This window comes from Pinus tabuliformis, chromosome 8, assembly GCF_031772625.1.
Source record: "Pinus tabuliformis cultivar Carrire ecotype Pingquan chromosome 8, CPIR1, whole genome shotgun sequence".
Lineage (NCBI taxonomy): Eukaryota > Viridiplantae > Streptophyta > Pinopsida > Pinales > Pinaceae > Pinus > Pinus tabuliformis.
This window is the reverse complement of record NC_142294.1, coordinates 135,426,288-135,498,376: the sequence shown is the minus strand read 5'-3', so window position 1 is coordinate 135,498,376 and position 72,089 is coordinate 135,426,288. Positions and strand designations below refer to the sequence as shown.

Genomic DNA, 72,089 nt, shown 5'->3' with positions numbered 1-72,089 from the left:
ATGAGATGAATTCCATTGACTTGAGTGGTCAAAATCAGTTTTAATAGAGAGAGTTGGATCTCTCGAATTTATCTTTACTTCAATTATTGTAATAATTAAACCATGGTTTATTTTTAGAATAGGAGATAAGTTGTTAGGATAGGTGTGTATCAGAGTTTGAGAATAGATATTTAATATTTGAGCTGATAAAAATAGAGATTGAGTTGTCAATGTTGTTCGGATAGGATTCGATCCATAAAGGAAAGGAAAAAAATTTAATGATAGAGGGAATGGAATAGGAGAGTGAGTAAGTGAGAAATTGAGTGAGAGATAGGGTTTGAGAGTGAAACAAAGGTCATACAAATTGTTGTAATCGAGCCGAGAGGGCCAAGACTCTGTAATTTCTATATTGTTGGATAATTGATTGAGTGTGGTGTTGCATGTTATTCCTAGTGCAGAATTTCTCTTGAATCTGCGGATCGGCATTCTGGACCCTAATCAGGTATTATTTCCATTTATGTGTTTTATTGTTAATCACTGCCAATTAACGTTAAGGCTCTATTTCGAGATTAAGCTAAACCTTTATTAAACCGTGGTTCTTAAAGTTATGTATTAAGCACGTGAGCAATATTCTCAAGTGGTAAGCGGTATCTCACGCGCTTAAAGAATGGTAAATGGCATTTCTCAGATTCTAGCAATTAACCTAAGCTAGTGACATGTAGCACAGGAAAACCACTTTTCTCGCGCGCTCTCGACCTAATATTGATCGTGCTAGACAGAGCGCGATATTGCGTGGTAGTCGTAGGATCGGACGAGATTGATCTACGGTGGAGATAGGCCAGGCTAGTTGGCACACGATATGTCGCGATATCCGTAGGATTGGGTAAACAAATCAACGGTGCAGATTGAAGCGCTCGGGAGAGGAAAAGTCAAAGTGGGACCAGCGGTGATTGGTCAGCTTAGCAGGACCCTCGGGAGGAAATACACGTACAAAATATGTTTAACGAGTAGTTGATTGGTTTTTAAGTGAACCATTAGTCTAATTCTAGACTACCACATCAATTTTGGTAACCAGCCACATCAAGGACCCATGCCACTGTTGTGGTGAAAGGCCTCTCTATAGAACTCACCCCTGAAATCATAGGCAGAATCACCACGCTTCCTCTAGGAGTGCCTTGGAGAAAGGAGGATAAGGGAAAGAGCCAAATTGCAAAGAAGAAATTCTTTTTGGAAGGAGAGGAGGCAATGGAAGACAAAAATGGGGTCAGAAGAGTAATCCTACCCTATCCTTGGAATGAAATTAGCTACCACCTTATAAAGTATATCTCATGTAAAGGTAGGTACAGTGTGATATATGGATACCATTTTAGGCTTCTCCAAGAATTGAGGTTTGGAGCATACACACCTCCTCAAAACAAACTCAGCATACCCTACTTCCTTCTTCAATCAGTGATAGATATAAGCATGAAGGCGTAGGAGGGAAACCATCAACAACTAGCACATCATGGGTTAATTAGACTCATCATAGAAGATGCCCTCCAAAACCTTAGACTCCCTATCACATGGGCAACTTTCAAGGATATGCAAACAGAGGAAGACATAAAATCCCTTGAGTATGACAAAAGCCCCATTTCCAGTGAAAGGGATGAAGAAGAAACTGAAAAGGAGGAAGAAGAAATAGAGAAGGATGAAGAAGAAATAGAGGAGGAAGAAGAGGGAGAAAAGGAGAAGGAAAGTGGTGAAGAGACATAAGAGGATGCAAAGGAGGAAATTGATGAACAGAGTAAGGAACTAGAGGGAGAAGAAGAGGAGAAAGACAAGATTGAAAAGGAAAATGGAAAAGGGGAGATAGAAGACGAGGAAACACCCAGGGTATCACCAGAACCCATTGAGAAAGAGGCAGTATCTTCCCTCACTGCCCTTAGGACCCCTATCAAGCAAAAAGGAAAGAGACGGAGACAAACTCCATTGTACTTTAGGACAAGAAAAATTACAAGAATAAGGCAAGGAAAACCTCAAACTCCCACCAATTCCTATTGTCGTTGAAGACTCCCCAAAACAGCAGGAAAAGGTAGCTCCTCTTATGAAAACTCAAGGAGAAGGATCATCAAGACAAGCCTCTCATAAGTCTCCTATCACTTATGTTAGGAGGCATGTCACTAGATATGCCTCATCCAAGGGAAAAGGCCTCCTACAAGATACACAGAAGGACCTACAGGAAGCAGAGGAAATCCTACAGGAAACTCTGCTAAACCTACAGGAAACTCAAAAATTGGACAAAGAAGGGAGTGTGAAACAAAGAAACAGGATCCAAAGATGAGGGAACCTAGTCCTCAACCTAACCTTGACTCCTACTACAGGTTCATTGAAGGGGGTAGGGTCATTCCACAGAAATTTTCCATCCCATTATTCTTTGAGCTTGAGAAAGAAAGGGCAAGAACACATAGATGGATGCAAATTGCCAAATCCAAAGGAGTGGAGGACATAGGTCACATGGAGGAAAAAGTTAAAGAGATGGGCAGAGAACTGAGCAGCCTGAGGGACAGAGAGGCAATGATGAAAGCTCAGTTGGAGGCAAAAAATGCATGGTTAAGGGGACAACTACAAGAGAGAGAGAATCAATTGGCATCCATGGCCAATCTATCCTTAGAGGCAATCCAGTGCAGGATGCTAGCAAAGTCCTATGCATTGTATCTTAAGGAACAGTGGTTGTAGTTCCAAATCAATAATTTAGCACATATAGGCACTATACCCTTTCATGATTATAGACAATTCATTGATATTTGTGATCAAAGCACATTGGAGGATAGGGCTAAAATTTCTGAGTTCTACCTACATAACTTAGCCTTGACAGATCTGAATGTGTGGGACCCTAATTCAAAACTAGGGGACTTACAGTTGATGTCTTTGGCATCATGGATGAACCATGAGGAAGCAAGGGCTGCAGAAATGAAGAAAATAATGGAAAAGGAAGAAACAGATGCTCTCATGATAAGAGTTGAGTAGTCAAATCTAATGGTTATCATCAGCACCCATAACTTGATTGCAAATGACCCTCAACTTTCACCTAGGTACCTTGTTGCCCAAGAGCAACCAATCACACACTTTGAGGATATGTTCAGGCTGTTAGGGGATGACAGCATGCAAGCTTTACAAAGGGGATGGAATACTTTTCCCTACAGCTTGAAAATCAGAGAGTACCATTCTCTTCAAAGAATGAGAGAAGCACTGAACAGGACACCCATGTACAAGCAATCTCTCCAAAGACTCAAAGTCAATTGGATTGGCTTGAGACTCAGTCCACCACTGCTCCTAGGAATGTTGGAAGGAAGGAAGGAAGAGGAAGAAAGAAAGCAGTGGGAGGAGATAGAAAGGAAGGCAGGATTCTATGCACAGGAAGAGGAAACTACAACAGAAGCATGGGATGTCAGGGAGACCACTAGAGCAATGAAAGACATGGATATAGATTGAGTTGCTCAGAGGATGAGCAACACTTTCGGTAGGGGGTGATGATGAGCCTCATCATTAGCTAACTATATGGACCTTAATACACCTCCTAGCTTATTCAAATCAACTCTTCTCATAATTTATTACATATTTTGATTGTATTTTGTTTAATGAGATGAGTCAAAGTGAGATATTATGCCTAGTGGACTAATGTGCATTGATTGCAGGTTTTTGAGAGAAAATCATGGAAATTTTGTCTAATTAAGGGTTGAAACTCGAATGAGACAAGGAGGAGAGATTGTAGGAGGTAGATCCTCCTCATTTACTCCTCACTCATTCGAATATTCCTCCATCAATCACACTAGCTCGGAGTTACAAGCAGCCAAGTCATGGAGATCAAAAGGCAACCAAGCAAGTGACAGTTAAAGAGCCAGTTTATCTCGAGTTTGGAAGCCAAGCCTCCATATATTTAAGGAATTCATTGGAGACTTAAATTATATAAATAAATAAGCCTAGAGCCTCATTAGGATTCGAATTTTTGTTGTAAAAACACTAGTCATTTTCGAGTTCAAGACTTGTGGAAGATATTGTTATGTAATTTTCTGATTTGATAATGAGAATGAGCATCTCCTTGATCCAACACTGAGTTGACTCGGAAGGTTGAAGCTCTTGGGTTAGAGCCCAACCCTAGCAGCTAAGGCTCCTCTTCTTGTATTTGTATGCTTATTTTGATTACATAGGTTAATGGTTGAATTGTCTTTAGAATTATTTCATTGCAAGTAGTTGTAGATTTGATTAGTTTGCTTCCATTTGTGCTTTACTTCAGCAGTAGTTTAGAAGATATAAAGGAACATTAAAAAGATGTTAGTATGTGGATTTGGACTCACTCTTTCCTTCAAGGATCATGGTTTGAGAAAAGAACTCCTATGCAGCCCCAAAAAGACAAAATTCTAATTTCTCATGGAATTTAGGGTTTTCTGTACTTAGGCCAACATTTGATCAGTTTGCAAGAATAGGATTTAGTTATCATTTCTTCTATCTTCAGTCTTACATTATATCTCATCAATGTTTCATATTATTCTGCAAGTTTTCCTCATGCATGAAGTAGGCAACTAGCTCATGAAATTATGTTTTCCTTGGTTAATTGAAATCCTTCTTGTTTACATGATTTTTGGATAAATGTCAATGTTTGATGCAGTGCAGGAGTTTCAGCAGTACATAGAGATTTCATGATCAGCAACCTCATCCCAACTTCATCCATCCATGATCATTCCTTTCTTTCACCAAAACCCTCACCAATTTCATCATTTCACAAGAATACTTCTCCAAGCTTGTTGAGAAAATCCAGCCATCTCCCAACTCTGGTTTTGAGTTCTGAAGTGGTCCTAGGCACTCCCTTGCCTCATTCCATCCACCAACCACCTTCCCTAAGCCTTCCATCACCTTCAACATCCCTCCTTTTTCTCTCAGCTGTATCTTGTAGGAATACAGGGGATCCTGTAGGAATTCAGGACATCCTGTAGAACGCATTAGGACATCATGTAGTGGCCTATTTTGAGACCGAATTGTGGAAAAATCCCTTAGGAAGCTAGAAAAGGACCCCTACTTGTCTCCCAAACCTTCTAACCATTCACCATAATCCTTAAGCCACCTGCCACATCACCAAAAGGAGTTAGCTTTCACACTTTCTCATAAAAAAGACAAAAAGAAAAACAGAGTTATTTTATTCATTTACATGCACAGCAATAGAATGTTTGATGTTTCAATTTGCATACCTAAGATAGTAGAATTGCATACATGTTAACTTAGCATTCTTTTGAAAAAAAGCCTCTTAGCAGTTAGTTAGAAAAATGGTGTGTTTTAGCATTTGATTTCAGTATTTTTCCTTATTGTAGAAGACAGGGTTTCTCTTAGTGTAGATTTCTCTTTCCCTCATTGGTAATAAAGCTTCTTCTGAATCAATAGAAGTCTGGTTTGAAAAACCTTAGTGGTCTATCGCCAACTTAGCAATGACAAAGAGCGGACCCATCACATTTACTTGTGTATACAGCAATGTCACCTCCAAGTTTGTACGAACCCTGGGTTGATAAAGTAAAGTTGGTAGCCCCAGGAGTTGTGGCATTCTTGCTGCAATACTGGTGCTCATCAGGAGGTAACACTATTATGTGATTAAAGCCCCAAATTTGGAAGGGAAGCCCCATATGAAGTGTCAATTTGGCCTTGATTAACAAGCTTGGTTCACTTAGATGCACTAATGATAATTGTACCCAATGGAAAATATGCAGCACTGGACATTATGTGTGATTGGCAGGTGGATTTCATCATGGACTACACAACTTAATTAGGGCCCAATTCTAATTGAGGAGCATTATGACACCATACAGGTGAAGCGGTGAGAGCCATGGGACTCCTACCACTTGTAGAGAATCATTCCATTCCATGGGAACCTACAACACCCCCAGCAATATGCACTTTTTCCTCATTATTCATAACAAGATGCACTTGGACCATTGTGCCCCAACCAGCTTACTAGTGATCACATGGCTTGGCAGTTGATCTGAGGCCTAGATGAAGTTTGTCTCACCCTTTGATCCATGGGAGGGCTAGCGCCATCCTTTGAGCCCTCCATGTTGAAGAAGAACTATGATATTTTATCACAAGGACACCCACGAGAACCATTTTGTGCACCAAACGCAAAATTGGAGTCCACATGATGATGGGCCAACCCCTAGATCCTGATTATTGGAGCCCTCTACACTCACTTTGGCATCGAAGGAGCCCAACACATGCCCTAGAAGGGCCTATGCATGCATGACGTCAATGTTTTGGCCTATTTGTGGGTTAATTGTTATGTTTTTACATTAGCTATGAGGTTGGCTTGTCACCTCACTTAGTATTTGCCCATTATTTTATGACTTGAGGGGATTTTAGGCTAAAATTAGAGATCATTGAACATGTATAAATTAGAGAGAAATCATTTCAACCTCTCATCATTAAACTTGTGAATTTTTTACCCCTTAGAGAATCTGCACTTCCTTCTTATGGGTGATTTTGGAGATACTTGGATGCATTTCAATGTATAGAAGTTGATTTTAACATTCTTTGGAACCATTTATTAGTCTAATGGATGGATATACTACATGTTATCTTGTTAGTGTCTATTATTGAATATTATTATTTTGAATTGTCTAATGTATGGAATTGTTGCTTTTAGATTATCCTTATTTGTGCCCTAATTTGTTGAAAATAAATTCTAAAACCTATCTAGTTGAGTATTGCATATGTTACTCATTGTATAACATGTAATGAATGTTCCTAGCAGAGTACTTCTTGTTATTCTTCATAAAAATCCATTATTTCGTTCAATGGTAATTGTTGAAATTTTGATAGTGAGGGCATCAAATTTAGACCTCCTTGTAAGGGAATTAGGCTTATCTAGCACATCCTTGATTCCATATCCACATAGGACAAGGCACTGGTCCAATCACTTGATGATCAACCTTGAATTTTTTTCGTAATTTTCTCTTCTCAAATCCAGTCAGTTTAAGGGTATGGCAAAAATATAGGGCTTGGAGTGAAATTTTAGGGAGGCTTTTTGGTGATTTGAGAGCCTAAACATCAAGAGATAGGTCTAGGCTACCTAAAATATCAATTTGGTGGGCATCCACTCAAATTTCATCTATAAATCTATTGCCCTAGGTGTTGCTCTAAGAGGGAAACCCTACTTTCTTTTCCCCTCAACTTGAGGACTTTCGTGAGGGTTTCATGAGCCTTTGCTTAGTTGAATATCATTGTAAAAAACCCTTTCCCTCGAACCTTAACCTTGTGAATACCTATCACCATTGAAAATCTCAAAATCCCAAGTCTCGAGCCTTCTTTTCTAGGGCTTTTCTTTGAAAGTGTTTTGCTTCTTTAAAGCATTGTACCTTTAGTTTGTCTCTCTTTGAATGAGCTTTAGTAAAGTCACTTTGTACCTTATCATTAGCATATCCATTTTAAGTGATTCCTCCTTTACTAGGACTCTTCCCATCGGTGAAAGTTCATAAAGAGCAAGGGGTTTTGGCTAATGTGACATTGGGCCTCTACCCCATTGTTAGCACTTTGTCTAGCCCTTGTTTTGTAGGGTTTCCCTCCCCAAGACCTACTAGACTTTGTGGTAACAAGACCTAAGTAATTAATTTCTTATTCTAAGTGGTTAAGTGAGAGAAAACCCTAAAGATCGATGGTTATGTGATAGGGAACCCTAAAAGGAAAAATAAAAATAAGAGCCAAATGAGATGCTTATAACACACTTGTGAAGGACTACATGCGTGGAGTAAAAAAGGTCTATAGAAGTCGCAGATCTTAGGAAGGAATCGCAGCTAGGAAGGAGGACGAGTTATGGTCTGTGATGGAAGACGAGTAGGTCGATTTTTGTTTATCCTAAAAGGTCAAGGTTTTGTGATAGTTCTTTTATGGTTTGAGTAATTCGTGGTCTATCCAAGAGTAGATTTGTGTGCTAATCAAGTTCTGCTCAAGGAGGCATATTTTTGTTCAATAGGACGAGTTATGCAAGGATGCCACATTGATTTTTGTCTTGCTCTGTTCTGTGTGATTTGAGCAGGTCGAGGTTTGATTTAGTGTTTAGCCATGAGCTCAAGGTGTCATGGTTAGGGTTGCAGGAGGTTACGTCAGGTAGGTCGAGGCTAGTGGGTGGTTCTGTTAGGGATGCAAGGCTACATGAAAGAGGATAGTTGGATATGAGAGTATCCAAGGATAGACAAAATGCATCTGGGCTGATGAACAGGCATTGCTAAGGTCTGGACAATGATTCAAGACCTAAAGATTGGCAGAGGGAAGTTATGATGGTCGGAAGCAGAGCAGATCAAGGTGAAACAGGGTAGATTTGGGGTCTATTAAGGCTAAGGAAGCAATCCATGGGAAAATCAAACGCAGTTGTATCAAGGTTGGTTGTGGTCTAATTAGGAAGGTTGCTAAGGGTAGGTCAAGGCATATAGTAGGGAAACCAAGCTCTAGAAGAGGCGAGATCAGCTAGATGTAGGCACCTAAGATTGGTTGAAGTATTTTGCCTAAAGGAGTAAGTCAACAGTGCTAATTAAGTCTATAGCATCAAAAGGCTGAAGCTGTAGCAATTTACATCAAGGACAGGGAGAATAAAAGGACTAAGGACTAAGGACTGCCTTTAGTAATTAAGTCAAGACTTGTCTCTATATTTTGTTTGGCAGATTATACATCTGATGGAATAGATCTCAAGCCCTAATTGAATACTATATTTATTAGTTGTATTCGGATTTTATGAAGTAGCATGATCCATGGTACAAGAGACATAATGATTTTTTATTAATGGATTATTAAAGGTCGATATTTGGTCCATATAAATCTTTGTGCTTAATTGATTTCATTGTTGTTATATTTCATGTGTGCAAAGTAATTTTGTGTTGGGGTTCCTAGTGTGTTTGTGTGTTAAGATCTAGTCATAGACTAGATCTAGGGCCCATGAAAAATCAACATACAACAATATGCTAGGTTTGTTTTCGCGGTCTTGAAGAGTTTACCTCACTCCCCTATTCCAAGACTCCAACCTAAGCTATTGTTGGTGTGCTACCAAATAAAAGTAAAAATCTCGAATGGATTTTGTTAAACGTTAATTTTATAGCTATCATTTACTCAAAAGGAAGCAGTGTGTAACTGATATGGTTTGTAAATACTCAAAACACAACCCTAATGCAAATTATATGGAAATGCAATTTTTTCCTTGTTCATTCAATGGATTCTAACTACAAAAGAGAAGAGATTCTTTTTCCTTTTCAAATGAAAGGAAACAACCTCACACACTCTTAATTTTCACTCTAAAATTCACTAAATTTATACCAGAAACTGACACCAAAAATAAACCAAGAAAACACTCAAAAAGAGCTCCAAACAAAAACCAAACAAGAACACCAAGCACTCAAAAAGCTCAAACTTGGCTTTGTAACTAAAAATATCATCAAGAGCAATCAATCAGAAGTTAATAAACAAAAAGAGAAAGTGCAAATAAAGTTTCATAATTGTAGTTCAATGAAGACAACAAACTCAAGCTGCAACAATGATCTACAACGATCAATAAACCAAACCTTAATTCAAGGCCAAGACTAGAGAAGCATGGAAACAAGAAGAATTTTTCAAATTTGATCAAGTAGGCATGTCTGAAAGAATCAACCAGTTCTCTCAGGTCTAGAGTTGCACAACCACAAACAAGAAGAATAAAAAATGCTATTGAAAGCAAGCAAAACAAGGTAAGACAACTTTGATGAAAACACTAAAATTGAAAATTTGATCAAATCTAACTTAAGCCAAATGTAGGATCTAAAGTAGATATGAACCTAAACAATCAAGAGAGAATAGATCTAAGCTCCAAGAAAAAGAATGAAATCAAATCACACTAAAAAAGGCCTCAAACAGAAACCTTGGCAAAAACTAGTTTTAATTTTTCCTCTTTATAGTATGAAAGGAATCATCAAAAAATCCATCAAAAAGAGGTTCCTAATGGTCTCCTATCAAAGAATAGACTCCCTAGTGTTCAAAAGAAAAAATCTTATAACAAATCCGTGAAAAAAGAGTTTTTTTTGCATTTTATAGCCCCTTAAAGACTCAATTTAAGAAGATCAGCACAGGTTAAACAGTGAGAAATCAGAGGCGATGGCTCTAATTAACAGTAGGAAACCAACGACAATTCTATCTCATAATGAATTCAAAACTAGAAACTGTCAACCAAAATGAATTTAAAGCTCATATCTAAGCTAGATCTAATCAAATCTTAAGCCAATAAGATTGAAACAGGCCCAGATCAAGTCGACAAGCAACAGAGAAAACTCAGAGACCAATAGAAAACCAAGATAACAAATGAAGGAAGAGATTTCCAACACTAGGATAGAATCCCCAGCGGAATCATCAATTCTTTTGTGATCAAAAACTCTCAGTCACACAGAGCTATTACTCCATGAGTCTTGCCCGAGACTCACCAGACAGATGTGTGTGACAATATCAAATAAAACCCTCAATGTAAATTACATTCATGCATAACATCCCAAACAAATGGCTTGAGGAAACACACCTAAACCCTCGCAGGTTGGTGATGGATGTTGGATCTGGAGCATTAGGCAGAGAACCTGCGTCTTCCCGAAGATCTTGCTCCTAGCAATCCTGATTCCAAAAGTCTTACACACAAATACAACCAAACAAGACAAGTTTGCCTTCAATACAGGGAAAATCAACATGAATAGTGTATAAACATTAACATGATACACATAGCATGTAGAGAAGGGAATTCATATACTTTCATTAATGAATCAAATGGATACAAATATAATGGCATACCTTTCAACAATTAGAGACTCCTCTCCAACTTTTAATCCTAGCTCCCTCTCAAAGATGGTCTCTAAACGCCCAAACAATATGTCAAATCTCTTTCATACGTTATGACTATTTTGAACTAGCCAGATCTGGATCTAGATCTTTACTAGATCTAGCCCCTTTCCTCTTGATCGGGTGAGATTATATAAGTTCATACTATCCGACAAGAGAATGTATATGGACACTTAGAGGTCTTGAGAAGTTAGGAAACTTTTAAAATAATGGACCCCTAACCAACTCATACACAAGCAATTCAGGTTGATCTCCTTGGGAATGACAAACTCTAAAACATTTTTCTCAGTTATGAGTTTTTTCTCAATTATTTCAATTATGAAATAATTATTATTCACAATTATGAAATTGTGACAAAAAAATTTATGAGAAATTACTCAATTATGTAATTTCACCCCTTTAACATGCAATAACTCCCTTGTACGACCCATATAAGTGAAAGCAAGGGTGAAATGGAATGCATTTTGGCCAACAACTAAGGTATGTTGAACTTAGATCTCTCTCACTATAGTGGAGTGGAAAATAGGGTTATAACAATAACTCATTAAAGGGAATCTCATAAAGGTGGATTTTGTTCAAATTAGAATATCCATGAAGCACAATTTGCCCTACAATTATATGAGCATCTTCATAAATTCATTAAGTCCACTAGCATGAAGTATCATGTTAGCATTATCACACCATACAAGCTACAGCTGAAATATTTGCACGAGAACTTAAAAGTATATTTAGCACTGAAGAAGGGAAAGGGTTATATATCAACATAGTAGATGCGTTTCACGGTCAAGAATACACAACTAGTTGAGGAAGTCACATCAGATGATGGATGAACTGCCAAATTTTGATGCAGAATAGTGAGAACAACACAACAATATTGCAGAAAGCGAGCACCATAGAATTTAGAAAGAGATCATTAGAACCTGATGTAATAATGAAAGACCTTAGAGTGGAAATGCAAATTAAGTGTCTTCAAGTTTTGAGGAAACCCAAGCTCACAACAAGCAATCCTCAGTGATAGAAATAAATGGAGAAGGGGGGGGGCACCCTTTGCTATTGATGTCAAAGGGGGAGAGAATGCAAACATCGGAGCAACTGATAAGAAGTATGAAGAGAATGCAAACATGGAGAATCATTAATGGAAAAAGATATCAAAGTATTGCTATCAATAACAAAAGGGGAGATTTTTTAAAATTGTTGTTATTGATGTTAAAGGTTGTCCAAATGAAAAAGGAAATTACATAGTCAAATAGCATATTTTGAGACCTTTCCAACAGTATATGGCACTCCCTCTAATTCCATATGAATGAGGAGATATGAAATATTTTATCAATATGACCCAACCAAAGTACAAGCAAACTCCATTTGGATACCCTATCTTTGAAGGCATTTTTGCTCCAATTACCTAGCTCAAATGGGAGCATAGAATATATGGTTGGAAATCTTATTCTAAGACCTTTCCAACAATATATGGCACACCTTTTAACTCCTCACAATTGAGAAGAAATGAATTTTTGAATGCAATCATATATGTACCGTGTTGCTACCTAAAGTCAGCCTTAAACTATCGTTGACAAATTACCTAAGAGACGAATCATCCTCCATAGATGATGCCCAAAAACACCTATAAATAAAACATGTGTGGCTAGTTTTAGCATCAATCAACTCTGCAGTTGTAGTGCAAGGTCTATTGTGGTTACAAATAGAAAATTAGTTTGCAGCCTCTAAGGCAAATAAGGCATGTTGTGGATAAATTAAGCCCTATAGTCATGAAGGAGGTTTGGGTGTGTTAAATACTGCATCAAAGGTGTGTTCTCTGTTGTTGGAAAATAATCTCTTGGATTTGTTGAATTGTTAACTATGAACTATTGCAGAATTTTTATGGGTATGTTTTTTGTGTTTTTGTTTCTTAGAGTCAATTGAATCCCTGTAAAGGACCAGTTGGTAACCCCTAGATGAACAAACCACTAAATTGCTCGAGTTCTCACCAACTAACCACATTTGTTACAGATTTTTGAAGGATGAGTTTTGAGGATGGTATGAACATATTTTAGTATAGACTTGTTGTATGCAAGGAGGTCGAATTCTTGCGCCTAACAAATCTATGTTTTACGCTTATTTTTGGAGTAAGCAAAGTCCTAAGGACTTGCCGGTAATCCCTATACCAAACCTCTATGGGCAAAATTGTCACATATCGAACCTCTATTGAGAAAGCTAAAAACAAAGTGCGGAGAAGCAGGACGACATGTGTTGCATAGGCTGCAAGGTTTGAGGGCATTAATAGCCCCTGTAGCAAGTCGCGGAGTACTAAGGTGACCAAGAGTTGTGACAGACCTAGTTGTGGGCAGCAAGAAAGTTTGGGGTTGTGGAGAGTCCTTGTATCAAGTCAAAGTATATTTAGAGGTAGCTAGGAGTAGCTGGCATCGTTCTTGTGGTGGCTACAGTAACCAAGAAGATACATGTGAAGGAAGAAAAATTGTGAATACTATCTTGGAAGAAGACTAGTTGAAGTAGACTATGGCACTGAAGCAGGAAGCAATGCAGAGAGTTGACACATAGCAAATAGAGTCTAAGAAGCCATGCAAAGAAGTCAAGCTTAAGGGAGGAAAGTTAAGGTGTATGAGACAAGTGGTTGTGATCAGTTTTGAAGGTGCAAACCTGAGGATTGCATGGTTGGTTGACCACCCACCAAATAATTTGTCGAGTACCAAAAGTGATTAATAACAAGTCCAAGGAAAAATTGAAGACGCAGGTTAGTGCTTACTAATTTGTTGAATTGATGCTCAACTAGGAGATGGGAGTCTCCTGTAATTTGTTGAGTTGGAGCTCAGCTAGGGAGCTGAAATCTCCTGTAGGTTGGTCCCTACAAAAGTTGTAAGTTGGTGATTACAAAGGATTGGTGTCCTCACAAATGGTTGTGATGAAATGAAAGTTGTTCACAAACGTTTCTTCTTCAAGTCTTGACTTACACTTCGACTTTTGCGTTCATACAATGTGGATGATTGATTAAGTGATGTGAACTCAATTTCAAAAATAACTAAATGAAAAAAAGTTAAAAGTAACAAAATACTAATTCACCCCCTCTTAGTATTTCCAACAAAGGATGCTCTTAACTCTGATGATAATGATCGTGTTGAGATGCGACCCCCATACAATACCATAGTCCCCATGTCCAAGACTTCAGCAACAACAGCGAGGTCTCCATATTCAGTGACACAACCACCATCTACTTCACTACCACCATGTGGTGGCCCACACAACAATCATGGTGGTGTAAGGAGAGAATAGTAAATAGATTCACTACTTTATTTATCATAGTGTATAGATGATAAATTAGACTAGAGTTTTGAATTTGGATTTTTCCATTTTCCAACTTCAGTAGGTAGATGGCCTATTTTGTAAAAATTGATATTTGGTCATGTTGATAGTTGCTAGATAGGTTATTTCAATGTTTTAACAGTCTACTTCTTATTATATGCTTAAAATTTTGACATTTATTATTTTCTATTGTCTATGATATGTTCAAAATTTTGATGTTTGTTTGTAATTGCTAAAATCTAGATGGTTGATGCTCGAATAATTAATCATTAATGTACAATGGATGCCACTTCTATCTTGATTTATGTACAACTATGCATGTTTTCATACATTCTGCAACTAATTTGGCATTTTGAATTATATATATATATATACACGCTTTCTGGAAAATGACGCTTCACTTCTCAAAAAAACACCCCCTTCACCTTCACTTTGTGCATGATAACAACTAACTCTAACTCAAGGACATGTGCTCTCCAAATAGATAACTCCATAATTTCAATCATAACTGCAATCTGCATCTATCCCTAAATTTGGGTATACGATCATCAATAACAAAATAACATGGAAATACGATCACCCTGATCCACCAAAAAATAATGCTGAAACAAAATCAGATTATTCCAAACAATCAAGAAATGCATGAAATCAAAGATTATTCTAAACATGAGACAAAGCATGAGGATAAATCCATGAAAAATAACAACCAACATGAACTAAAATGCTAAAGCAAAACAAGGAAAGGAGGAAACACGTGCATTTAAGCTACTGCTCAAATGAGATTATTCATTCCTATTTTACTCCCCTTAATATGAAAAAAGATGGTATATACAACCAATGGAAATGTGCTCATTTTATCAATGCCATAACCTCCTCTTGTATTTGGTCATTAACCAAAACAAGGAAATGCTCATCACAAATTAAATATAAGCTAGAGAATACATGTGATGGCTATAACAAAAAATTACATCATAGCAATGGTACTAATACTAAAATCTACAAAAAGAAGTGGCATAACTTGGCACATGTCAATTCAATCTCATGTTGAAGAGGGCTGGCATAAGGTCCTGAAAATGCATGTGGTAGCCCTAATCAATCTGCAAAAGGTCAATTGTATGCCTTCAAGGCAAACCTGAAAGTCACACATGATTCACGCCTTCAGGCAAGCAAGGTGTGGGTGGCTCTAACAACAATCTATCTCTCAATAAGCATGAAAATGAAGTATGGATCAAATTTCAAATCTGAGAAAAAAATTTGTCCACAATCTAAGGCCAGTTGCCCCTTTTGGATGGCTAAAAATTACTATTTCAAATTTGAAGTTGAAAAAACTGTTGTTGCAAACCATTTTCATCCTTGAAACCCATTTCCCAGCCATACTTACACATGAAATGTACAAAAATTTGAGGATACAATGGCTGGAAATTATCTGCACCTTTCACATTAAAAGTCTGAAAAACTTCTGAATTACTTATGACATAAATATTGAAAAAAAACTGAAATTTGACTCTCGTAAACACGGCAAAAAGGCTGAAATAAATCTCCAAAGTGAGAAGAAGAACAAGGTTAAAAATTTTCTGAACCTGGCATCAACTCATCCACAACACATGACTGCAAAAAATCTACATACTTATGACCCAAAACCTGCTACATTTGCTGCCTCAAATGCTTTGTCAGTGGTGATCTTTGTCCAAATTTCTCTTGCATCAATATGGCATGGTATCTATAGCATCACTAGCATGGATGGGATCCTCGGGGATTTAATATGTATCGGTGGGATCCTTTCATACTTAATGTTTTTCTCTGATTGCAGAAGAGGAAGTACCAACAGCTTCCAACATCCACTACCTGTCATTCAAGGTTCGGGTACGATTTCTCTGGGGTGGTTAAATGTTCACAGTTCCAGTGGCTACAGGAGGGATCGATGACCATTTGCAAAACCTATCAATGGAGAGTGTTAAAAACAGATCTATTGGATTGGTAAGTCGGACCGGAAAGTTTCTAAAGCATATGCCACTAACAGGTGGAGTTTGTCCACACTTTAATGAACTCTCTTGGCCATGGATTCACTTTGACCATAGAAAAACATTCATTTTCACTTATTAGTTTTCTACATCCACTTATTCATTATTGTGGTATATTTGAATCTCAAATACTATAGTCAATATTCCTTTGTTTAAAAAGTCCTCGTGCCAATAGGAGATGTTAACAACTGCAACAAGAACAACCGCAATTTGCTAATTTGCACTTAATCCAGAAGTGAAATCCAGAGGATAGCTGACCCGAATATCAGCTACTGTAAGAATTACAAGAGTGTCATAACTAGTAAGGATGGAACTTGGGATCTGAGTCCACTCAGTCCAGTGATTCCTCCACATTGCTGTGTTAGACCACAAGCAAACGTCAAAATTTATTTACATTTCAATAAATTAAAATAATTTCAATCCAAAGCCATGAGAGGTCAATCGAGTCAGTCAAAAAGGGTCTCTGTTATCGTTCCTATCAAGGTTTGATTCCTCGAGAAAGTGGCTGGGTGGTCACGCACCTCATAGTTTCCCATCTCTGCCTAGGTGGGGATGTTCGACGCAAAAGTGTGATAAGATAGCATCTTTGATAATTCCAATAAGATTGATCCAAACTAAAGAATTATTTAAAGATTGAAATTTTTATTGAAATGTAATCAGTGGCCAGTCACTTAATTGCAAATTGTGAACTTACCCTACCCAGTACCCATACCCACAGGGGGAGTAAGGTGCTAAAATTCTATTGATTGCAAACATGAAGAAAGATGCATGCAAAGAACTTAGCTTGAATTTTCCCACCCCTACACCTTAAAAAATAAATACAAAATTTTTCTTATGCTTATTTTCCACTTTTGCGCTTTTATTTTGAGTTCATAAGACCTAAACGCAAGGCTTGGATATACCCCACATGATATACTCTAGTTCTAACATAATTTATAGTATGGGCTTTTGTGTTTTTGGTTTGTCCCACTGAAATTGTTAGAGCATAATACTTTCCTGATCATGCGGAACAAAATTGTTCCGTGGCATCATTTGGTGCAGCAACAACTAGATACATCGATGATATTCGCAGCTGCACGTGATCCAAATGATAGTCCGCCAGTTGTCACTATCAAGGATGGAACTTGGTACCATCCAATGATCCATCCACATAATGCTCAACAACATTCTACATGTTTCTGCCATCTGGACATGGACATGTCAAAGACTTATTGAAATGGCCTAAATAACAGGGGTCATGCTACCCCCATGTTTGTAGCGAGACATGACGACGGCTGGCTGCTGCTAGAAACCAAAATCTGCATCCCTCTCTTCTTTTCTCCCAACCATACAACAATGATATAAACAGTGGAAGCAAGTGATAAAAAGATTATAATTTCAGACTCCAGAGGGAAAATACTCTCCATATTTCGATATAGGCCAATTCCATGTCTCATATACAAGGTTCAAGTGGTTGGATAAATTGAACAGCAAAAACAAAGAATGAATCCGACGTCAATTCCTTGAAGTGAATGCAGTTAACAGTATTTAATGTACGTTTACGACCCAGGTCATTTCTTATTACAAGGTTTTGCCACCTTTGCAGTTTCTTATATAAAATCTGCCATTTCTGCGGAGGTCTACAGTATGGATTCTGTACCATCTCACATGTTAATTCTCTTTAAATTGCTTAGATTCTGTTTAAACCTGGTGATGTCCTCTGTCATAAGTTTATTCCACACTTCAGGAGGTTGATATAATTCTATGCTCTGGAAAAAGAGCAAGAATTGAATCATGGAATCACTGCAAGTACCAATCACTGTTGCCCTTCAGTGGATTAAAATGTAGGAATTGTCCCATCATATATGTCAAATCTATTTCAGAAAGAACCACCAACTATTTTTTAGCAGCATTAAAGTGTCAGATTGCCCTGCTACTCAAGTCTCATACATAAATATACCCAAAGATCAACAAAAAGGCATATATTCTCCAAGATATACTCTTGTTTGATGTTGCCCTCGAATTACCTGCACAAAGAGAAAAAAACAGATACTGGAAATCAGCATGGACATGCAAAAAAATATATATATATGATTAAATGCAATCATACAATGTTGGATAAGAGCAAAATATTAGATATTGCTAGAAGAGTCACTAAAGCTGTAAATTGTCCATTCACTCAGCTAAATTTGAGGCTGCCTCATCACTCACTTCTTCTTCTAAAACTTGCGACAAAATTAAAATCACCGTAACTTCAGAACGGCCTAGTATGTGAAACAAACACTGTCCGCCTAGTGTGTGCAGGCATAAAAGTTGGCAGAAAGTGGACTGAAAATAGCCTCCAGAAAGTGAAGCAATCTAACTTTAAATCAGGATTACATTTAATAAAATCAATGAAAAGAAAAAGGTTTCAGCGTATTGACATCTGGAAACTACTCCATGTTAAACTTTTTACTAGCTAAAAGATTCTTGATATTAAGTAGGCAAGGGTCAGGGTTCAAACATAACTCCATGCTTAATAGGCAACCACAATCCCACCAAGAGAAACATTAGGAACTCTGAACCGTGATATAGCAATGCTTCCAAGAAAGAAAACTGGAATCGCCTCCTCGGCTACCTGCACCTATTTCAGATCCATAGATCCCTGGGTGCAGGGATGAATCCCATGTTTGCACCAACTACAGAGCTTTCAGCCCCAAGTGCGTATTCAGCTTCCAGAAACGTACCAAGGGCTGAAAGCTCCAGCAGGAAACAATCGAAGTGGCAGAAACGATCCATAAAGAATGAAGCTGAAGGAGATAAAAGACTTGGTAAAAAAAAAGTAAGTGGTAAAATGAAAAGGCCTTGTCTAACTACGTTTTGGAGTATTGATAAAACTTTCGGCAATAATTATAAAACATTTTAAACTCTCAACTATACCGGATGGTGTTCAAAACGCATTGACAAAATATCTTGTATGTGATTATTGTCGAAAGTTTTTCAATAATTCAAGTATGGATGACAGAAGCCTGAATTTGGAAATTACATTTTGGAGTTTTAGTGGCAAACAGCTAAACAATTTTTGGTCAGATCGTATTTTCTGGTTGTTTAAAATCCATTTTTGGATCTATAAAAACCACCCCAAAAACATTGAGATTGTGCAGAGCTCACCAATCAAACTTATGATTCCAACAACTTCCTAATAAATTTTGGGCAAATTTGACTAAGCCCAGGAAATTTCCAAAATACATAACAGTTAGACTACGGCAAATGAAAAAGCTGAAATCAATAAATATTCCAAATATCTTGAAAAGTAGATATGAGCAGGCAGAACACTTGGGGAAAGAAAGCCAAGTAACCAGGGTACTTTCGCAGTATCAACCAATCTGAGCAGGTTGGAAGCCATAGGCAAGCAGCCAAGTGCGAACATGCCAAGTGACATGACTTCAGATGGCTGCACTTTAGGAAGCTGACAATAAGCCGTAGTTGGTGTTTCAAAAGTGGTTAGTTCCGGATGGAGTAAGCAAGCTAATTTTGAAGCAAACAGGTATCTCTGTCCCAAAAGCTGATAACAACCCAGCAGTAATGTCAGGCGTGATTAGAGTTCTACCATGATCCAAGATGCCTGCATAGTGGACCATGGAACAATAGATTTTACCCAATTGTGAATCCGAGTCACCCACATAGTCAAAAGCTCGATCAGAGGTCCAGATCAATCGGAATGCATCGACGATTCTGGCAACCTGATGGAAGTTTGCTACAAGATTAGTGGCTCCTCCCAAACAAGAAAATAAACCATGACATCAAGAGAAGCAGAAACATTAGATGCCGAATGACAGCACCACAACAGGCAGGGCAGGACCAAGAAAAGTAGTTGGGTAACAAACAACCAGCTAGCAAGATAATTTCTTTGCCAAAGAACAGTTTTGAGCTTTAAAAGAAGAGGTGCGGAGCAGTTTTTAACTAGAGAAAACCCTTACGGAAAAAAATTCCCAGCATCTATTGAGCGTTTAGATTGCAGGGTTACAAAGTGGCTATAATTTCTTTGCCAAAGAAAAGTTTCGAGCTTTAAAAGAAGAGGTGCAGAGAGGAACACGGGGTTCCTTCGTTCCATTCAGAGTTGGTATAACCGGAGAGGCACAGTTTGAACAGTTTGCAGGAAAGGTAGAGATAGCACAATGTCAAAAGATGAAAATAAAGTGTGGAACAAAGGCGTGCCAAAAGCAGAAGTAGCCATTTTGTACCCCTGAATTCTAAATACTCAATAGATACTGGAAATTTTTGACAGTAAAGGTTCATTTATTATTTTGAAATAGGGATATCAGAATTTTAACCTAATTATCACTAATAAAAAAATAGTTATGATTTTTGTGATTTTTTAATAGTTATGATTTTTGTGATTTTTTAATTAAATGGATTAATTAAAATATATATATATATATATGATATTAACATAAGTTATGTTTTTTTTGGACATTTATTATTAATAAGCCATAGTATTATTGTAAAATTTATTTATAAATTAAAATTTTCATAATAAAGTAAGTAAATCTTCCTAGTTAAGAATTTTATTATAAATATATATTATATTTTTAAATGTATATATGTTTAACTCATATAATAATAATAATAATAATCTAAAATAAAATTATAATTTAATTAATATAATTAGAGTAATAATCTAAAATAAAATTAATTTAGTTAAAGTAGAGCATTGCTAAGTTGATGGAGCTGATGACCGATCTCATGAATGCAATGCCCCAGAAAGGGAACACTCAACAAAGATTGAGCATGGTGCAGAAAAGATTAAGCATGATGAAGAAAATATTGATGGAGACACCAAACATAAGAAACTGGAAAACTCCATCAATGAAAGCTTTTCTTCCTTTTCTTCTATTGCCCCATTCAAAGTGGAAGCCAAGATCTATTCGACCCTATGATGGACAAGTTGACGTAGAAAAGCTCAATAATTGGTTCCAGAAAATGGAGGTATATTTCAGTGTCAAAGGAAACAAAAACGGGCAAAAGATATATTTCGCTAGACTGGAGATGATTGGCCATGCATTAGTATGCTGGGAAAGTTATATGTAGACCCTAAAACAGAAAAGGAAAACCCTTACCAGTCTTGTGGAAGGACTTGAAAAGATTGCTAAAAATCAATTCTATCCTATTTTATGTCAGGAAGAACATTTGATCATAGTAGTTCTACCCAAAGCGAAGGGCAGAATGTCCAAGACTACACTAAATTAAAAAAACAAGCCATTATGCTCGACCTCAAGTTAGAGGATTAGTAGGTATTAATGAAATATAAAGAAGACCTACACAACTACATCTAATCATGTGCCTTAATCGCAGTATTCTACTTCATCAAGCCAAGCCTAGTGATTTAGGAATGCTACTAGTCTTCCGCTGAATAATACGAATTCCACCAATGCTGTCAGGAAGTTTATTTCTTTCTTTTAGGAGTTTTTTTTCCTCCTTGACATCATTATCAGTGTTTATTTCCATCCCCGTCTCAATGGTGTTCAGGGACCTCTGAATTTGTTGTCATCCATAAACACTAGCCACTGCTTCTTATTATCTGGAATAGATAGTCTATGCATAATCTCCAGTGACAAACACAGATAACTAAGGTTTGGGGGGTCTAAATAAAGAGGTAGAAACTGACGGTGAATCAACGTGTTGGTTGGAACTTCTTGCAATAACAATGATGTTGAGGGAGAGGAAGAAGTGTCGGGCAATTTAATTGCTTCAATTGAGACACAAAATTATCTATCCGAGAGTTAGTAAGCTTCTGAGATGCAGTCACCTTATGCGCAGGATCAGAGCATCTAGACTACTTCTATCAAATTCAAAAGGAAATTAGCTTAATAGATCATTTCCACGAGTCAGGATTAAATATTGAGGCTAATTTCACTTAGTTCACTCAACAGTTCAAACAACTCCCGTAACTCTATCAAGTATTTAAACTAAAGAAGTCTACAATCATAAATCAAAATCCATAAGGTCATTAGGGTCATAGATTCAGGTCCTGGAACTTTGCACTTTTCTCAAGATTCCTTGGGTTTATAACATTCAGATTTCTGGTAACACACCACACTTGACCGATAACACAGGAAGAAATTAAAGAGCATAAATGAATGAACCGCAAAAGCATAAATAAATTAATTTAACCCAAGAAAGCAGTCAACTAATAAATGAAATAAGAACAACTAGTTTATGGGATAACAATACACAATTGAAACCAGAAGATGCAGAAATCAAATTCACCTAATAAAATAAACTATTTGGTAAGTGTACACCGGAGAGAGGGGACCCCGCCTCCCTTGGCATACACCCCCAAGGAAGGCTGCAACACTCTGTTGATAATCACCAGAAAAGAGTTATTTATCTCAGCATCAAATGCAATATTACATTACAGTCCTAGCGCAGCCTTGTGCTTGACTGATTAAACAATTGATTTACAGCAGATAATAGCCAGTTTCTTTTCTCCCCTCCATGTGCGTGTTTTGATCTGAGATCTCTACATATACACAATTTCAGTTAGAAGAAAAGTTTGGGTAACAGAAAATCCCTTCATTTTTGGATCTACACCATTACATCTATGATTTGACTTTATTAAAAAAAAATGGTTTGCACACTGTTGGGCTAATCTTAATAATGGAAAGGATTTCGTTATTTATTGTTGGTGAATATCATGGAGAGATTTGGGGCATCCAATCCAAATGATATGCTCAGATCCATTTGTGTAACTAGAAACTAAAAATGTCAGAACACTGCCTTCCTAAGTGTTGTCCAGAACTTTGACCATAAACCCACAAATCATTTGATGAGGTTGGGGATGAATTAATAGCAGGGAAACCATATTGATGCCCATATTAACAAAACCTTTTGTTTTACTAGGTGCAAACCTGCAGACGAATAAATTTGAAAAAGGCACCATAGGAATTTTCTGAAAATTATCATAAAGTCCCCCCTTGGAAAATGTGTCTGTACAGACAATCTGTTTGAAATTTGCCCGCATCTTTCTCCAATGTTCCACCAACGTTCTGGGACGAGGGAGCGAGGGAGCAAGGATACGCAGGAGCAGCCTATGCAAAAGCTCCCCGCCAATTTTTAGGAAACGTGGGGAGACGTCAAGGTCTTAAAAGCTTATAAATATAAAATATAATTATAAATTGAGTCCACTGTGACAAATTGAGTTTGAATTGAAAAGCTGCAAAGCATGATCATTGATATGAATATCATTATCTAATATCATATAAATTTAAAATTCTAATTTATAATCATACATCATACATTATGATTAAAGCTTAAACCATATTGATGTTCCACTTCCTACTATGAACATTGAATATTGAACAGTGAATATTGACATAAAATTATAAAAGTCAAGTCTGATACATCAAGAGTCAAAATTTTAGAGTCAGAATAACATAAGAACATCAACATATCAAAAGATAAACGAGCATAATTTTGCTCAGGCCTCAAGGTAATGCCCTGCTAGTCTCTGCATCTAGCAACTGCATGAATAAATAAGGATCCACCATATCACCATCTGAATCTGAATCACTAGCATTCTCAAACATGCTAAGTGGCACACCAACCAACCCCATCTGTCTCTCATCAAGTCTCTCCTCCATATCTACCTGTGCATCATCCTCTGGATCAACATCCCATCGTGTTGCTGGTCCCTTCAAATACTCAGGGGTCTTCCTATGCTCAAGACGTATGGCACTGTGCACAGCAACTAACTTCTCCGCTATTTTAGAGGTAAGCTTGTTCCTCTTGATAGAGTGGATGAAGTTATATGTGGACCAATTCCTCTCTGTTGCAAAGGAACTAGGAGCGTCTTGTGAACGGAGTGAGGGGCCAGGGCGAATAATGAATTGGTCCCATCATGTTGTTGGGGTGGGGGGTCGGGCCCCTCGAACCCCCACATCCCCCCTCGTCCCCCCTCGACCCCCCACGTCCCCCTTGTCCCCCTTCGACCCCCCACGTCCCCCCTCGACCCCGCCCCCTCGATCCCCCTCGACCCCGCCCCCTCAACCCCCCACGACCCCCTTTATGGAAACGACCCCTCAGCACAAGAAAACGTCCCCCTGGCACATCCCCCTGTGTACCCTATTTTTTGGGAGCGTGGGGAAACTACCCCTTCTCGTCCCCAAGTCCCCGGAGCACGAGGGAGCTAAGAAACTAGACCCCTAGCGGTAGGGGCGAGTCCCCGTGGAACACTGTCTTTCTCAAATTATGATATTCTACACAAAATCCATGTCTTGGAATTTCTTAATTTGGCCTCATCAATTTGCAAATGACATGGCAAAATGGTCTTTGAAAACAGTCCCCTATAGGAATTCCGGTAGTGTCTTCACTACCAGATTTCTGGAAGCTATCATGAAGGCTACTGAAACTCCAAAAGTAGGTCTCATGGAGCTTGTGTATAGCGAAAATGGATAATATGGGTGATATATGACAATGTGAACAATAAATGTGTGAAGGATAAAGAAGAACTTAAATAATAATAATAGCCTAAATGGCCATTACAAACATGTTAAAACTTAAAACCAAGGCTCAACAAAAAGTTATCGATCAAGTCCGAAACCTTATTTTTGTACTACGTAACACAAGGAAGTTTGGTTTGACATTTATTCTTCATTTGATTAACCAATGATTCAGAATCACCAAAAATAATGATATCTTTGATTTTCCATTTTCTACAGCTTCTAACGCAAGAATAAGTGTCTCATATTCTGACAAACTATTTTTGCATTCAAAATCCAACCTAAAATAGAGAGTAAGTTTTGCTACAAGGAGAAATTAGCAAAACAATTGCCCACAAACCTTCTCTTGAATATGAACAATCAAGAAACATGGTAAAACTTTCAAGCAGTGTTGTTGACATGGAGCTCGGCAAAAAAATTGGCAAGGGTCCAAAAAGCAAAAAAATCATAAAGATCAAGCAAATATCAATGAAAATCAGCAAACATTGGTAAAATTAACAAAATACAAAATTATTCATTTGTTTTTCAATTTTTAACCTCTAAAGCAACGAATACATAAACTAAATGCATTGACAAATAAATATGAAAACAAAACTAATATATAAGATGTATAAGATATCTAATGCTACATCACACATCATGCCTTGAATCTCGAGTCTTGACTCGGCCTCAAAATATCAACAAAAAATATAATAAATGTATCTCATCATCATGAGTCATTTACAATGAAATCAATACATAAACTAGTAATTTCTTCTGCCCCTTTTATGGGAAAAGGTAATGGCATTCCTCTAGAGGAAGAAGGCCCTAGGGCTGGCATTGATTTCTGACGTCCTCTAGAAGAAGTAGGAGGTAGACTTTGAAGTCCACTATTGGTGCCCATGCTACTGCTATAATATTCCTTTCACAAAATTTAGCTAAAAATACACGGAAAATGTCACAGCATAAAATTTGCCAAAAAATGTTCTAATACCACTATAATATCCCGTTTTAATTATTTACGTTAAAATAATAGGGATTTACTTCGGCAATACTATTTTCATAAAATTCCATCCAAAAATACAACAAATTTGCCAGCAAATAATGCAACCCAAAAATTAAATTTTCAAACTGCAAAATCTAGCTACTTTATGTATGTATTATTGAGGATTACATCAAATAGGAAACCTGCTCGATAAGCAGGGATCACTCGGTCTGCTTCAAATCCTCCTTTGGTTGGACTTCCCACTGAAACTGATGCCCAAATTGGAGATTTGGATGATCCCCACTCTAATCCATAGATCTACTCACCAATTGATGACGATGAAGCTCAATGAGATCTCTAAATGAAATCTCCTCAATAGTGAGTTAGGGTTTCATCCAACACACACAAGGAACCCAAGGGTTTCTGTCATAGGGCCCTCTGAAAGCTGACAACCACGTTCCCAAAACTTTTTCAACAAAAAATATTCCAAATCCAAGATATGTCCAAATGACTTGCCTCCTATCTTTTAAAGACCTGATGGATCTCCCTCCAACCTTCTAGAAGCACTTTTATTTTATTATTTTATTTTCATTCTAGAAGCTCCTCCCTTTAATTTTATCTAAGTGATTCTTAATTTATTTAAAGTCACTTTTCCCCTTTTGGCCTTTTTCTCCAATTTAACACTTTCCCCCTCTTTTATTTAATAAAGTGACCAATCAATGTCAAGTCCCACTAGCACAACCGGTTGAGGATGGACCTCGCCATCAAGGCAACCCAGGATCAAACCTCACGAGGGGTGGTTGTGCCTTGTGGTAGGGGGAGGAGACATGCTAAAAAATCCAGTCAGTTAAGTGTCGGTGTGGCGCAGGTTGGGTGCGATCCCCAGGTGACTTTGACGGATTAGATGCCCCTGGGTTGCGGCTCCTCAAGCCACTGATCAAGCTTGGAGGCTCAAAAACAACTTGACAAACTAACAAAAAAATAAAGTCACCAATTAAAGTCACTTTTAATCTTGGAAAATGATTAGCATGCCTGCATGCTTTCTTCAGCCACTGAAAGTCACTTTTCACCAACCCATCCTATAGATCTCTCCATCCTAGTTCCAATGAGCTATTACACTAACGTGTTTCCCAAATAATCTGCTACAAATAATACCTTTAGCGTGCATAATTAAAATATGTTGATAATAACCCCATTTTACGAGAATCGTTGGAATGCATCGAAACTAAGAACAAATTGTGCAAAACTATCCCTGATGATGAAATACAACAAATGAAACCTGTCGGACCCCATAAACTCTTCCAAAACCCTTCAAACTCACTAATGACGTAATCTCGCTCCTTTTCCCTGGCTACCACAAACCCTAGAAATCCATCCTAACCACATCATAAGGGAAACCAAAAATGGGGATATTACAACTGCCAAATCCAACTTACGTAGTCTAAATACCTAAAGGTGGTGGAGTCACCTCCTCCTCCTTGATGAAATAGGTAACTAGGTTTGGTCTTCATAAATATGAAATATACTTTTGATTCTTGTATATTGTAAAAAGAAAGAAAATTACTATTATTATTTTTGTGGCATGGGTTTCATGCTCAAGGTCATTTTCTTTGTAGGTCAAGCACCCACTGAGTGCTTCTAGGTTTTATCATTCATTCAAGAAGTCAAGTGAGTCATTGTCATATATAAAAGACCCCATTGCGCATCTTGTATTATGTCAAGAAAAATTATTTGAGTCATAAAAGTGTCATAAAGACCCTGCAAAACCTAGTAAACCTGCAATCAACGAGTCAACCTCATGATGACAGTTCGAACTCCTAGGGAAGCATATATATAAGAGGCATTCCACCTCATCTGATGACACATCCAAGAAGTTCGTTGAAGCACAAGGAAGACAAGGAATACCTAATGAAGAGAAGGAGAACTAAAGGAACAAGGAAGTGAAATTTTAGAGGACTGTTTTTGGGCCATCATTCTTCACACGTGCAAGATTAGAGCATCGAACCTGTTGCAGCAAGAAAAGAAATTGCAACGACCATAAGGAGCCGAAGTTTGGGACTCAAAAGAATCAGTTTGAAGGTCGAGTTGCTAAGGAGAAAGGAGATCCTCCAGCGAAGAAGAAAAGAGACCTATTCTACCATATTTCCCTCACACGTACAAGCTAGAGCTTCTGCAGTAAGGGCCGAAATTGCAGTAAATGAAGTGCAGGTTCGAATTTGTGAAGTTGAATCAATTTTGAGCAGTTTGACATGGTTTGACTTTGTGAAGGACTAGCTCATCAAAGAAGAGGTTGACTTGGTCTTGGAGGGTCTTTGACAAGGGTCTTAGGTCTTGGAATTCGTCATTTGAAGATTCTATAAGAAGAGAAGAATTTTTGTGGGTTTTCCTCTCAAGAGGAGAGGTTTTGGCCCTACCTAGCAGCCTATATCTTGTATCCTCTTGTCTCATTGATCTTCATTGTGTGTAGTTGTTTGATGATAAAAGAACACTATAATAATCAAGATAAGAAGAAGTTAACTACAAGTACATCAAGTTAAGTAAAAAAAACATCACAAGAAATTATAAAAGTAAGAGAAATCACCCTAATCTAGCTACCCTTGATTTCTCAACATAGTATCAGAGCTAAGGTAACCGCAACAAGGAGAGGAAGCTTGAAGATCATCCAATTGAAGAAGGATACATAAGGGCCAAGCACAAGGACATTATCAAGGAAAACTAAGAATCATCAAGGAGGACTATTCATCTCATCACAAGGATTATATCATCTAACAACACTTTGAAGAAGAAGAAGACCTCAAAGACCCTACCTCCATTCAAAGAAGGGTTCTACACTTGAAGCATTCTTGGAAAGCTCACACATTCTACATTCATCAACCAAAGGAAGCAAGAAAGAGCACTTCATCATCAAAGTGACCTCCCTCGCATTGAAGAAAGGATCACATCTCAAACATCATTGAATAAGATCATCTCTCCCCATCTTGAAGAAGAAGCATTGTCAAGAAGGAAATCGGTATCAAGGAAGCATCTTCAATTATCATCAATGATCATCATCAAGAAGGCATCAAGTTGAAGATATCATCGTCAAAGGAGATATCTTCATTTGACAAGTAAGTACTTTATACTTTGTCTCAATCTACAAACCAAATGACTTATTTTCGCAAGGAGAACAATAAATTGGTTGGGACCTCGAACTACCTTGCACCAATCTTCCCCCTCCACCAACCGCAACACCTTAACCAGTGGCTCAGCAACCTTCACAATCTCTGCTGCCTTTTTCCAAAATATTTCTTCATTAACTTTCTTTTTCAAATCTTTGCCTTCTTGTTTGTTAAACCACTGGCTTTGATTCCAATCATCACTGGAAAACATCTTTTGCAAGTTTCTATGTTGGGAAAGCATAGATTGCAATGTCAAAAAATGAGTTGCAAATCTAGTGATGGCAGGCCTAATAATATCTCTGCCCCCTGTGTGTCTCCTCATCAGGCTCAAAATCCATGAATGATTGTAGATAAATTTTGTTATGCTTTTGGCATGATCTACAGTGTTCTTGACCCAATCTAATTTGCCAATATCCTCAAGCATGAGGTCTATGCAATGTGCAGCACATGGGGTCCAAAATATGGTTTTGTGTTTTTCCTCTAACAATTTACCAACAAAAACATAGTTAGAGGCATTATCTGTGATACTTGAACAACATTAGCCACCCCCACCTCCTCAACAACCTCATCTAATAACTGAAACAACAATTGTTCATCTTTCACCCTATCATATGCATCAACTGATTTTAGAAACATGGTTCCCTGTGGGCAAAAGATAAGAAATTTTATGATGGTACGGTTCCTTTGATCAATCCATCCATCTGACATGATGGTACATCCTGTTTTTGCCCATGAGTTTTTGAAATCTTTCAAATACTCGTTAAAGGAGGAAATTTCTTTCTGCAAACAATGCCCCCTTAACTCATGCATAGTAGGGCCTTTGAAGCCTTTCCAGCAACAAATATGTCATCAAAAATAGGCTCATAATATGGTGAACAGGAAGCATTGAAGGGGATATCAGCATCATACCACCATTTAGATCTGTAATCACAAGCAGTCTCCCTCAACCATGCGCATCTGATGGAAAGGAGGGCATGACAATGAAATAACTTTTGATATTCATATCACCCTTCTTTTTCATTTTACCCTTACCCTTTTTTTCTTACATGGAATCCAAAGAGGGAGGAACATAGCGGAAGGGGTTGGATGCATCAGTACAAGGGATAGAAAAAGAGCCCTCAAAATCAAAATGGGGGTTGGTAGTCATCATTTGTTGTATATTCCTCTTCCTCCCAATTTCAACCTCTATTTCTTTTTGCCTAGTTTTTTCTTCTTGAAACTTCTCAAAGCTATTTAGCAACTCCTTCCTAATCTCCTCAATTTGTGGTGATTCACATGGAGTAATTTGGCCTCTAATACCTGCCAAGTGTTGTTTCGGCCTATGAATTCCCCCAAGACCCTCCTTAATTTTTCTACGGCAAAATTTGCAACGCATTTGATTATCAACCATCATAGTTTTAAAATTCGGCCGATTCGAAACGGAAACGGCCGAGTTGATCCTTTTCATTGCCCAGAAATGTGACTCGGTGGAGGAAACGGTTCAGTAGGCCGAGTCATGGTTGACTCAGCCAACTCGGCCGTTTCTGTATTGACTCGGCCGAATCATAACCAGTGGCCTGTAACCCCATCAAAACAGCGATTTGACATTTTTTAAATGAAATTTTGAAGTGTTTACTGATTGGTATGAACTCCAATGTGTTTTATGAATTAGTTAAATGTTATTTGGGGTCCATTTCCCCCTCCCAAACCCTATTTAACACACTCAAATGCTCTCTACTATTGATATGCTATTCAAATTTCATGGTAATGTTAAATTCTTAAAGTAAAAGTGACATTCTCCTCAATCTTCATTTTCATCCTTTTACTTAAATTTTTAACATTACCATGAAATGACTCAGGATGTTTGAGAGTGGTTTTGGCCTCATTGGATTTCATACGGAGAAAGTAGAATTTTAGATTTCATTCAAAATCCAGCAGACTTATCGGTTTTTCAGGATTTCAGGATTGGAGGATTGCAATGTTTCCATTGAATTTTGTCATGTATTAGGGTATGGAACTCGTATTTAATCAAGAGCACCAATCCCTCTATGTACCTTGATGTTAGTGACATTGGTTGTCGAACTCCTCTGGGATTCGCTCCCAAACCAAGAGCTTCTGAAAATGTCGCTCTCGCTCCCGTTTTCGCTCTCGCTCCCCACTTTCGCTCCTGCTCCCAACTTCCAAGTAACACTAAGCCAGATGATGTTGGCAACTCTAGCAGTAGCCAGTAGTACTGGTCACAGACTTTTGTTGTAGAGGCCATTTATAGCCTCCTTGGTTATGTGTTTTTGTTTTGATCTCTATATCATCATCGTGTATGTATTGGACAATGCATTGGGTGCCATTTTGATATAATGGATATATTCATGAGCCTACTTTGATCATATGTTGTCTTCTATCGATATTCTAATGATGTGTGTTTGGAAACATGAATGAAAATCTTTAAAATTATGTGTTTTTATAAACAATAAATATTTAATGTATTTTTTACAATGACCGAGTCATTGAAATCGAGCCGGCCGAGTCGATACCGAGTCAGAGTCGACCCTCGGCCGAGTCGGAGTCGGAGTCGAAGTTTTAAAACATTGTCAACCATTTCACCATATGCCCAAGCATCATCTTTCACTCTAGGAGCCATTTTTTGCGGAGCCATTTTTTGACTTGGAAATGAAAGGAAAAAAACTGAAAATGAAAACACAAAAAATAGCATTACTTCAATGTTCATTTCTTTTACAAAAAACACTCTTTTCAATTTCCAAATTTACACAAAAAAATAAATAAGCAAAAACAGATTTTAGAAGTGAAAAAAAATACCTCGAGGAACAAAACGCCTCCTCAACGTTGCTCCAAGAAACCAACTCCTCAATATTGCTCCAATGGCTGCCCAAGAAGCTCTTCACTATTGCTCCAATGCTTGCCCAAGACTCCTGATTGCTGCTCCAAAAACAAACTCCACAACTCTTCACAAACTCCTCACAAATTCACACAAATGCAATGAGATAGCTGTGAGAAAATGAGAGGGGTTGGTTAACTTTTAAAGGGTGTGGGAGAGGTAAATGGACCTCAAAATAACCCTAAGCCAAATTAGAATTGGTTGTGGGGTCCTTTTTCCCCCAAAAAAAATCTACATGTCGCTTTTCACCGAGCCGACCAAGTTTGCTCAGGCTTGGCCAAGCTGGCCGGGTTGTTATTGAGTCAGCCGAGTCGGTCACCGGCTCGGTAACTGTTATCACTCAGGTTGTTCCCTTTGACTCCCAAGGGAATACGGCCGAGGTAACCACTAACCAATCTTTGGACTGCAGGTCCTAGCCTACCTGCAATCAGAGAGGGCTCTCTCTTTATCATTTAGCTTTGTTGATGATGATTTTAGGCTAGTTATTGAGTTCAAGGGGTTTTGTTTGAGTTTTGGTGGGAAGGATGAAGCTTACAAGTAAAGAGGTAATGCATAGTATGATAAGTTCAAACCATTGGGCATGGAGTCATGGAGTAGGACTGCTGGTGCGTTTTCTTGGTCACAAGAGGAATATGGAGCAAGACAGCAGCACATGAAACAACATTCAAGCTAAATGGAGATGGATTGAAGGCTAAGGAATGAGAGGCAATTAAGAATCTCTCTTTCAGCTTAATAGAGGGAAGGTGAATGAGCTCTATCTAGGAGCAGTAAAGAATCCCTAGATAACTGTCAAACATGGGTGAATTAGAAAAAATATGAGCCAAAGGGAATTCATATTCATTACCAATTCAGAGGAAAACATAAAGAAACAGCAGAAATTGAGCATAGAGTGCAGTCAAGCAAGTTCTAAGCTAATCTTTCTATCTGCTATTTAGATGGTGACATGTGTATGATATGAGCATATATCAATGGAAAACAGAGGCAAAATCACTTATTGAGTCATGTTGCAGCACAAGAATTCCATATTCATTCTTCAAAACAGTGATAACACATCAAACAGTCCATCCTCCAAGCTTTTCAGCAGTCTTTGATTAAAGAAAACATCAAGTATACAGAGCGAGTCTCTAGTGGAGCGAATCAACCAACCAACCCCCTAAACAGTAAATTAGGGTGGTTTATAAGCAAAATATCTACAAGAATCAGATCTGAGATAGATCCGATGCAATAAGTGTCTTTAACCTAACATATGCCTGAAATAAATGCCCAAAATATCTATCTAATGCTGCGCTGGGGCAGCCGCCTCAAAAAATGAGTAACTATGATGTCCTTAGAGCTCTGTGTTGGCATTTGGCCATAACTGTGCTTTGATTTCTGCAACGCTGCCCTTAGGTGGCCTTTTGCATTAACTTTGATTAGGTGAGCTTTGATGGCCCAATACTGCTTTGTTGACTTTGATGGGGGCCTCTTAATGTTTGTCTGCTTTGGAAATACGGATTTCCACCAAAAACCATAATTGATAGTCTTTGTCGCTTCCTCTGATACACTTTCACTGAACCTGGGCTCCTTATCGTCTTCTGAATGCTTTACACTGTCCCATCGACATTTTATGGCTGTTGTTCGGCCCTCTGTTGCCTTTAGAACTGTCTTTGCCCCTTTTCCGAACCTATGTGAAAAAATTCCTGTCAATTTGCGATTTTCGGGCCTGTTGGTAGCCGAGCCATGAGAGGGCTTCCATTTTGGCCTATTTTTCTTAGCGATGCGCTAATCGCGCATCAAAAACTACCTCGGTTTTTCATTCCGGGCATCCGTTGCTGCAGATTTCGCGCTTCGCGCCCTTTTCGGTGATGACGTCAGCATAACGTCAACAGTGGGTCCCAGTACGGTGATGAAGTGGCAGGGTGACGTCAACAAGGTGACGTGGCAGTGCGGCAAGGTGACGTGGCGGTGCGGCAGGGTGACATGGCGGTGACACGGTGGCAGCGATGTGGCAGTGACGTGGCAGTGGACACCATGGCAGGAGGCCGACGCAGGTTGATGATGTGATGCAGACTTGGCGATGACGTCATTCGGCGGAGGCGGTATTCGGTTTTCTCCCGCACCGCTTTTCCGCATAGGTGGTATTGGGGGAGGGGCCTCCGAACACACCGGGAGGCTGACACGTGGCGAGGGTACGGCAAGGAAACCGCCCATCCCCCGGACGTTAACCTCCGGCGGATCGGCATATGAAAACACCCGCCCGCCGTTGGATCTGAAGCGCTGGGCATTGAACCGCTGGCGGGTTGATTGGGGTGGCGCGCAACTTTGGAGCGGGGCCTGCGCGAATATTAAAATAATATTATGCCGCGGGGGTTCAAAACTTTAGAAAATGGGTTTTATGGGTTAGTTTTAAGCGGGGGGAAAGGATGATTTAATGTTTAATAAAACATTTAAACATTAATTTTGCGAAAATGACTGCGGAGGGGTAGAAATATGAGGTTTTAAGGGTAAAGGGGTGGATATAGGTTATTAGCCTAACCAGAGGTTTAGACCAATCCCAGAGTTATGACACGGATGGGTTCATAATAGTCCCAGGTGGACTATTATATCCCAGAACTGTATGTACATAGCTATAGTGCTATAGGGTGGGATATGTAATATTTTAAGGGTTTTATATAGTTTTTTGTATAATAGGGGATAAGGAAATGATCTAGGGAGCTAGATAGTAGAGTTAAGAGTTAATATGAATTTGTGAGGTGAAGTGTAGGGGAGAGGCTAAGTTTGTGAGCTGAAACTTAGACATAGGAAGTGAATGGACTGTGGAGACATGATTTTTACACAAGAAATGTGGCTTCTTTTCACTGAAGAAAGTCAAAGCTTGACTTGGTTTTTTCCAAAAATGAAGTGATGACAGGACTGGTTGGGCAGATCCCAAGGTCCTCAAGGGGATGTTAGTGAGTGATTTGGAGATTTAGAAGAAAGGGGAATTAGACATGCCTCGCTTGAGCTCCTCCAAAGGGAAATTGCCTTATACTTGTGATCTGAATAGTTATAACACTTAAAAACATGAAATGGATCACATAGCTTGATTCTGCAACCACAAAACTACTTACCCAGCCTACTTACCTAGCATTTTTTCTTCTTTTTGCATGGGTGCACTTGGACTTGCAGACCCTGATTATCCTTTTTCTTTTGACTGCCCTCCTATCTAAACGTACCCTTATATCATCCAGGGGCTTAGATTAAGCTGTTAAGCACCCTTGTTTCTCTACCTATATACAAATCTGCCAAGATTAAGCTGTTTGGACAGATATTCATTCTCTATATTCTACAACAAGAAATTGAAACCTAGGGAAGCCAAGATTAAGCTGTTTGGACTTCCCTTAACTGAAAAACTCATCAAAATGGATTAACTCATCAAAATTTGGAATACAGCAATGGCATTTAGACTGGCACACTTTCATGGCCTCTTCTTTGGCCTCTTTCTGGAAATATGGAACCTTGCAGCATGAAAAGATGACATATTTGGCACTTTCAACTGTCAATCATGAAATATGAACACCTATTGCGATAGGAGGCTAACAGTGGCTCCACTTGGGGATGGCTTTTCCTTGTGGAAAGTCAAGAACAGCAGGTCAGACTGCCTTGATCTTCTATTGTTGCTGTAGGCTGAAACTTCCCTTCTGCTGGCTGTCAAATGATTGAAAATTTGAAACCTGAACACAAAATTCTCATAAACTGAATTTTTATACAATAGCAGCACTGCCTGCTTTCTTCTGCGTGCTCTATCATTACATGCACCTGTGCCTGAGAACCTGCTTTTGAAATAAACACAACATAGGGGAACAAAACTGGAGCACTTCCCTTGATTTTGTTTTGAAAGAAGGGGTGCTGCTGTAAACTGAAAATCCTCCTTTCTTTTAATACTGTTGACTGAAAAACTGCCTGCTCTTTTGCTGAGATTAATGCAATGACAGAGATCTGAATGGAGGACTTGCTTTGGTTCTGCCTTTAAAGAACTTTGCTGCACTGTTCCATTATTCGGCCTGCTATAAAAACAAAGTGCTGAAAATACAAGTATTTATGTACAAATATAATACAGCTGCGTTGTGTTCAACAACAGGGATCATAATAATGCTTTAGCATTCGGCCATTGACAGGGCCTTCTTCAGTTATGCCGTCCTCTACAGATTTGAGGAAATATGTGTTATTTCCCTGCACAGCGCTAATAACAAATGGACCTTTCCATAAAAAATCAAATTTTGCATGTTTGCCCTTGTCTTCTCTTCGTGAGTCCCACCTTAGAACTTTGTTGCCAACACAGAAATCCTCAGCCTTAGCTCTCTTATCAAACATCCTTTTGAGCTTCTCTTGCAAAATTTGAGCTCTGTCATAGACCTGCTCTCTTGTTTGCTGAAGATGAATGGTCTGGTTGATTCTTCGTTGAACATCATTTGGTTCAGCTTGGATCTCTTGTAACAGCTTGATGATAGGAATGCCCAAGGAAGATGGAAATCTGGCCTCCATGCCATACACCAGCTCATAAGGGCTCATCCCAATGGATTTCTTTGTTGAAAGTTTGTCTGCCCATAGGGCATTTGTGAGCTTTTTATGCCAGTTCTTCTTGTTTTCTTCTAGCACTTTCTTTATGATGTTGATGAGGCTTTTGTTGGATGATTCGGCCAAGCCATTACCTTGAGGGTAGTAGGCTGTGGAGTGGCCCAAGGTAATGTGAAATTTATGGCAAAAATTGGTCATCCTTTTGGATTTGAAGGCAGCGGCGTTGTCATTAATGATCTTCTCAGGGCAGCCAAATCTAGAAAGGATGTTGGTCTCAAGGAATTGGATAATGATGGAGTCATTGGCCTGTCTACATGGGATGGCTTCAATCCACTTAGTGAAATAGTCGGTGGCTGTTAGAATCCACTTATGTTGGCCTGAGGAAGAGGGGTGGATTTCTCCAATGAAGTCAAGACCCCATTGTTGAAAAGGCTTTTCGGTTGAGATGGGCTTAAGAGGCAAAGGTAGCAGCTTTCTTTTGGCCTCAAAGATTTGGCATTTATGACATGAGATAGCAAACTTCTTTACATCTGCAAACAAAGAGGGCCAATAGAAACCAGCCCTTAAAATTTTATCAACAGTGGACTTCCAATATAGATGTCCTCCACAGTCCCCTGCATGGAATTCTTTCATGACATTGTTAGTTTCATTCATGGTTAAACAATTAAGCAGTATGCCTTCATGATTTTTCCAAAATAAAGCACCATCTATGACACAAAACTTTGAAGCCTTCATTTTTAAAAATCTTTTCTTGGTTCTGGACAATCCTGGGGGAGCAAACAGGTTTAACAAAACAAAGCATATATCAGCATACCATGGGGATTGCAAAAGGTTTCACTGATCTGTGGAGTCGCCAGCCCCTGTTCATTGTCCAGTTGGTTAATGTCTAAGGCTTGAAACTTTGTTTCGGACATCAGTTTGGCTAAACCTTGTCCCTTTATGAGCTTGGTTGGTTTTATTTCTATGTCATACTCAAGGATGTTAGCAATCCACTTGCCTCTTTTGCCTTCTAACCCCTCTTGGGTTAATATGTCTTTTACAACAGCATTTGGGACATAGGCAATCACATGTGAATATAAAATGTAAACTCGGAAATCTTTGATTGCTTTAACAAGGGCATAGGCCTGCTTCTCCATGATTTGGTACTTCAAAGGGGCATCTCTTAAGGCTCGGCTGAAAAATGCAATTGGCTTTTCAGCTCCTTGATCATCCTTTTGCAAAAGGACAGCAGCTATGGTGTGCTCAGATGCAAAAGAAAAAATGATAAAATCTTTGTCAAATTGTGGACTTGTGAGGACAGGGGCTTGGGTTAAGGTAGCTTTGATACTCTCAAAGGCTTGCTTGGTTTCAAGAGACCATTTTACCTTGGCATCCTTTTTTAACATGTTGCTTAACAGTCTTATCAGCTCGGCTAGATTTGGGATAAATCTCCTTAGGAAATTGATCTTTCCAAGGAATGCTTGCAACTCTTTTATGTTTCTTGGAAATGGGATTTGAAGGATGGCTTGAATTCTTTCAGGATCAATTCTAATCCCATCTTTTGAGATGATATGGCCTAGTAATTTACCTTCTTCAAGGCCAAAGAGAGACTTCTTGGGGTTCAAGGAAATGCCGTATTTCCTACATGTCATGAATATTTGCCTTAGGAGTTTGAGGTGCTCTTGAACAGATTTGGAGAAACGGGTAAGGTCATCAAGATAGACAACCAAGAAATCATGGATTTCCTTGGCAAATGCAATGTCCATGGCCCTTTGAAAGGTAGCACCAGCGTTTTTAAGTCCGAAAGGCATCTTCACATATTTAAATGTTCCCCACGGCGTGGTAAAGGTTGTCTTGTCTTGGTCATCCGGGTGAACAGGTATTTGATTAAAACCTGAAAAGCCATCTAGCAAAGAGATTCTAAATGACCCCACTACTCTTTGTAGGATGTGGTCCATTTTTGGAAATGGGTAGTGGTCTTTTAGGGAGACTTGGTTTAAATTTCTTAGATCTAAACATAGCCTAATCTCACCTGTCTCCTTTCTTGTGGGAACAAGATTGGATACCCATTCAGAAAATATGATGGGTGCTATGATACCTGCTTCAAACATTCTTTTCACTTCCTTTTCAATCAAAGGGAGAAGCACAGGATTGATTCTCCTTAGTTTTTGTTTGAAGGGCTTTTGATTTGGTTTTAAGGGAATGGTGTGTTGGATCACTAAGGTGTCATAGGACTTCAAGTCCTCATAACTCCAAGCAAATACATCTTGGAATTCTTTAAACAAATCAACATATTTGGGCTTTTGATCGTGTGGCAAAGATTGAGATAGTTTGATCATTTTGGGCTTCTCTGTTGTCCCAATGTTGTGTTCTTCTATAGCAGCGTTTAAGGGCTGCATTTTTGGTTTTTTGGGAACATCATTTGCATCAAACATATCTTCTAACAGAGTGAGGCCAGCAGGGAGAAAGTTATCTTTTAGATCAACGATCTCGGCCTCTGTTTCAGCTATTTCCTCCAAATGCATCTATTTCAGCTCTTCTATGTTTGCATTGTCAAAAACAGTTGGGTTTAACATTTGTTTGGCTGTTACAGCTGTTACAGCCTGCTGATTTTCATTTGTTTGCTGTTGTTCATCCGTCATAGCATCCATGTCAATGTTAATATTTGAAAACTCATGCTCAAGAGTGAGGAAATTGTTAATCTGGGCATCATTTTCGAACACTTGCCAATCTTTAACATTATTTGGGACAGCAGGCCTATGTTTTATTTCAGCAGTGAAATGGTGATTTGGCTCAAAGGGAAGCTTGCATGTACAAGCAAAAGTGGCTAGGCTGTGTGCATGAATGTTATGATCTCTTGAAATCTTGGCAAGCCTGGATTCAGTGAATGCATTGAGTATACTAGTGGCAGCAGTCCTATAGGCCCTCATTCTATTGTCATTAGTGACAAAGTTGCCTTTCATTTGTTGTATGACTAAATCGGAGTCACCTAGAATGGATACTTTTGCAGCTCCTAGAGCTTTGAGCAGTTTAAGGCCTAAAAGGAGAGCCTCATACTCTGCCATGTTGTTGGTGCATTTGAAGTTTAGTCTGTAGGCATGGCCTTCTGCATGATTGTTGTGTGTATTGTGAATCCATACACCTACCCCTGCTCCTAACTTGTTAACAGAGCCATCAAACTCTAAATACCATGTGATTTCTTGCTCGTGATTAGTATTAAGAGTTTCAGTCATTCTTGAAGTTGGCAGATTTGAATTTTCTATTTGGGGAGGTTCTTCTTGTATGCTGGTTGCCTTGATTATTTTGACAGTTTCATCAGTATGGGCAACCGATTCTTCATTGATGTGTGTGTCCAGTTCTAAAGCCAACGGCTTATCATTAGTGGGAGGACTTGTTTCCTCATTAATTAAAATAAAAGAATCCATATCAGAATGGATTGAGTAGATAGGGAAGTTTTGGGGCTTTTCCTCACTACTTACCACATACTTCATCAAGTGTTTCTCTATATAGTCTCTTTGGTTGCCCAAAGACAGATATAGTGGCATATGAGAGGTCTAGTTGGAGAGATCCTTGGAGTTTTGCTCCCCAAGATCTTGACAATAGCATGCCATACTTTGGTGGAATGTCAGCAACCACCACATCCATGAGGATTGTCTTGTTTGGGTATTGGACTAAGGAGACACATAAGTCTTTGATTAAGCCTAAACACTTGACCTGACTTGAGTCAAAGGAAAATAAGTCTTTGTAGGGTCTTGTAACATCAAGGTTTAGCTTTTCCATTACAGCTTTGGGCATAAGGTTGTGTGAGGCACCTTAGTCAAACATAGCATTATGCAATACTTTATCATGAATGTGCAAACTGACATAGAATGGTAACACAGCGCCATGTCCTGATTTACCATTGACTTCAAGACCGAAAATGAGCTCAGGTTGATCATCTAATAAATTCACATCATCCCTATTTTCTGGCATTTGCAGCGATCTTTTGATTTGCTGCCTATAGATATCGTGTTTGGCAAGTTCAGATAAAGGGATGGATATCTTCAGTTTACCTATTTCTGCCTCTAAATCAAAAGGTTTTTCTGACTGTGTTTTAGTATTGTGACTGGTAGATTTTCCCTTTTCAATTGCACTTTCAGCGGTTTTCTCTTGTTCTTCATTGATTTCTTGAACTATTTCTGATTTGGAAAAGTTTTTAGGAGAGCTGTTCAAATCTTCTTTTGAGGAAGAAGGTGGCAGAGGGTGATCATTAGAGGGCTGCATGTCTATGGCATCCTCTATGGTGACATCCTTTGGATTTGGGACTGTTTTATCAGCAGTTTCTATGAGGGCAGCCTTTTCTTTGATCTTCTTAGGCTGTTTGGTATCACTTGGTTTAACCTTTTCCGGCACATCTATGGTTCTTGTCCTCAGCTTATACTGTTTGTGGACCTCGTAAACAGCTGAATCATAACCTTGCTTAAAATCAAAAGACTCGCCTGACTTAGTCCGAAATTGATTTATCTTATGGTCATCTTGGTCTTCTTGGGTTAGGAAAATTTGTTGCTCACCCTTTAGATCCATCAAATTCATGTGAGTGTCTTTTGTCTGCTCACTAGATGTGGATGCTTCTGTGTAGTTCTCTTGGAAAGGAGGCCTTATATCATGGTCTGGGCTAGACCTACCAGCATTTGCGTTCTGAGTTTTCCTGAAATTTGGGTTCCTTATGGTATTGGGCTGTTGTCCTTCCCATGTAGATTTCCTTTCAACGCTTTCCACTCTATCTCCCAGCCTGTGCATGTCACTGATAATAGCATCCAATTTTTGGTCTAAGGCTATGGGTTCTTCTTTAAAGGTGGTTCTTCTCTCAGTTCTAGCTATGTTTCTTTTGGAAATCAGATTTGCCTCTACGCTAACAGCAACATCTTGCATGTCTATTAGGCTTTGAGGGGCTCTTTCCCTTAACTGATAAGCCATGTCAGTATCAAAACCATCAAGGAATTTATACAAAGCAAGATCAAGTGGAGGTCTTAAGTTCTGTGGTATTGCATTATAAACATTATTAAATCTCGCAAAATAGTCTAAGACAGACTCTTGAGGGCCTCTTTTGATGGTGTCATATTCAGATAATATGTGCAAGAGATCTTTCTTTTTCTCCCATCTGTTAAGAAATGTTTGGTAAAGGGCCTCTGGGTTAGCTATGGAATTTGCAGCAAGGCTTCTAAACCAGGGTCTTACATCTCCTGTTAAGCTTTGGATAAAAATCTTCATTCTCACGCTATCATCATCTATCTCGTAGTTCTCAAAATAGTCTTGCATTTTTTTGGTATGCTGAAGGGCTGTGCAAGAACCAGTACCATCAAAGTATGTGATTTTAGTTTGGTAATCCTGAGGCATAGCCCCTGGATTAGCAGGCAACTGTAACGGAGCATATCTATTCGCCATATTCACAGGGATAAGTGGAACGACTGGAACAGCGGTAATAATAGTGGTAATGGGAGTATGTGCAGTGAATGGAGGTGTGGAAGGAGTGCTTTGAGAAGTGGATGATGAACTAGGGGAAGTAGGGGTTGAACGAAATAAAACTTTGACAGGGATTGGAACACAGCTTGGCTGGACTGTTTCAGGACTACAATCAGCAAAATTTTCTCTTCGCTCTAGCTTCCTGAGGTTCCTTGGGATTAAATTAGGATTTTCAATAATAGCTGGGGAATTTGGGTCTGGATTTGACCTTGTATAACGTGAATTCCTTTTGGGAGCCAGATTCTGAACCTGTTTTGGTATTTTCTGTGAATGTTTTTAGAATTAGCAAGGAACTGATCAAATTTTGGAATAACTATCTATAACTTAAAACTAGCATGAAGATTGACTGAAGCAGCTTTTATTTACTCCTGTAAATGCAAAGCAAGAACAGTTTCAAAGGCTCCCTGGCTGACATTCAGGCTTCATCTGTAGTTTTAAGGAATATACAACAATTAGAAAATTCATTGGTCCCCAGCGGAGTCGCCATTATGTTATCACTCAGGTTGTTCCCTTTGACTCCCAAGGGAATACGGCCGAGGTAACCACTAACCAATCTTTGGACTGCAGGTCCTAGCCTACCTGCAATCAGAGACGGCTCTCTCTTTATGATTTAGCTTTATTGATAATGATTTTAGGCTATTTATTGAGTGCAAGGGGTTTTGTTTGAGTTTTGGTGGGAAGGATGAAGCTTGCAAGTAGAGAGGTAATGCATAGTATGATAAGTTCAAACCATTGGGCATGGAGTCATGGAGTAGGACTGCTGGTGCGTTTTCTTGGTCACAAGAGGAATATGGAGCAAGATAGCAGCACATGAAACAACATTCAAGCTAAATGGAGATGGATTGAAAGCTAAGGAATGAGAGGCAATTAAGAATCTCTCTTTCAGCTTAACAGAGGGAAGGTGAATGAGCTCTATCTAGGAGCAGTAAAGAATCCCTAGATAATTGTCAAACATGGGTGAATTAAGGGAAATATGAGCCAAAGGGAATTCATATTCATTACCAATTCAGAGGAAAACATAAAGAAATAGCAAAAATTGAGCATAGAGTGCAGTCAAGCAAGTTCTAAGCTAATCTTTCTATCTGCTATTTAGATGGTGACATGTGTATGATATGAGCATATATCAATGGAAAACAGAGGTAGAAATCACTTATTGAGTCATGTTGCAGCACAAGGATTCTATATTCATTCTTCAAAACAGTAATAACACATCAGACAGTCCATCCTTCAAGCTTTTCAGCAGTCTTTGATTAAAGAAAACATCAAGTATACAAAGCGAGTCTCTAGTGGAGCGAATCAACCAACCAACCCCCTAAACAGTAAATTAGGGTGGTTTTATAAGCAAAATATCTACAAGAATCAGATCTGAGATAGATCTGATGCAATAAGTGTCTTTAACCTAACATATGCCTGAAATAAATGCCCAAAATATCTATCTAATGCTGCGCTGGGGCAGCTGCCTCAAAAAATGAGTAACTATGATGTCCTTAGAGCTCTGTGTTGGCATTTGGCCATAACTGTGCTTTGATTTCTGCAACGCTGCCCTTAAGTGGCCTTGTGCATTAACTTTGATCAGGTGAGCTTTGATGGCCCAATACTGCTTTGTTGACTGTGATGGGGGCCTCTTAATGTTTGCCTGCTTTGGAAATACGGATTTCCACCAAAAACCATAATTGATAGTCTTTGTCGCTTCCTTTGATACACTTTCACTGAACCTGGGCTCCTTATCGTCTTCTGAATGCTTTACACTGTCCCATCGACATTTTATGGCTGTTGTTCGGCCCTCTGTTGCCTTTAGAACTGTCTTTGCCCCTTTTCCGAACATATGTGAAAAAATTCCTGTCAATTTGCGATTTTCGGGCCTGCTGGTAGCCGAGCCATGAGAGGGCTTCCATTTTGGCCTATTTTTCTTAGCGATGGCGCTAATCGCGCATCAAAAACTGCCTCGGTTTTTCATTCCGGGCATCCGTTGCTGCAAATTTCGCGCTTCACGCCCTTCTCGGTGATGACGTCAGCATGACATCAGCAGTGGGTCCCAGTATGGCGGTGAAGTGGCAGGGTGACATCAACAAGGTGACGTGGCAGTGCGGCAGGGTGACATCAACAAGGTGACGTGGCAGTGCGGCAGGGTGACGTGGCGGTGCGGCAGGGTGACGTGGCGGTGACACAGTGGCAGCGACGTGGCAGTGACGTGGCAGTGGACACAGTGGCAGGAGGCCGACGCAGGTTGATGACGCGATGCAGACGTGGCGATGACGTCATTCGATGGAGGCGGTATCCGGTTTTCTCCCGCACCGCTTTTCCGCATAGGTGGTATTGGGGGAGGGGCCTCCGAACACACCGGGAGGCTGACACGTGGCGGGGGTACGGCAGGGAAACCGCCCATCCCCCGGACGTTAACCTCCAGCGGATCGGCATATGAAAACACCCGCCCACCGTTGGATCTGAAGCGCTGGGCATCGGATGGCTGGCGGGTTGATTGGGGTGGCGCGCAACTTTGGAGCGGGGCCCGCGCGAATATTAAAATAATATTATGCCGCGGGGGTTCAAAACTTTAGAAAATGGGTTTTATGGGTTAGTTTTAAGCGGGGGGAAAGGATGATTTAATGTTTAATAAAACATTTAAACATTAATTTTGCGAAAATGACTGCGGAGGGGTAGAAATTGTTGAAATTTGGTACCGGAGGACAGGTGGTTCCCTTAGGCTTTGATCTTTGGCCTAGGGAAAAGTGTCCAAAAGAATTTAATTTTTCTCCTAAAGTGACTTTATAATTTTATAAAGTTAAATCTAATTTAAAAGTGACTTTAAGTGATAAAGTTACTAAGTCTAATTTTAAAGTAACTTTTATAAAGTAAATGAAAAATTAGAAAGGAAAAGTGACTTTGGAAATAAATAACTAAGTGGGTCTTTATTAAAGTGGGGTGAATTAAAAAATAGAAAGTGAGATTTAAATGAGCATTTAATCTCAGCCATTGATCTAAATCTACTTCAGCCATTGGATTTAGAGATCACCCAAAAGTCACTTGGATCACCCAAAAGTCACTTGGAGTTATATTAAAGGAGGAAAAGGTCATTCATTATTTCATGAGCAGATTGGGAGAAGGAGAGCAAGAGAGATTTCTGAGCAGGGAGGAGAAGGAGACAGCAGCTTGGCACACATTCCAAGGCAGCAGTTGAGCAGATTTGTACAGCTGATTCAGCACATAGTGAAAGACAGATTTTTGCACAAAAATCGAGGAGCAGTTTGCTGATTTTTCTGCACACAAAACGGAGGCCGTACAGCATTTATTGTTATCCTGTTTGCTGTAATTTCCAGATTGCTGTGAGGCACGGGAAAGGAGATAAGTTGTAAATTTGCTTGCTGATTTTTTGCTGAATAATTCTCACTGTAAAAAGGCAATTTTCAGAAATAAATAAGAGCTCTCAAACTGGTTTTCCCCAAGAGTTGTAGGGGGTTTTTCCATGGTCAAGTTGACCAAAAATATCAGTGTTTTAATGTGTTTTAATGGCTGTTTTTTATTGCTGATTTTTAATTCTGCAATTTCCAGAATTTGTGTTTTCAGCAATATTTATTTTTTTCAGTCTATTAAATGTATGGTTATGGGAATGGGCATTTAACTACATGGGAGAAATAAGGAGAAACTGAAAACCGGGGTGGGAAAACAGAAATTTCTACATGGTATCAGAGCTTGAGTGCTGAAGGGCAGTTTGGGACAGCAAAAGGAAAAATTACAGTTGCTGATTTTTCACTCAGAAAATTCCAGCAAGCTGATTTTTTCATAAACAGCAGTTTTATCTTTACTATAGCAGTGTTATTTTTCAGTTTTAGGACAGCAGGATGTCATTGGGATTGAGGGTGGAGGATAGGCTGGATGGGCATATAAATTACAACGTTTGGAAGGAGAGAATGCAGAGTATCTTTGAGGAGGCAGAAGTCTGGGATATCATGGTGCATACCGCACAGAACCCTGTTGTTGTGCCCACTAATGTTACTCAGTTGGCTGAGTATAAAAAGAAGAACAATAAGGGTAAGAGGCTGATTCTAGACGGAATCAAAGACCATTGCATTCCTCATGTGAGAGGAAAGAGCAATGCCCATGAGATGTGGACAGCATTGTCCAATCTCTACCAGAGTACCAATGAGAACCGGAAGATGGTCCTGAAGGAGAAGCTGAAAAACATTAAGATGGGGAATGATAGTGCAGCTGGATATCTCACAAAGATTACCAATGTGAGAGATGAGTTGGCAGCGATTGGAGAGGCCATTCCATCCACTGAGTTGGTGCGTATTGCAGTGAATGGCCTCCCCGTTCATGGTTGAACTTTGCTGATGGGGTTTGTGCACGTGAGACCCTTCCCACATGGGAGAGGTTTTGGGATGATTGTATTCAGACAGAGATCAGGAAAGGACAGCTTGGGGCAGCCAAGCCAGTTGAGCAGGATGAGGACGTAGCACTGGTGGCAGGAGGCAAGAAAGGCAAAGGGAAGAAGCAGGCTTCCACAAGCAGTGGTGGGGGCAAAGGTAAAGGTAAACAGGGAAACACATAGAAGGACTATTCCAAGGTGAAGTGTTGGAATTGTCAAAAGATGGGACACTATGCAGTTGTGTGTCCGGAGAAGAAGAAGAAGGGGAAGTACCAGGACGTGGCAGCTTCAACAGAGATTGAGGACTTTGCAGGTCGTTTTGACCGGGAGTTTGCGTTCACTACGTGTGAGTCCTCTAGTGCAGGATCACCTGCCACACAGGTTCAGAGGGAGCATGCTTTTCCCTCGATTAGCGGAGCATCTTTAGGTATCTGGTATGTGGACAGTGGGGCTTCACGTCATATGACAGGAATCCGTGAGTACTTCTCAGAGCTTTCAGAGAGTGGCACTGATATTGAGGTAGTACTCGGTGATGACAGAGTTGTTAGAGCAGTAGGGGTGGAGACAGTGACATTTCAGAGGGAGTCCAAACCTCCCTTGAAGGTGTCAGAGGTTCTTTATGTGCCAGGGATGAGGAAGAACCTCATATCCGTCTCAGCTTTGGAGGACAGAGGATATGAGGTACTGTTCAGGGGAGGACAGGTGTTGATGTATCCTAGGGGCACTCCAGCTGATTCAGCTAGAGTGATAGGTGTACGCCATGCAAAGGTGTACAAGTTTGCATTCCAACCCCTTTTGGCATTGAGCAGTAGTACCAACAGCAGAGCTAGCAGTTCTGAGCTGTGTGAGATTTGGCACCGCAGGATGGGACATATGTATCATGGAGCCTTGAGGACATTGCGGGAGATCACTACAGGTGTGCCAGATTTCAGTACTGATCACTTTGATACTTGCAGAGGTTGTGCGATGGGCAAGTTTGCCAAATCCCCTTTTCCCAACAGTGACAGCAGAGGGACGGGGATACTTGATTTGATTCATTCCGATGTGAGCGGTCGGATGTCTCATGTTTCCTTGAGTGGATATGAATACTATGTTTTATTCATTGATGATCACTCCAGGAGGACCTGGATTTATTTTTTGAAGACCAAGAGTGAGGTCTTCAAGCGGTTTCAGGAGTTCAGAGCTCTTGTGGAGACTCAGACAGGTCGAAAGATCAAGTCCTTGAGGTCGGACAATGGAGGAGAGTACACCCTTGGAGAGTTTGTTGACTATTGTGCGGAGGCAGGCATTAGGAGGGAGTTCACTGTTCCTTACAACCCCCAGCAGAACGGGGTTGCAGAGAGGAAGAACAGATCCATCATAGGGGCTGCCAAAGCCATGTTACATGATCAGGGGTTGCCATTGTTCTTGTGGGCAGAAGCCTGCAACACAGCTGTTCACTTGCAGAACAGGAGTCTGCATCGTGCCTTGGGGCACATGACTCCGGAGGAGGCTTTCTCTGGGAAGAACAGGGAAAATTTTAAGAACCCCCCCTAAATTTATAAATATAATAAATGGGCGAATTTCCATGGTATATAGGAAAAATGGAAGGCGATTTTATCAATAATATAATATGTATATATAATTTTTTGGCGAATCTCTCACCAGGCATGGCGAATATTTTACTCAATTATAAAATCTTGTAAGATCTTGGCGAGTCTTTCACTAAATAATAAAACTTTGTAAAGTCCTAGTGAATCTTAGCATAGGCTACATGCTGGTTTAATTCCCCCATTTAAATAGGCTACATTCCAGGTGAATACCATGGGTTAATACCATGTGCCATTTTGGTGAATACCATGGGTCAATACCATGTGCCATTTTTATTTTTATTAGAATATTTTACTCAATTATAAAATCTTGTAAGATCTTGGCGAGTCTTTCACTAAATAATAAAGCTTTGTAAAGTCCTAGTGAATCTTAGCATAGGCTACATGCTGGTTTAATTCCCCCATTTAAATAGGCTACATTCCAGGTGAATACCATGGGTCAATACCATGTGCCATTTTGGTGAATACCATGGGTCAATACCATGTGTCATTTTTATTTTTATTAATTCTAATATTAGGGTTAATAATGGTTTTTTGCATGGTATTAATAACAATCTAGTCCATGGTATTTGTCCCATAGTATTTTGGCCATAGGTTTCACCTAAATATAACCCATTTTTTGAGTGTTCGTAAATATAAGGTGACTTATGGAGTAAATATAAAAAAATGTTTTATTTGTTTACTATACCTCTCGTTTATTTATATTTTTATTAATTTACCATACCTCTTTTACAAATATGGTATTTGGCCCATAGGATTCACTTAAATAAAACCTCTTTCTTGAGCCTTCATAAATAGAACGAGGGTTATGGACTAAATATAAAAAGAGGTTTTATTTATTTACGATACGTCTAGTTTATTTATATTTTTATTTATTTACCATACCTTTTGAGTAAGTATAAAAAGACGTTTTATTTATTTACCATACCTCCACTTTACTTATATTTTTATTTGTTTACACCCTTACATGTATATAAGGTGCCTTATGGAGTAAATATAAAAAATGTCTTATTTATTTACCATACCTCTCATTTATTTATATTTTTATTAATTTACCATACCTCTTTTATAAATATGGTATTTGGCCCATAGGATTCACTTAAATAAAACCTATTCTTGAAAATGGGCGAATGGATTCACTTAAATAAAACCTATTCTTGAAAATGGGCGAATGGAAGGTTGTAAGTCCTAATTTCAAGGGCTAAATTTACCTTTTTTACCCTCTCCCTTAAAATAAGGTGGGCTATTTGAGGTGATTTGTAAAAATGTACTATGATACAAAATATTCGCCCACTAAAAATTTAAAACCCCTTAATTTCGCCAAAGGGCGAACATTCGCCCCTAAAATTATCCTTGGGGAAGAAGCCTGATATTGGTCATCTTCATATCTTTGGATGCATAACATACTCCTATATACCCAAGGAGAAGAGGACCAAACTAGAGCCCACCGCAGAGAAGGGTATCTTTGTGGGCTACAGTGAGACCTCAAAGGCCTTTCGGATTTACATTCCTGCACAGAGGAGAATTGTTGTTAGACGGGATGTGAAGTTTGAGGAGGACAGGGCCTTTAGGAGGTCACGGGAGTTAAAGTATCTGGATCAGCCAGACCCTCAGCAGCAGTTGAGTCAGTCGCAGGGATCCAATGGGCAGGGATCAGGAGGATCTGGAGGTACATCCATGAGGATGTCAGGTCCATCAGTGAGCAGTGGCTCGCCGAGCCAGAAGGGTGGTGCTCCGGGCAGCATGCAGAGCAGTTCACAGAGCAGTTCACTAGGGAGTCCACTGATGGACAGTTCACACGGTACCTCAGCTTCTACAGGTTCAGGTGCAGGCAGGAGGACAGCAGACAGACAGTCAGGAGTTCAGGCTACTGATGATGATGAGGAGGAGGAGTTTCATTCTCCAGTGGGAGAAGTGCGCTCAGGGAAGAGGAAGCCCAAGTGGCTTCAGGACACCTTGAGAGATGCCACATCTGTTGCTGAGCCGAAGAGGCCGGTCAGAGAGAGCAGACCACCTGAGAGGTTTTGTAGCTATATGGCGATGGTTACCAACATCCTTGACTCTGAGCCTTCTAGCTATGAGGAGGCAGCGAGCCAGCAGGTCTAGAGAGAGGCCATGCAGGAGGAGTATTCTTCTATCATGAAGAATGATGTTTGGGAGGTGGTGCCGAGGCCTGAGAGCAAATCCGTGGTTACTTCCAGATGGCTTTACAAGGTAAAGCATGCTGCAGATGGCAGCATTGAGAAATTCAAAGCGAGGTTTGTGGCTAGAGGGTTCTCCTAGGTAGAGGGAGTTGATTATGAGGAGACCTTCGCTCCCGTGGCTCGATATACTTCGATCCGCTCCATTATATCGATAGCAGCAGAGATGGGTTGGAAGATCCACCAGATGGATGTGAAGATCGCATTTCTCAATGGCTTCATACAGGAGGAGGTGTACATTGAGCAGCCACAGGGCTTTGAGGTGCATGGGAAGGAGTCCCATGTGTGCAGATTGAAGAAGGCCCTTTATGGCCTGAAGCAAGCTCCCAGAGCTTGGTACTCCAGGATAGATGCATACTTGCAGGGGATGGGTTTCACAAAGAGTGAGGCAGATCCGAACCTTTACTTTATTGTGATTGGTGAGGAGCCTCTCATTCTGGTGTTGTATGTGGATGACTTGATCATTACAGGTGCAGAGAGACTCATAGAGCACTGCAAGAGAGATCTTGCGGCGGAGTTTGAGATGAAGGACATCGGCTTGATGCATTACTTTTTGGGTTCGGAGGTGTGGCAAGAGGAGGGGCATTTCTTCCTGGGGCAAGGGAAGTATATTGTGGACATCCTTAGCAGATTCCACATGGAGGATTGTAGACCCATGTCGACACCGATGATCACCAACTGGAAGAAGCTTCATGCTTCGGATTCCGAGTTGGTGGATCCCAAATTGTACAGGCAGCTGATTGGTTCCTTGATGTATTTGGTCAACACTAGAGCAGATATCTGTTTTGCAGTCAACACGATGAGTCAGTTTATGTGTGAGCCTAGGAAGGTTCACTGGGTGGCTGCAAAACACATTTTGCGATACTTGCAGGGGACGGTGGATTATGGTCTGGACTACAGGCAGGGAGATGGAGTGAGATTGGCAGGATACACTGATTCTGATTGGGCAGGTTGTGCTTCTGATAGGAAGAGCACTTCAGGGTGTTGTTTTGGGTTGGGTTCAGCAGTAGTGTCATGGTTCAGCCGGAAGCAGCAGTCAGTAGCACTGAGTTCAGCGGAAGCAGAGTATATGGCAGCCAGTCTAGCTAGTTGTGAGGCTATCTGGGTTTGCAAGATGTTGTTTGGCTTATTTGGTCAGCCGTTGAGACCTTCAGTGATTTACTGTGATAATCAGAGTTGCATTAAACTCACGGAGAATCCAGTATTTCATGACAGGTCAAAGCATATCGGGATCAGATATCATTTCATCAGAGACTATGTTCAGAAGGGAGTTGTGAAGCTTGAGTATATTTCCACTGATGAGCAGGTTGCAGATATCCTTACCAAAACCTTACCACGGGGCAAGCATGTCTACTTCAGAGACAAGATGGGTGTGGTGAGGAACACCTTCCTCGGTAAGAGGGAGTGTTGAAATTTGGTACCAGAGGACAGGTGGTTCCCTTAGGCTTTGATCTTTGACCTAGGGAAAAGTGTCCAAAAGAATTTAATTTTTCTCCTAAAGTGACTTTATAATTTTATAAACTTAAATCTAATTTAAAAGTGACTTTAAGTGATAAAGTTACTAAGTCTAATTTTAAAGTAACTTTTATAAAGTAAATGAAAAATTAGAAAGGAAAAGTGACTTTGGAAATAAATGACTAAGTGGGTCTTTATTAAAGTGGGGTGAATTAAAAAATAGAAAGTGAGATTTAAATGAGCATTTAATCTCAGCCATTGATCTAAATCTACTTCAGCCATTGGATTTAGAGATCACTCAAAAGTCACTTGGATCACCCAAAAGTCACTTGGAGTTATATTAAAGGAGGAAAAGGTCATTCATTCTTTCATGAGCAGATTGGGAGAAGGAGAGCAAGAGAGCAAGAGAGATTTCTGAGCAGGGAGGAGAAGGAGACAGCAGCTTGGCACACATTCCAAGGCAGCAGTTGAGCAAATTTGTACAGCTGATTCAGCACATAGTGAAAGGCAGATTTTTGCACAAAAATCGAGGAGCAGTTTGCTGATTTTTCTGCACACAAAACGGAGGCCGTACAGCATTTATTGCTGTCCTGTTTGCTGTAATTTCCAGATTGCTGTGAGGCACGGGAAAGGAGATAAGTTGTAAATTTGCTTGCTGATTTTTTGTTGAATAATTCTCACTGTAAAAAGGCAATTTTCAGAAATAAAGAAGAGCTCTCAAACTGGTTTTCCCCAAGAGTTGTAGGGGGTTTTTCCAGGGTCAAGTTGACCAAAAATATCAGTGTTTTAATGTGTTTTAATCGCTGTTTTTGATTGCTGATTTTTAATTCTGCAATTTCCAGCATTCTGAAAAATTTCCAGAATTTGTGTTTTCAGCAATATTTATTTTTTTCAGTCTGTTAAATGTATGGTTATGGGAATGGGCATTTAACTACATGGAAGAAATAAGGAGAAACTGAAAACCGGGGTGGGAAAACAGAAATTTCTACAGAAATATGAGGTTTTAAGGGTAAAGGGGTGGATATAGGTTATTAGCCTAACCAGAGGTTTAGACCAATCCCAGAGTTATGACACGGATGGGTTCATAATAGTCCCAGGTGGACTATTATATCCCAGAACTGTATGTACATAGCTATAGTGCTATAGGGTGGGATATGTAATATTTTTGGGGTTTTATATAGTTTTTTGTATAATAGGGGATAAGGAAATGATCTAGGGAGCTAGATAGTAGAGTTAAGAGTTAATATGAATTTGTGAGGTGAAGTGTAGGGGAGAGGCTAAGTTTGTGAGCTGAAACTTACACATAGGAAGTGAATGGACTGTGGAGACATGATTTTTACACAAGAAATGTGGCTTCTTTTCACTGAATAAAGTCAAAGCTTGACTTGGTTTTTTCCAAAAATGAAGTGATGACAGGGCTGGTTGGGCAGATCCCAAGGTCCTCAAGGGGATGTTAGTGAGTGATATGGAGATTTAGAAGAAAGGGGAATTAGACATGCCTCGCTTGAGCTCCTCCAAAGGGAAATTGCCTTATACTTGTGATCTGAATAGTTATATCATTTAAAAACATGAAATGGATCACATAGCTTGATTCTGCAACCACAAAACTACTTACCCAGCCTACTTACCTAGCATTTTTTTTCTTCTTTTTGCATGGGTGCACTTGGACTTGCAGACCCTGATTATCCTTTTTCTTTTGACTGCCCTCCTATCTAAACGTACCCTTATATCATCCAGGGGCTTAGATTATGCTGTTAAGCACCCTTGTTTCTCTACCTATATACAAATCTGCCAAGATTAAGCTGTTTGGACAGATATTCATTCTCTATATTCTACAACAAGAAATTGAAACCTAGGGAAGCCAAGTTTAAGCTGTTTGGACTTCCCTTAACTGAAAAACTCATCAAAATGGATTAATTCATCAAAATTTGGAATACAGCAGTGGCATTTAGACTGGCACACTTTCATGGCCTTTTCTTTGGCCTCTTTCTGGAAATATGGAACCTTGCAGCATGAAAAGATAACATATTTGGCACTTTCAACTGTCAATCATGAAATATGAACACCTATTGCAATAGGAGGCTAACAGTAACAACCCCTAGCCGAACCGTTTCGGCCACCGAGCTGACCCGACCAGGTACTGGCCCAGTCAGCCAGCTCGGTAACAACCCGGCCAGCCGAACCGTTTCGGCCACCAAGCCAACCCAGTCAGGCACTGGCTCAGTCTGGCTCGACCGTTTCAGTTTCAAGCCAGTCGTTTCGTAAAACACTGGTTGACACAGAGGCATAGTATCACCCAGTGGTTCATATGAGATCCAGGCATTGGATCTCAGTTGCATTGGGCCACCAAATTGGTCCACAGGTTTGGATTGCTTGAGGGCAAGCAATCCTGGGGCAAGAGGATTTGTGATGTTCCTTTTTCTGGTGTTCCTCATGGCATGGTTAGGATGGACTTTCAGGGTTGGAGGCAAATGGATCACAGGTGCAGGTTTACTTCATCAGCGGGCCCAAGGGCTTTGGAGACATTTCATGGGATTTTGAGGAGTTTCTATGGGATCTAATGACATTTGTTTGGCGTATTCCATCATCTACACAACTTGTCTTTCGTTTTGTCGCATTCTGACAACTTTTGAAAAACAGGGTTATTATTGGGCCTAACTTAGTTAATTACGCTTAAGGTGGCATTCCGAGAGGACTACGTGACAGAACACCTGAGTGTAATAGCTCGCTGGAACCGGAACGAGAAGATCTACAATATGGAACAGTTACAAGTGATTTTAAGTGACCTGAGGAGGTGTGGTGGCCAATTTACCCTTTTCCCACATTAAAAAGAATATTTTAATTGAAATAGAAAGAGGCAAAAGTGCTCAATGATTAAAATAATGATAAAATGGAAGGTTCTAGAGGGATCCATCAGATCTATAAAAAGAGGAGGAGGAGGCCATTAGAGGACATCTTAAATTTGATATTTCTTCTTATATGAGAGGTTGAGAACCTAATTCTCTACTTCATTGGTAGCCTCGGGACATAAACCCTCAGGTGATTCAGTGAGATTGGGCGAGTACACATCTCCCTTTGGTGAAGTCATCCAAAATTCACAGGAGAGCTTAGCAGTGCAGTTCAGTTCAGTTTGGAGGGCCAACATAGCATTAGAGCGGATTCTTGAGGCCAGTTTCCTATCTCAACTATTTTGTTGTATCAGCTTGTGAACCCCGATTTCTATTATAAATAAAGCTGAAATTGTTCCTGTTCATTTTGTTGTTATTTTGCCGTATGCTATTGGTTATATTTTTACATGCCAATGTTCTGTTAAAATAAATGGAAATTTTCATAGAGTAATTTTGGTTCAGTTAAATTTTTGCAAAATTAGCAAAATATCTCGTTTGGGATATTACAGCCTTGCTATGTGACAATGTTGGTTGATATGATGAGATGCATTGATATAAGCTAAATAAATAGCTTATGAGATGGCTTACCAATCTGACTCTTCTATGAAAAATTTTCAGTATGAAAATGTCCAAGTACCTTGTATGGATTATGAATACCTCCCTAGTTAAGAAGGAGTGTTGAAATAGGTAACTAGGTTCGGTCTCCATAAATATGAAATGTACTTTCAATTCTTGTATATTGTAAAAAGAAAGAAAATTATTATTATTATTTTTGTAGTGTGGGTTTCATGCTCAAGGTCATTTTATTTATAGTTCAAGCACCCATTGAGTGCTTCTAGGTTTTGTCATTGAGTCAAGAAGTTAATTGAGTCATTGTCATATATAAAAGACCCCATTGGGCATCTTGTATTATGTTAAAAAAATTTATTTGAGTCATAAAAGTGTCATAAAGACCCTCCAAGACCTAGTCAACCTGCAGTCGACAAGTCAACCTACAAGGAAGGACAAGCCGGGCTCATGATGACAGTTCGAACTCCTAGGGGAACCTATATATAAGAGGTACTCTACCTCATTTAATGACACATCCAATAAGTTTGTTGAAGCACAAAGAAGAGAAGGAATACCTAGCAAAGAGAAGGAGAACTAAAGGAAGAAGGAAGCGAAATTTTAGAGGATTGTTTTTTGGGCCATCATTCTTCACATGTGCGAAATTAGGGCATCAAACATGTTGCAGCAAGAAAAGAAATTGTAGTCACCATAAGTAGCTAGAGTTTGGGACTCAAAAGAATCAATTTGAAGGTCGAGTTGTTAAGGAGAAAGGAGATCCTCCAGTGAAGAAGAAGAAGAGACCTATTCTACCATATTTCCCTCACACATGCAAGCTAGGGTTTATGTAGTAAGGGCCGAAATTGCAGTGAAGGAAGTGCAGGTTCGAATTTGTGAAGTTGAAGCAGTTTTGAGTAGTTTGACTTAGGTTGACTTTGTGAAGGACTAGATCATCAAAGAAGTTGACTTGGTCTTGGAGGGGTCTTTGACAAGGGTCTTAGGTCTTGGAATTCATCATTTGAAGATTTTAGAAGAAGAGAAGAATTCTTGTGGGTTTTCCTCTTAAGAGGAGAGGTTTTGGCTCTGGATAGCAACCTATATCTTGTGCCCTCTTGTCTCATTGATCTTCATTGTTTGGTAGTTGTTTGATGATAAAAGAACACTATAATAATCAAGATAAGAAGAAGTTAACTACAAGTACATCAAGCTAAGTAAAAAAACATCACAAGCAGTTGTCAAAGTAAGAGAAATCACCCTCATCTAGTTGCTCTTGATTTCTCAACACTCCTCTACCTCTCTCTCTCTTGCTACCTCCTTTGGTTCCCCCTCTTCTGAGGTTGCCTCATTCCACGGTTGAGGGAAATCAATTCCCACTCAAAAATACATGGTGATGGCAGAGGAAAATGGTATCCTTCTCCCCCTTTGCTCAAGGAAAACAAGTCTCCTCCTTTGCTCTCCAAACCCTTCGTTTTGTTTGCACAATGAGTCAATAAAACCACTCAAAGTGCCCCTATCTATGGCTTGGTGATCTTTTGGATCATTTCAAATTGGAGGCTTTTGTGAGCAAAGTAAGTTTCTTCTCACATTTCCAAATTACTCACATCAAAATCTTTATGGTCGATGTTTCAAGCCATCAAGTGTGACTCATCCTTATGACAGAGATACAAAATCTAATCATCCTAACTTTCAAGATCACCCTTAATATCTTCATCAATGTTTTTGTCTTGATTATCTAGATAGGACTCTTGCTCAGGGTGTTCTTCTTCAACTTCTTCACTATGGCTGAGGAAGCCCTCTTTTTGGAAAGCAATAGTCAAGTTTTGGAAAACATCTTCAACACGACTGCTTGGTCCTATTTGAGGAATTCTTCAATGAGAACCCTAATGGAAGGGACGCTCTTTGGTCTACATTGTTTAAGCCAATCCCTCCAATCTTCCCCAAAGGAATCAATGAAGAGCCACATGAGAGCATCCTCATGAACCATGTTGATTTCAGAAGAGTACTTGAGGAACATGACAACATGATCCATGGCTGAAGAAGGATCTCTATTGAATATTGGGATGTTTTTCTTATAGTTTGTATCCCATCGATTTGGATATACAGGTATTTCCTTGACATCCAACATAGAGAATATCTTATGCAAATTCCAAGGAGCCATTGCCTTGAGTCTTGCATAACACACAAATCAGGGGTCGCCAAGGGGAATTTGAGATGCCTTGAGAGATGCTTGCTCCACCCTACAAGCATTGAATTTGAAGTCTAAATGATGAAAAAGGGCTTCCTTCTTCCAATGGAATCGCCAAATGATGATCTATATTGTCATTAGGGATGAAACACACGCTTCATGTCCCCGGCAACGGTGCCAAATATTTGTTGCAAAATCTAACAAGCCTTGGAGAGTGAACCCTACAAGATATAAACTAGACAATGGGACAACAATGGGGTAGAGGTCCAATGTCACCTCAGCCAAAACCCCCTGCTCTTTATGGATTTTCACCAATGGGAGGAGTCTCGGTAAAGGACGAAACTTAAAATAGATATGCTAATGATATGGTACAAAGTGATCCAACTAATGTTCATTCAAAGAGAGGCACAATAATGATACAAGGCTTCAAAGAAGAAAAACGCTCTCAAAGAAAAGCCCAGGAAAACAAGGCTCAAGACCTAGGGTTTTGAGAGTTTCGAGGATAATAGATGTTCTCAAGGTCAAGGCCACAAGGAAAGGGTTTCTTGTGATGATAACCAAATAATCCAAGGCTCATGAAACCCTCAAAGAAGTCCTTAAGTTGAGAGAATGAAGACTAGGGTTTCCCTCTTAGGGCAAACACCTAGGGCAAGAGAATTTATGGACAAAATTTGAGTGGATGCCCACCAAATTGAGAGATTTTGTGGAAAATCAAGTCAACTTGATGTTTAGGCTCTCAAATCTCCAAAATTCCTCTCTCCTAGAAATTTGCACCAAACCCTAGTTTATCTTTTATCCTTGAAAGGACCAAAATTTTAAGGAGCGAGAAAATGGATAAGAATTTATATTGACCACCAAAGACTAGGACTAGTGCCATGTCCCTTGGGTATATGGAGTCATGGATGTCAAAGATAAACCAATATTGCTCTTAAGGAGGTTGGAAATTGATGCCCTAGATCAATTTTCAAGCATTTACCCACTCAAGGAATAAAGGAGTTTATGGGAAGAGCTACAAAGGGTTTCACCACTAGGATAATTCTTACAATGTCATGTATGAATAATGCATTCAATTTTCTTCTAATTGGCGTTCAAATAGATATTTATGAAAATTAGGGTTTAGGGTTTGGGATTTGGGGTTTAGGGTTTAGGGGCAGTGTGGTGTCCCATGGAATGCCTCCCAGCATTGTGCTCTGATCTTGTGGAGAGATAGAGTGTACCTGTCAAGGCCTTGGTAATGTGACAATGTTGGCTATGATGATACTATCATCATTGATGCTTATCAATATGGATCCCTTCTTATGTGAATATTTCAACTTGAGATAGACCTGTTGAGTCATTATGAATACCTCCCTAGTTAAGAGGGAGTGTTGGAAAAGTAACTAGGTTCAGTCTTCATATTTATCTTTGTACTTGTATCAAAAGCAAAAAGAAGAAAAAGATTTATATTATTATTATTTCTTTAGTTAAGCATGGTCTTCATGCTTCTAGGTTTTGATTAAGTCAAAGAATTAAATTTGAGTCAAAGTCCATTTGGACTCTTTGCAAGAAAAAGGAAAAGTAATTTTGTTTAATCAAAAAGAGTCAAATTGACCCCCATAAGACCAAGTCGGCCCTCCAGATGGTCAAGTCGGCCTGATCAACAGATGTAACTGTGAAAAATCAGTTACCCGATTCCTAATGCAGCAAACTGATGATTTTTCTCCTATTTGTTAATTACTTGAACAAATTACTTGCAGTTTTCTACAGCAAATATCAAAATACATACATTGTAGCCTACACAAAATAAATATTGCGGAAACTAAATACTGCAGAGGAGAGAAATAAACACACACACATCTACACAATTGTTTTTGGACAGTGTCCCCGAAAAAACCCAATGTGGGAAAACCGGTGCAGCAGCTGAGGGTTTTAATTATTATGTAGTAGTTTCTGAATACAATCTTTGGATGCCTTGTTGGCTATCCAATACAAAAAATCTGACTGGCGGAGAATTAGTGAGAAATGCCTCACACTATCACTGGAGATCCAACACTGATCTAGCCAATGAATGGCTAGCCCCAAGCTACCTCTACACAGTCACTATGCTGCTCTGTGTCACAACTAGGAGGGACTACGTCACTCCCTCTGGCTGATCGATCTGCTGGTTGGATGCTCTATCCTCTGGCCCTCCGGTCTCACACCCGGTTCCTGGCACTGGATCTGATTTGCTCCTCAACAAATTTGCGAATCTCCTCAAGGCCTCTGCGTTGCCTCAGCGTGGCTTTACGCTGCCCAACGTGGCTCTACGTTGCCTCTTCTGGATCTCTCTCTGCCTCCTCTGAAATGTATCCTCGGATCAGGAAACTCTCCAACCAAAAAACTATCCCTGCCCCTCACTGCAAGAAATCTCCTCGATGACTTCTCCTACAACTGTTGCGCTGCTCTCTTGAGAAATCGATCTCTTGATCTCACTCGATGTGTTTTCCAAATGCCCATCAAGCCTCTTCTTATAATCTTCTCGTTGATCAATCAACGGCCCAAATTAGATTCTAATCAATGGCTTAGATCATCTTGGCTTGATCCTCGTCTTCTTCTAGAAGATTCACACCCAGTTTAATTAATACACTTTAATTATTTTAATTTCCTAAGTTTAGACTTAGGCATCCATTAAAAATAATTAATAATTTTAATTAAACCTCCTCCAGGTGGAATTTCCCAAAACGATTTCTGGGTATTGTGGAATGCATGTGTCCTAGCCTCCCTGCAAAATCTTGAGGCTAGAGCACATCCGATGCTACCAGAAATCAACAGTTACCCTTCACATTAGCAAACAAGTATATATTGGCACTTGTTCTCCTTCCTTTTGGTATGCATTTTTTTCATTGTTGTTCTGTGGAAAGATATGCAAGTTCTTGTAAGAAGATATGTGAGTTTTCCTATAGCAAGTTTGTGGAAGTTCTCAAGGAAAGTTCGTAGAAGTTCTGAAAGAAGACAAAAGAACATGTGTGATTTTTCTGTGCAGTAGATGCAAGTTTTATGTGATCAAAATTCTGTGAAACAATACGAGTTATAGCAGACTTCCTCCATGATGGTATGCAAGCTAAAGAATGACTGTAGTACATGTGAAGTGCGAGTTGTAGTATCTATGATATGCAAGCTATTGAAGGGTTGTAAGATCCATGAAATACAAGCTACAGGAAGGACAAAGGATCACTGTGGGTCAAGGGATCTTGTGACAGATCAAGCTATCTTATGGAAGATGAATCTTGACAGGGAATAGAGGGCTGACTTGGTGCTTGGAGGAGGTCTTGGTCTTTGGGTCTTGGAGGTCTCATTTTGATCTGATTCTATAGAAGAGGATTGTACAGGTTTTACCCAATTGTGGGGTTTTGCCCTGGCTTGGAGCCTATATCTTGTGTTCTTTGTGTCTTTGTGATCTTCAAGTTATGGTAATTTCTTGATGAAGTAAAACTAAGTAATAAAAAGCCAACAAATATCACAAGGAATTATCAAATAAGGAGAACCAATTTCAATTTACAAACCGATTGATTTTCCAACACATCTAACATCTTCTTGAGTGAGTGCTATGCTAATGTTTCATTGTGTAGGCCGTACCCTATTGAATAGTTTTGATGTGGCACTTTTAAATCCCTCCTAGTATTCCTTTACTTTCATTTCAGCACTGTTAAGTTCTTGTGGCATGCATATGTGGTCCTTGTAGTCTTAACCCTTATTCAGCTTGTGCTCTTGGATCTGCCTATTGACTTCAATCGGCCTTGTTGGATTTGCACTAGTTTCTTGATCCCTCCATCACTATTTTACTTCTTAAAAACTACAAGAACATTGTTTTGCTAGAGCTACCTCTTCATATCACCTTTGAGCTTCCTCAACTATACTTTAGAAATCCTATTACCTAGGTATACCCCACTTGAGTTGGAGAAGAGCCAACTAAAAGTGAGAGGATAAACTACTTAGGTGACAATGGTGACCATCCTAGTAGTTTCCTCTCGGGTTGCAGCTTGTGATTAGGGCTTTTATCATTAAGTGCTAGTTGGGAGGTAACACATCATACATACCCAAAGACCGCATCCTCGCTGAGCAGTAAGAGCACCTCTCTTCTCTTAGTGTAACTAGGCTTTTTTTCTCTAATACACCAATACATTGGAACAAACATAATTATTCACTAATTCACGTGACCTTCATTGCATGAGCAATTAATCAACTGCACTCATGGCACCGTGATAATGTTATTGAACTAGGTGGTCTGATCAAATATATCCTAGGTATTAGAATGACATTCCTAAAACAACAGCACAGTCTGAAAGGACAAGAAAGATTTTTTTCCCTAATAAATTATAACTGCCACCATCTATTGCAACTTTCTTCACTTTAATGGCCCGCAATGTATGTTGCACTAAGTTTAAAATCAGTTTCAATGCATATGTACCCAAAAAGAAGGAAAGATGTAACTGCTGTGCATACTAAGGGAAAATCCCCAAATTTGACCTGCAATAAGGTTGATGCCCACTTACCCACAACTGTAGAGTGCTACAGAACACAAGAAACGTGGGAGAAAATTCGGAGAAACAGACAATACAAGGAACTGACAAGAACAGGACCACAATTAAAATGTCCTTAAAATCTAGATCTTTGTCAATAACATGCAAGAATATTAACTTTATATGAGAGAACCAAGGGAAACCTCGAGGGTCATCATAACTACCACCAAATTAAATTTCCAAGGTTGAAATGTTTTTGATTAAAGAAATTGCAAGTAATTATAATTTTCAAATTGAGGAAAATAAACTTTTGGAATTAAGGATATGATATATCAATGAACCTTCCATTCTACCTAATCTAAGGTAGTTGTGCTTGATATTCCACTCAAAATCCCAGTGCTTCTCTTCGTTCTTTAGAGTCCAATATGACCAACCAAATGAAGCCTTTTCATAAGCTTGTAATTGTGCATCACCAAACTGTTGATATTCCGACCTTGAAGCTCCTTGCACCTTCCACTCATTTGTCCATTCACCTGGGACACAGTGTCAAAGCTAACTCAATCAAGAATAGAAAACAAACCACAAAATTTATTAAGATCATCACATAGCATACAAGAGATGGATCAAGGAAGACACTTTCATATTACCGACAAATATGAGAGGACCATTTGTGCTGTTTAGAGCTTCCACTTGGGGTTCCCTGTTCTTCAAGATGAAGTCAATATTATCTTGGGCAGTCTTGTTATCAAAATAATCATCAAAAAGATTATAGTAGTGAACATCGACAACGATATTTGAAAATGCATCATTTATTTGATACAGCTCATGTGGATCAGCATTTCCAATCCTCTGGCACATGATAACATATGTTGTGGCAGAGTATTTCCGCACAGTTTGATAGCCATTTGAATAATAGGAAGCCAAAACATCCACAGGAACAGTTGTTGCTAGAGGTTCATTCAGCAATTCAATACCTAAGAGCATACTATTGTTACTATATCTGCTCAGAACACAGTAATAGCATCAGGACCTTGGATTATATTCAATGCACTCCTCTATGAACACATTTAATGATTGCTACTTAATGTAATTACTTGTGACAATCCATAAATATGTGCATTGGAAAATTTGAGTTCCTATATCTCTATCCTTAAAAATCAATTTCTAATGAATTTCACTCTACTAGACAATCAACAATCCCATGTAAAACCCTCTTTCCGTGGCATATAAAAGAACTGGAACCACAATCTGCATGGTACATACACACCTCGAAGCAAGGAAATCAATAACAGTTAAACTTTGGGAAATATGGTCTGAAGAGTTAGACCAGTCAGCAGATCCATCTCTGCTGGCACTATGCTCCATTCCATTTTGTGAACCAGGTGCTGCATGGAGGTCAACAATAACCTTTAAACCATAATGACTGCAGCCAAAACAGTAAGTCAGTATGAATTTTTATCTTTATGTCCCTTCCCTAGACCACAAAAGAAAATGATATACCCATTTCTTTCTGAACCTTTATGATACTATCGTGGTCATTTTTCTTAAAGGTTTGAAAAATCTTCCTATTTAATTGAAGCTTAAGCACTGCAAGTGACACCTCTTCAAAACCATAAATAGGAAATGATGGCATCCAAAACTCACTCTGCCCATTTAAAAGCATTATCGAGAGATTGTAAAGATCCTCCTACAAAAGGTGCTGGTGGATTCGGATCATATGCAATCCACCACCCAACAGGAATTCTAACGGTATTTATACCATTCCTGGAGAGGAATTTGAAATCCTTATCTGTAATAAAGCTGCTTCTATGTCTCTGCATTTTACCAACCAAGAAAATAACATAGCAAATTGGATTAAAAAAATTGCCATCACATATGATAGAAGCAAAAGAAAGAGAAGACTAATCTCCATGGATAACCAGAAAGTCATCAATGGAGCTAGTCACCATCTACCACACATCTCAAGGGAGTAGCAAAGCAATCTCTGAGTTAAGCATGAAAGGAAAAGTACCAAAATAAAAGTGTCCAATAATGCAGTGCCTATAAATTCCATGATGAAAATGCTATGTTAAGGATTTGCATCTATCTCCTAGTGGAAAAGTAGGACGAGGCGGAGCAAACTGATCTTTACATGGTAAACTTTCTTTGCTTTATCACGGCCATATCCATTTGCAAGCTGGTAATCTCCATGCAAATCATTGGAAAGTATAATCATCTGGAAGGTTGCTGAATTGTCATGCCACCCAGGATCCCCTTGGTAATCTGCTGTAAGCTGCTCCTGGGATTGTGCCTGCTCACAGATAGAAAGAATAGTTATTTCTTAGAAACAGTTAAGTGTTCATAGAATAGATCTTTCTCAAACACCAATTGTTTCTGCATACCTGCATATACATTCCATTGGACACCCTGATATGCACTCGGTTAGGATGTTTATGGTGCCTAATTATGTGGAATGTTTCCCAATCAGCAGGAGAATCTGCTTCTGCAGACACGTTGCCTCCTCCTCCATTTTCTGCTGTTAGGAATTGACCACTAAACACTCTAAGTTGATACATGCCATCTGAGACTCTCCACATCTGCAACCATAAGACAACCCTCAAAGTCTACATAAGGCAATTCCTAGAGAAAATTATCCCCACAAAGACATTTGGGGATCACTTGAGAAATATATGCTAAATAGATATATGCAGATGCTGGTATTGTTTACGCATTCTTGACATCAGACAAATGGTCGATATACAATCAAAGGTGACCTTAGAATATTGATCTCTACAAGTACGAGTGTCAGGAGCACTTTTTAAAGGGTTTGTGTTAAATGTTGTACACAGATACCCTTGAGCTGAAGGGAGTCCACTCATGGAAAGTTACACGATGGTCCCATGGAGCCTGCTATTCTTAATATTGCACAAGAAAATGCTGACAGGAAAAAAATGAACCTTGTCCTAGAAATACTCAGCATGAACTGTTTAGGGGGGAATTCTTCCAGCAGCAAGATGAATTAGGGAGATGGATTCAATTTTTATAGCTTAGGATTTGCTCCTGACAATTGTTACCTATCCACTGCATCCTTTTCTGATTGCAATCTTAATTTCCTGCCAAATTGTTGTATATGCCAATATAGTTATGCTAATATAATAACTCCTAGCTGAGAAGGGAATTCAGGAGATCACCCCCTTGGTCTTCTTAAGCTATGTTTTCCTTTTCATCTTTAAGAGCTACCACTGAGAAACAAATCGAAATAGGTTCCCTTGAACCATAGTGTTAGACATGTTACCCCCCATATCGTATGAGGCTTCTCACTCGTGATTTTAATCACAGCCCTTTGGGATTTTCATCACACATGACAGAGACTTGCAGGATGGCACTGATGCAACACTTGATAGTTACAAGGGCATTGTTATGGATACACATACTTTTCTTGGCAATTCCCCTGTGGCATTGCTGACCATTGCCACCGGTGGGTATGAGGTGCCTAAAGGAGACTTGATGCCTGCACACTTGCTTGTTTCTGCCCCTTAGTTGTATCAGTTGAGGTTGTCTCAATGTTTTATGATGGATGTACCTTGACTTGGTCATGGAGTGCTCTACATATTTCAGGGCTTCTCAGTGTTATGGCACCATGTTTGGTGTATTTGCTTATCATTTTGACAGAGCACTCCACACGGTCACATGTTTCTATACTCATCTAGCTCTTGCTTTGGCTAGACATTGAGGATGGTGGATGATGTTTTGAATATGGAGGAGCACCCTAGCACTTTGGGGTTTATTTATCATGAGCTTGGATCCTAGATATGAGAAAATCAATTCTATGAGAGTGCTCCTTTGTGAACACATGTTCAGGAATTTCTGTCCCTCCCAGTAGATATATTTGATGATTAGTTGGCATGGCATAGAGGCTCATTCCTTGGACACCTTTGCTTATGTAGAGGCTTCTCGCATTGCCTTATGTTGACTTGGATTACATGACATACTATATAGCACCACTAGCCTCCACTCCAGTGGCATGTATGTTGAGGCATGAGCTATATTATGATTTATTCAATGGCGCCATCCCCTCTCTTCATTGATAGAGTGAACCGTTCTGATGACATGGCATTTGATGGATGGTTTTCATTATTTGTTCACCCCTTCCCTCCATGGATTCAACCATTTGCACATATTTTATGGGTTAGTTGCACCTTGGTGATTGAGTCATTGAGCTACTTGATGGAGCCGTCCTTGTTTGAGTTTATTTCTGGCATATCATTATCACTTATGAGGCTCCACTTCATCTTTCTTGAGGGCCAATCCACTATTTGAGGCATTATGGCACACATCTCTATATTTATTGATGAGACACCTTCCCTAGAGGAGCCATATGCGCCACTTGGAGGTTGCATATTCTTTGAGGTTGGCTAGTGAATTGATTACTCGAAGAGCTTTGAGGCTAGACAATGAAGCTATCTGACAAGGTCTACCACCTATTTTTGAGGAGGTGCCCTAGCTCTATGGATGTCTTTTATTTGAGATTGAGACATGTGGCATAACTAATACTTGCCATTATTATTTTATACATTGTTTGTCTTGCCCATTTGAGTTAATTGGTGGATATTAGTTTTTTATTTATTCCTAAGTGATATCTAGGTTTTTTTGCTTTGGATATTATTTTTTTTGTTGAGGATATTTTGAGCCTTGAACTCTATATAAGAGAGGCTCCTCCTACTGTAATGGTTGTTGATGGATTTAGAAGATGCGTGTACTCTTGGTATTGGCTTATGTTGAACATCTATTATGATAATGTGATTCCTTAATTCTCTTATCAATGTCTCACTATCCATCTTCCATGTGTTTCTGATTTATATGTGCTGGAAGCTATCTAAATTCTGCTGCTATAAAGATCTCAGGTGGGGAACCCGCTGTTGGGAAAGGAAGCTTGAATCAGGTTTTATCAACTCATTTCCTTATTTTTTTCATTTTCGGACTTTAAGCATTGTGATTTGTCATTCAAAGGAAGGGTTTCATAGTGTCTTTATGTGTGGGAAGATATCACCCTTTGCTAGTTAAGCATATGTATCAGTAGAGTACCTCAAGAATACCTGCAATATTGCAATTTCCAGCCATTTCAGGTCTGCTGTCATAGTGATTTTCTGTGCATTATTACGTCAGTAATTGCTTCCATTTGTCATCCATTTTCAGCCCTCATGGAGTCTTCATTGACGCCATATGCCCTTTGGATTTTTGGCACTAGTCTTTGCCCCATTAATCATCTTAAAATATCAATCTTAATAAAAACTATGTTTGCTAAGACTACTCTTCTTTTCACCTTGAGCCCTAATTGTTTATGTCTTAAGTGATCCTAACCCTAGAGATACCCCCCTGTACCAAAGGAGAGATGGTCTAAAGTGAGAAGCAGGTTGTGTGGTGACATTGGCATCCCTCTTGAGTTACCTTTAGTCTTGCACCTGAAATTTGGACTTAGCATCTTAACTGCAAGAATTATTGGTAACAAGATACACTCTTCAAGCCGACGAAGCGACAAGAAACTGCTTATAGTTTAGACTCTAGAGGCATATCTCAGTAGGGCTGGACAAAAGAAACTATCGATTAAACTCATTGTTTCTGATACATGATTTTCCAGAAACTACTCTATTGATGTTTGTAGCTCAGGCAGGTACTTCTGCACAGGCCTAAGTGTCTTGGCATGCAGAAGTTACCTAATACACCCTGAACCTTAGTAAATTACTTTAGTGATTAAAGTAATTTCTTTTATAAGATAAGTGAGTTAATCTAATGAAATGCAAAGGTTTTTGCATTAGTGAATTAGATGAATCTCAACCATTGATCTCAAATGATGTGAGATTAACCTCAACCATCCATAACTTTGGAGACTAGGGTTGTCGATTCAATGATAAATCGAGCTTATAAAAGAAAGGCTAGGCTATGGGAGAAGACACACAAGACATCTTGAGCACAAGACACAGTGAGAGTGAGATATCAGTGATTGGGTGGAGAAGGGCTTCCATTCAAGTGTGCCAGGTTCAAGGAACGTGCAAAGGGCAGCAAGGGAGATCCAGATCAGCCAAGCGGGGTGTGATCAGCTGGATCAGATCTAGGTTCTTGTTGTATGTACTTTTCCTCAGTAGGCCATTTTCCCAGTAAGGGAGCCCAAGTAGGTTCTGAAGTTATTTTAATGAAGAACTGTTGATTGGACAGAATTTGTCTATGCTAATGTGCAATTGAAATTGGTTATTTAATTTGATTCCACTAAATGTATTAAGATTGGTTATTTAATTTGATTCCACTAAATGTGTTAAGATTGGTTATTTAATTTGATTCCACTAAATGTGTTAAAACTCTAGCTATGTTTTTATTCAGTAGATCTGATCTGCTAGGAAATAATAAACCAAGTGCTAGGGTTGGGAAATTTAACATACTGCGCCACATTTTCATTTAGAAGGTCACAAAAAGGCCATCTATGGGCTACTTTCTACTGTGTGTAACGCAATGCGATTTTCAATAAAGGTGATTTAAGGTGACTAATCTGGTGCACAATTACATCAAATGATTGCAGCAGATTATTATGAACTATGAAGGAAGAAGCCCTCATTCTTTCTTGATCCGCCACAGCTCCAGTCTCTGTAATCCTAAATGCTTTTCTACCTAAAATATAAATGTTCTATACAAGGAATTATTACTGGGTATTTACCCTTTTTATATCATTTAAATTTCCTCCCCAAGGCATTGTTAATAGGTATTTACTATTTACCCATATCTGTTGCTTCATAATAGTGTTCCATCACATACTCGGACAGTCCACACATTAACTTCACTTGGACTGCTTTTTGTGCCAAAGGTTTTCTAAATTCAGGAATCGGTAATTAATTGCTTTATCTCCTAAAATTGTATTTAATAGTCATTTCAAATCCTTTTTCAGATCATTCTTGAATAAAACCATCCTACAGAAGCACTTGCAATGCCGGTGCCCACAAAAGTGGAGGGAAAAAAAAAGTAAAACTGTAGAAACAGGCTCATCATGAATACCTTGAAAGTCTCCCAGGTAGAAGCATTGTCCCTATTAACAACAGCATTCTGCCCACCCCCATTCTCTGCACTCACGTACGTGTTCAATGTCGCCGATTTGAACTGAACCTTTGTTCCGTCCTGTGCTCAAAACTTCACCAATAAGTACTTAAATCTCAACAACGCAATACGCATAACATCCCCAAAAGAGGAAAAAAACTTCACGTTCAAGTGGACGAATGCAATACTGTCTGTACAAACTGGAACAATGCAATAATATCTTACAAGAAGATCGTTGTCCTTGATGTCATCAAACAGAGAAGGCTTTATCCATCCTTCCACAACTAGCCATCCCCCCAGATTCACACCTCTAACCTTGGGAGTCTGGGCCAACCTCCTCCCTTCTGGAGCATTACAATAAAGATGTCCTAATACTGAGACCACTGAGAGAAGAGAGGTGCTCTACAACAATGGGATTCATAACAATTCTATATAAATGTCCTAGGGTAAATTGGGTGTCTTGAATATGGATATTAGCATACACCCATATAAACCTTGGTTTGAAATACATTTCCTTGAGTCCAGATGCTGGAAGATGGATATGGATTAAATAAGAATTCAAGATATGGATTCCTCAGCTTCCTCAAATATTGGAATTCAAGACATGCAACCTCTAATCTCAAGTTTTAGCAAATATTAAAACTCAAGACACAGGCAAGCTTGAAGTGCATATAAGACCTGAATTCAAATTGGTTTGTACTAGTTATAACATAGATGGAACTTCAAAAAACGTAGGTGTTGAGACGGTAAACGCATACCTGTAGGAGCAGCAAATGGAAAGAAGACAAAGCAGAGCAGAATCAAAAGTTGCCATTTGCAACTACAAATATGACCCATGAGAAGTTATGTGTGGGTCTATTCTAAGTGAGTGAACGTATAGTCTTCCAATCAAGTAAAAGACTGGAAGGATGATGAAACGAGGCACAAAACGCATGTGGGTATTAAGGATTCGATTGGCAAAAATGGTCGTACTGATATTAATGCAGCATTTGTACCGAGCTGAGCAGCTGTATGCGTGACGACATGGCTGTGTTTCATTTTGAGTAGGCGACTGTAGGAAGTTCAAGCAGTAAGTAGTACCTAATGAGTGTTGAAGTGGATTCCAATAAATGCCCAAGCACAATGTTATGTCAGGCCACCATTCGCATTGGGACCCAGTAAGTGAAGTAAAAAGGAGGGCACCTATTCCTCCCTTAACCAATTGGATTCTGCTCTTTATCGCTGATTTCTGGCAATTCTTATTTCCAACTCTATTGAAACATAAATGTCTCTGACATGCAAGGGGGATAACAGTTGCTTTGCTGCTAAAATGTTAAAGTCAACTTTAAGGAAATATAAATGCAAAGGAACTGCTATATCTCTAGCATGTACCAAGACCCAACAACATAGGATATCTGAGTTGCCCGTTAAACTAATTTATCAGCTCACCCGAAGACCCAGTGTTGTCAGAAATACAAAAACGCATGCATTTCCAAATTTTTTCAAATGGAAAGTTCATCCATCCATCACAGTTCTCGAAAAAGTTTATAACTTATCTATGTTTTGATTTTTATTTGGGCATATCTTTCGGAAAAATTATAATTTTATAACTGAAAATGTAAAATAAATGCGAATATAAAATGGACACTAATTTGTGAAAATGTAAAATAAATGTGAATTGAGGGTGTATTAAAGATGGTTACTTATTTAAATATATAAAAAAAATAGAGTGGTAATCTAAATCATCTCAATATCTCATACAAACATGAAAATAAATCAATTACAAATTTTTATATAGTTGTAAATAAATATTTGTTAATTGTTTATGGTTTTCTATGAATTCCAAAAGCCTTAGTCTAAACAGATTGTCTTTTTCTCGGAAAATCATAGAAATTTTGGTAAGATTTTGATAAAATTTGATAGGGAGATTTTTGTAAATGTAAGTTACAGTTATCAAACTTCAATATCTTGGATATCCAAAAAAAATTAGAAGGTTTTGATAATACTAAATCCATTTTCACCATCAAAAATATTATTCAAACAATCTACTTAAAAAATACGCAAAAATACATTGCGGTAAATAAAATATATATATATTTTACTATACAAATTAAATGCAAGCGTGTTGATATAACCTTGTCGTCTTTTTGCCTTTTGATTATATGAATTTTTTCTTTTTACTTTATTGCCCACCGTCTAAAGATTCTGATAGGATAGTGTCCTCTTTCCTTTACTACCAGAATGTTTTTTTCGGTAAAGGTTGTTCATCATGCGTATCTTTTATTATTCAAACAATCTACTAAAAAAATACGCAAAAATACATTACGGTAAATAAAATATATATATATTTTACTATACAAATTAAATGCAAGCGTGTTGATATAACCTTGTCGTCTTTTTGCCTTTTGATTATATGAATTTTTTCTTTTTACTTTATTGCCCACCGTCTAAAGATTCTGATAGGATAGTGTCCTCTTTCCTTTACTACCAGAATGTTTTTTTCGGTAAAGGTTGTTCATCATGCGTATCTTTTATTTGGAATCTTGGTATGAAAGATAAAGGCGCCAGAAATCAAAATGTTTTCAAACTTTTGAATTAAAAATTATCATATTAAAAATTATCACATTAAAGTTATCACATTTTCTTAGCTTTTTCATTAAACATTCCCTTGTTAATATTTAAACGAAATGGATAATAATAGCAGATCTTACTAATACAATGACATGTCTTTGTACTCTCTCTCCTCTGTTCAATGCTTTTGGTATAAGCAATCACATTAAAAGAAATGGTATGATGACTTTTGTTTTATCCAATCATATTGGTTCCTTCCACTAAAATCGAAATTGACTACAAAGAGAGGCTAACTAAAATATTATGTTTCACCCACCTACATAAATTATGGTTGACATATGATTCTCAAAGAGGTCGATCTATATTGGAAATTTGTATTTTGTTGTATTTACTATATTTTTATTAAAATGAAAAGTTTATTGCTCAGTGTTAAATCTATGTTATTATGATAATAAGTATTCTAATTTATTATTAAAATATTTTTTGATTGATTATGTAAAATATATTAATTTGAATTAAAATGTTATATTTTATTTTAGCCTTATATTTATTATTACAAAATTTCATTATCATGTTTAATGTTATGATTTAAAGAAGGTGTTGTAAATGTGTTATATTATTTATATGATTAGTGTCATGGAGGATAATTATGTGTTTACATTTGTTTTTGTAGTTTTTGGTATGCATTTTTTTTGTTATTATGGTTCATAATAGTGTAATTCTAGTTAAGGAATTACGGTTGTATTTTATTCTAAGGCTAATGGATTGGTGTTTTATCGATGTTACGTGATATACATATTTTATTCTAATAGTGTAAAGTTATAAGAAACTGTTTACGCCTGCTTTTGCAATTTTCGGCATGCAATTTCCTTTTTAAGTGGTTTTACGGCTCACAGTTATTGTGGTCCATGGTAACGAATTCTAGTTAAGGAATTACGGTTGATTTTATTCTAAGGTTAATGGATTGGTGGTTTATCGATTTCACATGATATACATAGTTTATTCTAATAGTGTAAATTTATAAGAAACTAAAAATCCCAAGGTAAAATCTATGTTAAATGTGTATGTGTGTTTGTGTGTCATTACATATTTTCTATTTTTATTATGAATTGGTTTGCAACAATTAATTGTAC

At 38.9% G+C, this 72,089-nt stretch overlaps 1 protein-coding gene across 3 annotated transcripts; it reads right to left on the bottom strand.

The window, feature by feature from the left end:
- Positions 1 to 17,532: 17,532 nt before the first annotated feature.
- On the bottom strand, positions 17,533 to 69,630 carry LOC149234479 (putative glucan 1,3-beta-glucosidase A). Of its 3 annotated transcripts, none has more exons than XM_089371849.1 (10): positions 69,165 to 69,630; positions 68,632 to 68,750; positions 68,368 to 68,487; positions 63,729 to 63,923; positions 63,479 to 63,637; positions 62,992 to 63,161; positions 62,615 to 62,770; positions 61,995 to 62,347; positions 61,689 to 61,880; positions 17,533 to 18,175 (listed from the first exon to the last, which is right to left on the bottom strand). In XM_089371849.1, exons 1-10 carry the CDS (start codon positions 69,241 to 69,243, stop codon positions 18,093 to 18,095), a joined length of 1,626 nt encoding a protein of 541 aa, XP_089227975.1. In that variant the 5' UTR covers positions 69,244 to 69,630; the 3' UTR covers positions 17,533 to 18,092. The 3 variants fall into 3 exon arrangements, with proteins under 3 accessions (XP_089227975.1, XP_089227976.1, XP_089227977.1); XM_089371850.1 differs by having other exon boundaries at positions 61,701 to 61,880; XM_089371851.1 differs by lacking the exons at positions 68,368 to 68,487; positions 68,632 to 68,750.
- Between the last annotated feature and the right edge of the window lie 2,459 nt (positions 69,631 to 72,089).

What these genes read in the sequence shown, in the direction of transcription:
- LOC149234479 (XM_089371849.1), bottom strand. Translation starts at nt 69,243, where the DNA reads ATGGGTCATATTTGTAGTTGCAAATGGCAACTTTTGATTCTGCTCTGC. An exon ending in TCAAGGACAACGATCTTCTT is followed by an intron (nt 68,488 to 68,631) that starts GTAAGATATTAT and finishes TTTTGAGCACAG; the next exon opens with GACGGAACAAAGGTTCAGTT. An exon ending in CTACCTGGGAGACTTTCAAG is followed by an intron (nt 63,924 to 68,367) that starts GTATTCATGATG and finishes TTATGGTTGCAG; the next exon opens with ATGTGGAGAGTCTCAGATGG.